This window comes from Engystomops pustulosus, chromosome 7, assembly GCF_040894005.1.
Source record: "Engystomops pustulosus chromosome 7, aEngPut4.maternal, whole genome shotgun sequence".
NCBI lineage: Eukaryota > Metazoa > Chordata > Amphibia > Anura > Leptodactylidae > Engystomops > Engystomops pustulosus.
In genome coordinates this window covers 45,692,592-45,764,680 of record NC_092417.1, presented here as the reverse complement: position 1 = coordinate 45,764,680, position 72,089 = coordinate 45,692,592, and the positions used below count along the sequence as shown (strand labels likewise).

Here is a 72,089-nt window from a genome sequence, read left to right as displayed (position 1 = left end):
GTATTTGTACTGATCCTGATCTACAACCTGTACTGTATTATGGTCTGCAGCTTTAGTCATAATTCTTCAGAGATTGATTCATCCAGCATTCCCTGTCTGCACACAGCACCCGGCAATGGTCGGCTTCCTAAGCAACCCATAGGAAACCAAATGTTCTTAAAGATATCTTTATTCTTTAGATGGGGTGAAGTTTATCGGTACAATAATATGGCACTATTCATCGATTATGCATCTCACGTGCCACCAATTGTACCCAGAGATAAACAGAACTTTTGTTCTACACTCTTGGAATTATTCATTTACACTGATATTCTCACTGTATGTGGGTGGGGTAATCAGGACTCCTATTGTCCATCATTGACCATTGGGGGTAATCAGGAACCTTCCTATCCATCACGGTGTGTGGTCAGGATAATAAGAACTCTTGCTGCCAATAACTATGTGCAGGGAGGGGTAATCAGGACTCTTACTGCTAATCAGAATGTGTGGGGAGGGGTATTCAGGACTCTTACTGCTAATAAAGATGTGTGGGTGGGGTAATCAGGCTTCTCACTGTCAATTACTTCATGTGGGCGGGGTAGTCAGGACTCTTACTGTCAATCACTGGGTGTGGGTGGAGTAATCAGAACTGTGATAGTCAATCACAGGGTGTGGGCAGGGTAATCAGGGCTCTTACTATCCCTCTAAGCTGTCCCGGTTTATCACAGATTCTTAGATGCACTAACACATGAGATACAGTGGCTCCAACATTTTTATGTCATAAGTGTATCTCCACATGGTATTTCTGTTTGTCTCTATAATGAAAAACTTAAATTACTTACAAATACTGCTTTATGGAAAAAAAAACAGACTGTTAATACTGTGTCTATAAGATATAACCTAAAGGCATGAATTGCCAAAATGGTAATTCCATATGATACCATTTAATAAAGATATTGGGGCACATTTTCAAAAAGTGCATTGTCTGTCTATAATGCTCCGTGCGGCAATTCACTAAGATCGTGCACCAGAAATCACGAATCTGTTGCTTCCCCGCACTGGCCTCAGTTCACCATCTTTTTTGTGGTGCACATTTAACATAGGACGTGCAACACAATTTGCAATTTAAATATGACGCTTGGTCCAAATCAGTCGGACTGTCCGACGGCACGCCCCGTAATTTGTGTAGCATGGAGGCCAGCGCAGCTGAGCCACAAGAGGGTCGGGCACGCCACAATATCAGCGCAGGCACTTCTTAAATACCTGTGCCAGCCGGTTTAGCCTAGAAGTGCAATTAAAGTGCAGTGCAAAGCCCTTAGTAAATGAGCCCCATTCTATTCTATGCTAAGAAAATATCTAGATAACATACAGCCTGTGCCGATTCACATAGCACAGAGTGTATAATAACTCAGTGTAAAGGAATAGTAATTTGAGCGATTTTCCCAAATATTTTGGCAGGTTTCAACACTCCTCACTTGCTGGAGTGTGAAATTAGGTTACTGCAGAGAAGTTCATGGAGCGCACACAATATTTCTGCATCTATAGGAGGTTGGCACTAGGAAAAATACAAGAGAACATTGTTAATAATCTTTAAAACCTTCATGAGTCGGACAAATGAGAGAGGATCCTGCAATCCCAATAGTGGGACATCATACATTAACCCTAGTGACCAAATCCCACAACTCCATTTGACAGTGGGGGGAGATCTTTACTGTCCAATGACGTATTTACTCTCTTTTTGAGACAATATTGGCACCCGTATTATGCAGGACTTGGCAGTAAGAGGCTCATGTTATGTAACAGTCTCAGTGATAAACGTGTCCCTGTTGCATCTGCCAACATTCAGCAGCCATTTCATCTGGCACACAGTTAGGAGTCCATACATCAAAGGAGCGCCTTTTGTTTGTCTCATGCCGCAGAATCATTTCATTATACACTCTGCAGAAAACTCGCACATTACAGATGGGAAGAAATGCAAAATCAGAAGCACAACTAGAATCCTTTTATTAAAATGAATATGCGGAATCCATACCAAAGGGAATATGTGGGATTGTGAATATTGCACAATTTGCTATAATACTGTGTTTAAAGGGATGTTCTAGTTATAGAAAAATCGAAGACAGGGGGTTGCAAATGGTTAAAAACAAAACCGATTACACTCACAGTAGAGCTATCCCCTGCCCCTAACACTTTTACAGTGGGTCCCCATTGTGCTCTACTTCCCGCACCCATCTCAACACAGCAAGAAGTGACTGACAACTCAAACGTACCGATTGGCTATGCAGAAATATTCAACCATTTCTTGTTTCAGAAGTGGAGTGCGGCAGGGATCAATTACAAAGGAGACATAATGGAGCAGCCATTGAGGTCCATAATAATAATAATCTTTATTCCGTAAAAATTGCGTAGCACTTTGTATGGGGAACATATACAAGTAGAATAAAACATTACAGAGTAATAATACAGTCATATGAAACAATAGGAACAAGGGCCCTGCTCACAAGAGTTTATAGGCTATGAGCATGAAAGGTATACGAGGTATAAAAACTTGTATAATGGTCCAGCCAATCTTTTTAAGGGAATGGAATATAAATAATTTAATAAATAAAAATGCTACTATTTGTCCAGGGTTAATAGGAAAGCTTGGTACCTGGCATTTTGCTGGATAATATTAGAGAGGACTACACAGAATTTCTTAATCAAAAGAGAGTTAAAGTTGTATGCAGTTAGCAAGTGTGATAGGTGTGGAGGTTAGCAAATTCCAGAGAATTGGTGCAGCTCGGGACAAGTCCTGGAGATGTGGGATAACTTTTATGCCTCTCTACACCGCCAGCAATTGGTCAGGTTACGTTGGAATCATGACATGCCGTTTTTAAATTTACTTTGTACAACATAGGAATTCCCTGCTATAAATGGAAACCTGATCTAAACTTGTTATCTTAACTAAGGTCCTGATTTGGGATAAGCGGACCAGTCCAAGATTGTGATCGGCTGAGTATATGCACCATCATTTTCCCAAGGATAGTCATTTTTGGTGACGTAATCGATCACAGAGTAAGTGGTGGTACTTGGATTTGTCGGCAGCATTTAAATAGTTAACACCTGCAATCCATGCAAGCAGGGGGTGAGCCAAACTCCTAATCCTAACACAAACTTCTTGCTAAAATCCGGGTTCCAACTAGTCCTGGTATATGTACATCTTTCCAAAGAAAGTGTTGTAATACATAGGGCCCCTTTAAGTTTGAAGGACAATCCCTACACACACTAAGTGATGGCCACACAATGTAATAAGATAAATGACCTAATGGGTTAACCTCTAAAAGTCATTTTCTCCATAAAACAATTATATATTCATATGATCAGTTATTTATGGAAGTCATTTTAGTTCTGTAACCAATGGTCTACATAGGTACAAGTTAATTCATTTGTCTTCCATCATCGTTACACATTAATTGTTGACTTCTGGGCTACCAGTGACCAAAGTTTCTTGCCAATCTGTAGTAATACCTGAAGTTTGTAATTTTATCCACCGCTTCTGTTGGATATAACTATTTTTATACGACAAACACGGCTTAAAATGAAGAATGATTGTAATTTTTTGTTACTTTTAGAAAACAGTCATTCCATCCATATTAAACATGTTCACATATTTGTGCAAGACAATCTGAGTGTTGGCATGACCCTTTACATTACCTTTAAATTAGACCCCAAACTAGTGAATCCAACTATAAGCAAACTCTATGTTACTCATTGGAAAATTGAAAATGCCTCGATTAAGGAAAAGATGTCCAGCAAATGTTTGGCTACCATGTTGGTTTCTTCAAGGTAATGGCTTTGTTGGGTGAATTTAGCAAAATCATCCTGATAAAGCACAGTGGACTGAAAATGGTCATAGGACTGTGACTACGTGGCAAGAAAATTAACCTGGCATCGACATCCATCTCTGAGAACATGACTGGTTTGACCACAATTCTTTAATTCTTTTCGTTTAAGAGCTAAGCTTCTTCTGGCAGGATCATAACCGGAGGAACCAAAGAACCACTTCATGAGTGGAATTTTCGAAGCCTTCCTTCATACTGTTATAAATGTGACCTTCATGCACAGTATTATACCTATCTGCATAATGACAGTTCCAAAAAATTAAGCAAATAAATATCTTCTCGAAACCAACAGAACAGACTTTCTCCGTATAATTTCGTGGTGAAATACAATCTTCTGATTTTTCTGAACTTCTGAGCTGAGCTGTTTTTACAACTGATATAGTGTAGAACTTTGGGACGTTGCTCCAAGTCTTGATGTTCTTAGAATTGTACCTGTAAGAAATGAAATTCTGTTAAACAGTTCAGATGGGAAACAATTGCAGTGGCACTTTTATTCCATATACCTAAGATCACACCTGTATCTGTCTGTAAGACAACTGGCTACAGCAGAAGACCTCCTCCATTACTTTAACTTACTAAGTCCTGTCAATCAATACTAAATATTTCCATTATACTCTTTCTCAGTAGGATCCACACTAGGTTTTAATACTTATGAAACATACTGAACAAATTTAGCTGTTACTGTACATTGCTATAGCTTAATGGCCCACAAGTCTGTGGATACACTGCAACTCATTGTTACCGTATTTTCCGGACTATAAGGCGCACTTAAAAGCATTGGATTTCCGTGGAAATCCAAAGTGCGCCTTATAGTCCGGTGCGCCCTATGTATGCCGCTGGGCACAGGGCAGCGGACCATACTTACATAGGTCCCCGCTACCGGAGACCGGAGACAGCAGATCTCCAGCGGGAACTGCAGACCACGCGTGGTCTGCAGTTCCCGCTGGAGATCTGCTGTCTCCGGTAGCGGGGACCTATGTAAGTATGGTCCGCTGCCCTCCTCCACCTCCCCCTCACCTTCCCCGCTCACCTTCCCCGCGTTCCCCGTCGCGTCTCGGCGTCGCATCCCGTCGCCGCGTCCCGTTGCCGCGTCACGTCGGGTCTCCGCCACGCCCCCGGACCTCCGCCACGCCCCCGGACCCCGGACCCCGCGCCTTATAGTCCGATGCGCCTTATATATGTAATTATTACATATATAAGGCGCATCGGACTAATGCGCCTTATAGTCCGGTGCGCCCTATAGGGCAAAAAATACGGTACTCAACCTTAGCCTTCTTTTACACGAAAGTATGGGCCCCGGCGTAGCATACATTCGACTTGGTAGGCAGAGGGGTCGCTGCTCACCCCTCCGCTCTCCAAAGCATGCTCTATTTTTTTCCCATCGATGGTGCGGTACAGGGGCACACGTTGTTATAACCATACCACGACCTGACACCATAAGCGTCTATGGGGATGAATATCAGGCCGCAAATTGTGCTGCTGGATATATGTCTCCAAAGTGTCTGTGTAAAAGGGGCCTTAGACAGTAAATAATAAAGCATCTTCTGAAAGACAAAATCTAGTTTATCACTTTTATCCTTTCATATATGTGCACATTTTAAAACTTTCAACATCTATTTCTCAATTTAAAAAAAAAAAACTTTTCAAGTTGACCTCATAAATCATCTCTCGCCATTTGGTTTATACAGCTCATTTACAAATGTATATGTCTCCATGGTCACAGACTGCATTGTCTGTAGTGTTATCCTGCATATTTTTTGGGTGTAAAATCACATCCAAATTACAGTCATAACAGGACCAATAGTAAGTTTAATGGATGAGCAGTAATAACCTATTTGTTTCAAATTCTATTGAACTGATGGAGATGGTTGTGTACAACCTTCAGATATCTTCATCAGTCAAAAAGCAGTGTATGTTTAGTGATAGAATGAGCTTAAAGCAACTAAAATTCTAGATTTTCAAGGTGTATTCCAATCTTGTCCCTTTCTGGTTAAACCGTGGACCCACTTCTCCCAAAGTAGCAGAACAGGCCTCCTATGCTATTCTCTGATGTCATTTTCACATCTTACACCTCAAAACAACATGACCGGTGTTACAGGTGGACCTCCAATCTAAAGATTTTTTTATCTGGAAGGCCAACGGACCAGGAATCGAAACAACCCCAGACTACCATAAATAAATTTAGCACATCTTCCCACAGCTCCTTTTATTTTTTTTTCTATTTTCCCAGTATCAACATTCATTGTAATAAATAAATATATATCTTCATTTGTAGATGTATCTGGCCTAATTTAGAAAAAAAATTATTTAAAAAATCATAATCCGTTTGCTTTTATCAACCCAAGTTTTTATGTCTGCTTTATGAACTACAGGATTAATAACTATAATTAGCCACCCGCTGCACGGCAATATTTTTTTGTTTCATCTTCTTCCTTTACCACTCTTACATAAACCAGAGAATGAAATCATTACAGAGCTCACATCTATGAGCAGGGTGCTCCACGCCGGCCCCCCACTGCTTTGGTACTATCCTCTAATATCATAGACGAGCTACTGCTTAATGGGGATGATGGGAGATGGGCCAAGTTCTGTAGAGGCCTAAATATATTTCTTGGTAGTGGTTAGGCTATGAGACATGTTAATACTACAATAGCAAAACTATGAGGCAAGTTAATACTACAATAGAAGACCTAAAATATATCATGGAATTTCAAAGTATGTGAGTTTGAAGGAATATTTGTATTCTTTTCTGGGACACCACCAATATATATATACTGGTACCCCTACCAACACTTGTCATCATTACAACCTCTATTACAGCCTGCAACCACATATTGCACTACTTAAGAACACCCGACTTACAGACAACTTTACAACGGACCTCTAGATGTTGATAATTTACTATACAGTACTTTAGCCCTAGACTACAAAGATCAACTGTAACAGTTATCACAGGTGTCTGTAATGAAGCTTTATTGTTAATCCTGGTTCTTATGACAACCCAACAATTTTTAAAATCCAATTGGCACGGAGACTAAAAAATCTTGGCTGTGGTTACAATTATAAAATATACAAATTCAACTTAAGAACATACCTACAAAACCTATCTTGTATGTAACCCGGGGACTGACTGTATATTGTATGAATGATCAGGTCTAAAAACAGAAGTGAATCTCTTTAACAAAAAACAGTTCAACATTTAAAAATATTATAAAAATATAAGAGTTCAAATCAATCCAGTTTTCATAAAACACATATCGTTAAACCAAAAGAAAATAAACCAATTACACCCCCCATGTGAAAATCCCTGATCTTTTAGAATCTAAAATGTTGATCTCATATGGTTAACGCAATAGTAAAAATCAAATTGTCTGAATCTCAAACAATAGGTCATCATATTATATATTATATATATATATCATACTATATATTTTTTTTTTTTTAAAACAGCTCATGTTGTCCAAAAATATTTCAGACATTAAAAAAATGAAAGCTATATTTAATGATACTTAGGTTACATGCACTTGACCGTGTTACTTGGCCCGAGTTGGCTGCACAAATCTCAGGTCCCTTACCTCCTCGGATTGTAGCACCACCACTCACTTCCTATGGATGTTGGCAGAGAAAGCGGTGCCACCTCCCTGCCGATGTCCTCCGACCGAAACGGGTCGCTTACAGGCCTGTATGCGTCTTGCTTAGCACCCATATTAGTGTGCATAAAACCTTAGCCAAAGCGTAAAGCTCTCATGTAACTTTTAAAACATGAAAAAAAATGGCTGCACTAGTTTTATTCCAATTTTATTCCATTCAAAAAAAATTTTCCAGCGTCACTACATATTAAATGATGCAATTAGGAAGTCCAATTAGCCCCACAAAATATGAAACCTGACACTCAGAGAAGCCGGGGTTGAAATCTTTTAAAATTAGTAGAATACGTTTACCAAACCAATTATTTTTTTCACTGATATGCCTAAATTAAAAAAAATTATTACGATGTTATTAAGATTAACAAAAAATATTTTAATCTTCTTTCTATGTGAAAACAAATCTCACATGTCATGGATTGGTAAAATTCTAAGGTATTAGCTAAACTAACATATACCGAAAATGTTTAATGAACATTATAATCATTATAACATAAAGGTGACTATGACAACTACTGCAACTTTAGGCTTCCTGCTTACATCCACCTGAAATTACCACTATTCTTTTTATATTGTTGTATTCTAGTAACATGAGCATTCTCTTTCCATGAGATATGTGCGAACACATAAAACTTCTCCCCAGCTTTCCATCACTTCCTGCAAAAATGTTGCGCTTTTACCAGGGTCAGCGTTAGTGGCCAGCAAACTGGGCATTTTGCCTGGTGTCCCCTATCCTAAAGGGGCCCCCCTGCATGTGGACTTTTGTCAGCAGAGGATGTATTGCTCTTTTATTACCCCTTGGGTGAAGACGCTTATCATCTATCTCCTGTCTATATATCTATCATATATCTGTCTAGTTATCTATTTCCTATAATTTGTCTATTTCCTATCTATATTATATATTTTCTATCTTCCTATCTATTATCTATCTACCTATTAACTATCAATCTATCAATCTACGAGGGGAGTTGTCCGATGAGGATGAAGTCCGGCGCAATTCACTAAGATCATGCGCCCGATATCCTGCATGTGTCGCTTTCCCACTGAGGTCCGCCGGAGTTCTTCCCGGTGTATGTGAGTGCATGTCTTGCGACACAATTTGAATTTTAAATCCCGCACTTAGTCCGAATCAGTCGCATTTTCCCCAATTAGTGTCTCATGAAAGTCGGCGCAATTGCGCCAAAATCCGATCGAGTGCGCCAAAAAACTCTGTTAAATGCGCCGCAAAACGGAAATAGTTGGGAAACCCGATGGAAATGGGATCCGCAGACCCTTAGTAAATGTGCCCCCCTGTGTTATAGTTCAATCCTGAAGATAAAGCAACTGACATACTAGCCACTCAGTTTTTACCAGCTGCATGTAATGTTAATGTAAGGTGACCCATGTCTTCTAGTGGCTGGTGAAATAGTAATAATCTTATGATGTTCCACAATGTTCCTTTTATTAAAATAAAAAGCAATTAAGTTCTAAAACAGAATTGATTGTTGTAATATTATGAAAGGGTCGGCATGTTTGTGAAATATATTAATTAAGGGAGAACAATATATTGTATCCAACACCTAAGGAAATATTTTCTGTGTCCTAAGCCGCTTAGTAGTTAGGTGCTTACATGTCTGTGTTATGTACGGGTGCAATCACTGTACAAGCTTGGGCAGGTTCAGACATTTGCATGACTTAAAAGCAATGCTCGATGCCAGCATGCAGAAGGGCAAACTTTATTTTGCAGAGAGAGAGAGATTAATGTATTAGGACAATGTGGTGGCAGTGGAAAAGAACGAATATTGGAAAACGTCTGGTGTCTTTCATCTGAAATTCCAGTTGTATTGTATTGTCTTGTATTGTAAATGGATGAAGCAGATTATAATTTCATATAGGGTTTGTGTCTTGAAGGGTCAACGTATCATTCTTTGTACAACGGGGGAGGGGGGGCATGAACAAATTTACCATGACCTATAGCTGAAATTTACGGAGGCCTGGAGCTGGTATAGAGTGCAATTTCAGTGACCTAGTGCAGATCGGAACCTTTTAGTATCCTTGGAACCTTTTAGTAACCAAATGATCACAAAGATTAGGTTGGCCATGTTCGTTGTTTATGTCATCAATAAGGAGAGGGAATGAAAGCCACTGCCAGACAACTCTGGCAATGTCTTATCCCTATTGGACAAAGGTTGTGATTCCACATTCATGTTTTCTGATGCAATTTTTGAAATCAAAACCAGGTGTGGATCATAATGGGTTATAAAATATCATTGAGAGATGCTACTCCTCCTTTTTTTCCACTACACTCCAAGTTTGGACATCAAAAACTGCATCTGAAAACTTGAAAGTGGGAAAGCTACCTTAAGGTTCAGGCATGTTGGATCCAACAGTCAGCTCCTTTTCGCTCCCGACATCTGCTCAGAGGCCTCCATAGATATCAGACAACAGCCGATCCCACAGAAATTGCCAGGCTTGGCCAACACATATCTGTTGTGTATGGACAGTTTAAAAGTTAAACCCATTAAGTTCAAATACTCAGCTTCTTGGACAGTGTGCAGAGATGTATGCAGCCAAATTGTGAACCAAGAGAGAGGCTTAGGAAGGAGAGCGTTATAGGATCATGTGATTTCTCGACTCATATTAATGTTTTAGTAACCGTTTAAAAACACATTTCTCCAGCTGGGTTGTGCTACAAATGTCTTATTATTTTGAAAAGTTTAATCTTAGTCAAGGCTACCTTTGTAATCCCACTGTGAGTATTCATATTTACCTAGATTTTTGCTCCTTTGAGGGTGCATCCACATCTAAAACGCATGCATTTTTCAGCTTAGAAAGTGTTTTTCTTCATTGCTGGAAGTGTAAGCAGCTGTGTTAACACAGCTGCCTACACTTCAGCAATGAAGAAAAGCACTTTCAATGCTGGAACACTCATACCCTGTTTCCCCTTATATACAACATCCCCGAAAATAAGAACAAGTAGAATTTTTGTTCAAACTTAGAAATATAAGGCCTCCCCTGAAAATAAGAACTAGCGGCCGCCATTGCAGCAGCTCCCCCCATGTCATACATTAGTATTAGTAGATCATTTAGATACCACAAGTTGTTGTGGGAAGAAATTGTGGGCTACATGTGATACAAGCAGCTACCCGGATAAGAAGTGCTGACAAGAAGAGCTCATATAAGTAAACTGCTATTGCTAAACATTAGAGATTGGGGCCAATGATTCCATGGAGTCACAAGAAATTCTGCATGAAATAAGTTTGGAGAGTTATAAGGATGTTAGAGAAGTTTGATTTTTTTTTGTCCAACAATATATGTGAATTATTTTTCATGGCAATATAAGACATCCCCTGAAAATAAGACCTAGTGCTTGTTTAGGAGCAAAACTTAATAAAAGACACTGGGGCACATATACTTACCCAGTCCATTTGCGTTACAGCGGCGGCTTCTCGGACGAGCGTTCGGGTCTTCCGGCGATTCATGAAGGTCCTGCGCCCGATGTCCACCAGGTGTCGCTGCTGCGCCGAGGTCCACCGAGTTGCGTCGCAGTTCACTGATCTCTTCCTGGTGCATGTGAGTATGGCCCGTGCAACCAATTTTTTGTTTTAAATGCGGGGGGTTTTCCGAATACGCCGGGTTTTCGTTCGGCCACGATGCGACACAATCCGATCGCGTGCGCCAAAAACCTGGGGCAATTCATGGAAAATCGCCGCAAATCGGGAAACCGGGAATCGGGCCCTTAGTAAATGACCCCCATTGTCTTATTTTCAGGAAAACAGGGTAGTAACATGAAAATGCATGCATCAGGAAGCCACCTGTGAATGTACCCTGAGTGAACTACTTTATCTATTAATATGTTTTTGCACACCTTCTGTATATAATGGAAAACAAGAAGATGGACTGGATATGTGGATAACTCAAAACATTTTAGTAATATATTTAATATGGAGGTAACTACCACCAGCACCTATGTGATGGTAACTAGTATCTGTATGGTGGTACCTATCACCAGCACTTGTGTGGCTGTAGCTACCACCAACACCTTTATGATGGTACCTGGCACCTATATGGTGGTAATCATCACCAATACTTACCACCAAGAAGTATAAATTGGCAACTAGATTCCATATTTTGAAACCTTATCACTTATGCCTAAATAGAGATGGTTATCACCAGTACCTATAAGGAAGTAATTATCCTTACTACCCATATGGGGGAACCTATAATCAGTACTTATAGGGTAGCAGCCATAACACATTATAAAAAGACACCAAAAATTCTTGTCTCCGGGGGATTCTTGCACCGGACTCACAAATTCTCTCCAGACACACGGAGCCTGTCTCTTGGCTTCATCCTAAAAGTGAGGGGTTCTACTTTGAGGGACCCCAATATGTCAGAATAGTATGCATTAATAGGACAAATAAGAAAAGGTTGTCTAAACCCATTTATTTGTAAAAATTGTTATATTATATGAAACATACAGAGAACACTTCTATAGCGAAACCATAAAACGTATCCTGGTTTTATTACCACCTGCTTATGTGGAAACCTCTATATGATTTTTAATCTTTTTCTCAATTCTGATTTCATGGTAAGATCTCGAGTCTAAAGGTGGTCATAGATAAGGAAGATGTTCACTGCTGTAGAGATAAGATCAGGTGTCATTGGAAAGGATGAGTAATAGAGCTGAATGATGATAAGGTCAATACAGCACTATCACGGGACATATGTTATATCTGTAAGGCTGCATTTACACAGCCGTATGGGGGACATATGTATGGTCGACGTATATACGTCATATATAAGTCCCCCATAGACGGCATTGGGCACACTCCGTACCGTACCCCATGAAAAGATAGGACATGTCCTATCTTTTCCCAGAATGCAGTGCTGTGCACCATATATCTCTATGGAGAGGGGCGGGGGTGAGCGGCACCCACCTCCTCCTCCTCTCCTCCGTGCCAACCTGTGCCCGCCGTGCTACGGTACGGTGGGCACACGTTTATGTAAATGTAGCCTATATATGCTGTATGGATTTTACCACAAATGCTCCAAATATACTGGACCGAAGTGCACAAGAAAATGAAGAGACAGAAATCATAAACTATGAAAAACTGACTGGCCGAATTAATACATCATATCTACATATGCAATTGTCATTCCAATCAAAGGCCTAAGTAATGGAAACAAAACCTTATTTCTCATCTATCAGCACCATAATATGAAGTTTTGACCTATTCAAGCATTGGAACCTCCAATGACTCAATACTTGATAAATATATTGACTACCATATGTCTTGTGGACATGTCATAACTTCAAGGTAAATCCCCTTTCAGGTTTCCATTTTATCATCTCCATCTCTCCTACTAGAGTGAGCGGACCCAAGTTTCGGACTCGGACATTGGGACTCGGCCACCTGACAAGGACATATTGCATGATGCCTAGTTTTTAGGGGAACCAATACAATGGATTGGCCACCAAATTTGGAAACATGTCCAGATCCGGCGGGTAAACTCGAACACAGACCCTGACCTTTGTGTCTGCTCATCACCATCTCCTACCCATTCCCACCATATATAACATCAATGGGAAGAAGCACCAGGCATGTTATAGATTTGCACAGGAGATAAGTCACTTTCAGAGGTGTCCAGCAGTGGGTTACTCTACTCTACCTACTAAGAACATATATATATAAGCTGAAGCCAGCACAAAGTAGATATATGTATGATTGACTAACACATTTTAAGTGTATGATCACCATAAAGCTGAATGGTGCCCAAAATGGAAGCTTCAAATTCTTTTCTAGTTTAAGTGGTGCCATAAAGATCCCATGTGATAACATCATACAGTGTCTACTTTTCCTAAGTTGAGGGAATAAATGTGCAATCAAAATTGGATGTTACACATGGCAAAGTTATTATTGACTTATCCAATAGGCATACTCTGTGGGGTTGCGGGGCTCCCCCATTGCTCTGCTTCTTAACACTACAAAATTAGCTGGATTGCGATGGAGGCTGGCATGCGAACGCTTATGGTGATTATATGTGATTATATGTAATATACACTATCATTCATGATTCATATATAACCTATTCTTTTTCACATATTCTGTTACTGTGACAATTACTGTGTTCCTGGCTTCCACTTGTGTTTCGGCTACCAATAAAAGCTAATTATAAAAAAATAAAAAACACCCAATAGATTGGATTATCAATATATTTAGCCTGGAAAAAGAAGTATTCTCATGTATAGTATACCCTTTTAAAGACATTTTCCAGGCTAAATATATTGATGACCTCATCCATAGGATTAAGTCATCAAAATTAGATCAATAAGACACCAAGCTTTATTATCAGTCATTTACAAGGCTGCAGTAGGTCTTTGTGGCTAAATATTCAGGCGGTCCCCTACTTAAGGACACCCAACTTACAGACGAACCCCCTAGTTAAAGACGGACCCCTCTGCCCAAGGTGAAGCTCTCTGAATGCTTTAATTTGGTCCCAGACTTCCATGATCAGCTGTAAGGTGTCTGTAATGAAGCTTTATTGATAATCCTTGGTCTCATTACAGCAGAATATTTTGAAACTCCAATTGTCACTGGGGCAAAAATTTTTTACAATGCTAAAATATATAGTTTCGACTTACATACAAATTCATCTTAAGAACAAACCTATAGAACCTATCTTGTACATAACTCAGGAACTGCCTGTATTCTGTTATGACAAGGCCAATAGCCAATCATTCATCTGCAGAACATGAGGACCCCTGAGGAACTTTTAATGATATCCATATTGGTAACCTTTTCCTATTCACAGTAATAGAATTGTGACAGAAGTCACATCAATCATTTACATTACACTTTATGTCTATTATGTGTCTACTCTAGATGTCTTAAGTGAAAACATTTTAGTCCCTGGCTAACAGAGAATAGGATATTTAACAGGTGGGGATTAAGGCTTTTGTCAGGAAGATCAATTTTACGGAGAGCAAATGACAGAACAGAGAGAAAGACAAGTGGTATATGACAAGTGAGAAGAGGTAAAGCTGTTGGTTACACTCTTGTGAAATGTAATAGAATTATTCCACACGGCGTGATATACTTTCATTTAAAACTGGACATTTCTGGAATAAAAATGTAGAAATGCTATTAAAGCTCAGAAATCTGTCATATTGGATGTCTGGTAGTACGTCTGTTGATTTAGTTGATACATGATCCTCACAGTACGTTATTTTTTTCAGTAGGATCCATGTCAAGCTATTTTGTACATCTATCTATCTATCTATCTATCTATCTGTCTGTCTGTCTGTCTGTCTATCTATCTATCTATCTATCTATCTATCTATCTATCTATCTATCTATCAGATATCTAACATCTATCTATTGATCTATCTATATGTATACATTTAGGGGGACATTAATCATAGTCTCTTAGACTGTTTTGAGCATCTCGTTAATTAGGCGCATTTATGCGCCATTTTCTGGCGCACGGCAAAGTTCGGCACTTAGTGGGTTTGAGTCCCTGCGCCTTATCTGACATAGTGAGTGCGTCCTAAACAGATGTTTGCACGGGATCTATCACAAAAGTGCGCCTAAAAAGGCACAAAATAGGCGCCGAAAATGCACCTCCTCTGAGCAGGTGCACTTCCAAAAAACTTCCCTTTTCATTACTAAAAACATACATTTTAGGTTCCCAAATGAAGAATAACCTCTATGCAACATGGAAAATACTTCGGAGCAGTTTTATAATGTAAAATTTTTGCAGTAACGACTTCATCATTTCCTATAGGATCATCTCTGGGAGTGATTATTGTCTTATTGTACAGATCTGAGAATATTATCAGTCTCCATTTCATGTAAATTATAATAAAAAAGGAAAAGACTCACTTCAGCAAGAATTTTTTTTTTTTTTACATCTCTGTAACTTTTAGTCCCTGCATTTGCATCATAATGATCTGTCACATTTTCTCAGTCTCCTTTCATTATTGCTCACAAATGAGATCTAACAATTGCGCCAAATTAGGCGCAAATTTAGGCGCAAATGAATGGGACATGCGACAATTCCAAAGTGCATTTACTAAGCCAGAACTAGATCCATCATAGATCAGGAGCCAAAAAGAAGAGCAAACCAGGCGCAAAAACAGGCGAACCTGAGACCCACTATGATTAATGTCCCCCTTAATGTCTCACTTCTATCATTTATCTAATATCTATCTATTAATCTTCTAAATCAATTAATATCCGAAATCTATGTGTCCAACATCTATCTACGTGATCTCTAATTAACTAACTACCAATGTACATTACAATAAGTTCACGCATTATTTCTGTCTATTATTCTTATATCTGTTGATATCCAATAAGATCTATCAGCTTTTCTATATTTTTATTTTATGTTGTTTAAATAAATATATTCAAAAGAAGATTTAATACAATTACAGGCGGTCCCCTAACTTAAGTACACCCGACTTACAGACGACCCCTAGTTAAAGGGGTATTCTCGTCTGGGCACTCACATTCAGTTTCACTAATCTTCCATATATAAACATTTCTTCAATTGGATGTTATTAAAGAAAATGTTCCCGTGTGAAGATAATTTCCTATAAATGTAGCCATGTTGTCCCTTAGAAACGAGATAGCTTCCTCGGATACGACCCCGTCACACTCTGGCAGCGGTGGGCAGACATGCGCTATAGAGTCCTGCCCGACCACCTGGCTTCAGTAATCATTACCACAGGACGGCTGCGGGACCTGCAGTAACTCCCGGACATTTCATATACAAAACCTTTTTGTTTATTTGTGCAATCGCTCCAGTAGAGGTGGCCGTATCCGGGGAAGCCATCTCGTTTCTAAGGGACAACATGACTACATTTATGGGAAATTATCTTCACACAGGAACATTTTTTTTAATAACATCTAATTGAAGAAATGTTTATATATGGCAGATTTATCAAACTGAATGTGAATGCCCAGACGAGAATACCCCTTTAAAGACGGGCCCCCCTGCCCCCTGTGACCTCTGGTGAAGCTCTCTGGGTGCTATTATTATAGTCCCAGGCTGCAATGATCAGCTGTAAAGTATCTGTAACTAATTATTGATAATTCTTGGTCCCATTACAGAAAAAAAATTGGAAACTCCAATTGTCACTGGGGCAAAAATAAAGTTTAAATTCAACTTAAGAACACAAATCACTGCTTAAATCGGCGCAAGAAATAACACTTAGTGTCAAAAATAATTAATCCCTCCCCTTGCATTAAGATGTCATCTCAGTCACCCAATCCATCGACAATAAATAAGGACCAGAGAGGTTTTTAAAATAATTGCTCATATTATCTATACCAATGTATAGGATAGAATTTTGAATGCAGAAAATTTGTGTTCCCATCTAGGCATTCACATTTAATTTAATGCATTTACCATATGTAAACATTTCTTGAATTGGATGTTGTTAAAAAAATGTTCCTGTGTGAAGATAATTTCTCATAAATGTAGTCATGTTGTCCCTTAGAAACGAGATAGCTTACTTGGATACGACCACCTCACATTTTGGCAGCAGTGGCCAGTCTGACCACCTGGCTTCAGTGATCATAACCACAGGATGGCTCTGAGACATGTAGTAACTCCCGGACATTTCATAAACAAAAACCTTTTGTTTCTTTGTGTAATCCCTCCAGCAGAGGTGGCCGTATCCAAGAACCATATCCAAGGACCATATGACTACATTTATGAGAAAATATCTTCACACTGGTAAAAAAATTTTAATAACATCTAATTGAAGAAATGTTTATGTATGGCAGATTAATGAAACTGAATGTGAATGCCCAGACAAGAATACACCTTTAAGTACAGTGAATTTACTCAAAGGCCCACCATTAGATTCACCTGTACACCTATGGGTCAAGCCAAGCCTGCATACACACATATACACTAACATACATGCACACACATACAATACATAAAAACACATAGAGCAGATGTATCTTTTCTTTTGCTTTCTTTTTGCTTTTTTGCATTTGCACATTTTTTGTCCAATTTTTTTCAACTTTTTCATGCATTTTCTAAAACTCGTGGCTCACCGGTTTTACTGCTTTGTGCCAAATTCATCATTGAACTGCACCCAATAGCAGATGTTGGTACATGATTTATAACTACTATAACACTGTATTCCCCACCAGGTTTTGTATAAATTGCGCACATTTCAGAAATGGCACAAAATTTGCGCCAAAAAAAAGAACACAATTTTGCTAAAGGAAATCAGCCCAAGCATAAATCAAAGAATCAATTAATAAAAAACCTGCAGATGCAAATTGCAAGACGGCGCCAACCATGCATAGATCCATAGTCACATACACACATACGGTATACACGTGTACATAACAACACATATGAAGATACCGGACAGAATTCTAGTGTTTTCTCCAGTGTTTTCTTTTTTATTTGACCTCTATGACTAAGATCCTGCACTTTCTTAGAAATCAATACACCTTCCTTTGGACTTGAAAGACGAATGTGTTTTAGCTGTAGCAGCTTCAAAGGAAACATTTCGGAAATGCAGCAAACTGATTATCACTGAAAAGAAAAAGCAAGTCACCATGAATGTTACATGTATGACGCCCCCTGGCTAAATCATTTTTATGATGTTTAGGCAAAAATTTGAGGTTTTTTACACTCTGAAAATACAAATTTTCTAAAGGTTCACCTAAGATTTCTTAAGTCATTCTGCTTTACAAAAATTGCTAATTTAGTCGCGAGTTCTATGTGTATTGGGGTCTTTTAGGCATTGTATGACACCATCAAGGGCACTTCTAGGGTCAAAGTTTTGTGTGGTCCAATAAAACAAGCCAAACCTATTTGTCTTGATAAGGTTCATCATGGGACCATAACCATCTATGGGCATCTTTCTTAAAGGAGTTATCCAACTAGGGAAAATAAGCTTAACATCTTCTTAAAGGGGTTGTCCACTTTCAGCAAAAAAGTTGATATGTTTTATTTAAGGAATAGTTGTTTAATTTTCCCATATACTTCCTGTATTAATTCCTCACCGTTTTCAAGATCTCTTGTCCATCTATAGAAAACTTCTATATTTACCTCCAATGGATAGAAACTCTCTGTGATTATAATAGCTCCTGCACCTGCCTGTCCATCACATGACCATGGCCAGATTTCTATCCACTGGAAATAAACATAGAAGCTTTCTATAGAAGGACAGCAAGCAGAGATCTAGAAAATCAGCAGGAATTGTTACAGAAAATATATTGGAAAATCGTATAACTTTTCATTACACAACATCAATTATTTGATTAAAGTGGACAACCCCTTTAAATAACAATCTCATACTCAATATTACTCAAATTTGTGCTTTATATTTACATGTAAAGCATAATATTAAGGAACAATGGATAGTGTAGAAGTCACAAAATCTTAAACATTTTTAAGTTGTCTTGTGAATCCCTTCAGTGTTACTATCATTTTACATAAACATTTGCTCTAACATATTTATATTTTATAAAAACAACCATATGCCTTCCCCAACTAACACCTTGAGGCAATGAAGTTTTTCTTGTAACCTTAAAGGGAACCTGTCACCAGGAGACCCATTTTTAGCACTCCCCCAGTCCCCACAGAGCATAGTACATACACTGCCAAAGTGTTTTTGTATAAAAAATAGGTTTTACAGAAAAAAAAATATGTTATATTGTACCTTTCATTAGCATCTGCTGTGTGACTAGGCAGTTGCCTTTTGGGAGGAGCTGGAAAGGAGCAGTTCCCCCCACCCTTGGGGAAACATGTGACCTTTTCAAATATATGAATAACTCCCCTCACTCGGGATTGGCTGTAGAGGAGCAGGGGGCGTCGCTAAGCCAAGTGATGGGTGTTTTCATATATTTGAAAAGGTCACATGGAGAAGCTGTTCCCCAAGGGTGGGGGGCGAACTGCTCCTCTCCAGCCCCTCCCAAAAGGCAAATGCCTAGTCACACAGCCGATGCTAATGAAAGGTACAATATAACATATCTTTTTTTCTGTAAAACCAATTTTTAATACAAAAACACTTTGGCAGTGTATGTACTATGCTCTGTGGGGACTGGGGGAGTGCTAAAATAGGGTCTCCTGGTGACAGGTTCCCTTTAATGTTTTAAGGATCCCATGGTCATTGTTTCAAATACTGTATTAGATCAGAAGTATGAAAAGTATATGGATCCATGACTGTAATAAGAGTCAGATGAATTTGTGCACCATTCCAGAGGCCTTAAAGTGTTTTTTGGGTTACATAGTAACATAGGAAGGGAAGGGATTGGATAAGGAAGGGATTTCGTGGAAACAATTCTATATAACATAACCATCAATATTATTTAGGTGACCCTTCTTGAAGCTCTCTGTGGTCCCTGCTGTGACCAGCGCCTAAGCTCGGCTATTCCACAGATTGAAAGTTATGTTCCACAGGAATGGCGCATAGCAAATGTGGTACCAATATACAAAAAAGGATCAAATAGCGATCCCGGAAACTACAGACCCGTGAGTCTAACTGCTGTGGTGGGGAAAATATTTGAGGGGTTTATTAGAGATGCTATCCTGGAGTATCTCACTGTGCACAACCTTATAACCCAGCGTCAGCATGGGTTTATGAGAGATCGTTCCTGTCAGACTAATCTGATTGGTTTCTACGAGGAGGTAAGTTCCAGACTGGATCTGGGGGACGCTGTGGATGTTGTATATCTGGACTTTTAAAAGGCATTTGACACCGTGCCACATAAAAGGTTGGTATATAAAATGAGACTGCTGGGAATAGGAGAAAATCTGTGTATTTGGGTAAGTAATTGGCTTAGAGATAGAAAACAGAGGGTGGTCATTAATGGCACATTCTCAGATTGGGTTGATGTTACCAGTGGAGTGCCACAGGGGTCAGTATTGGGGCCACTTCTTTTTAATATTTTTATTAATGACCTTGTAGTGGGTTTACACAGTCAGGTTTCAATATTTGCAGATGATACTAAGCTGTGTAAAGTTATAAATACTGAGGTCGATAGTTTAGCATTACAGAGGGATCTGTGGAAGCTTGAGGAGTGGGCAGAGAAATGGTTGATGAGGTTTAATGTAGATAAATGTAAAGTTATGCACTTGGGCCATGGTAACAAAAAGTATAATTATGTTCTAAACGGTCAATTACTTAGTAAAACTGAAGCTGAAAAGGACTTGGGGGTATTGGTGGATGGTAAACTTGATTTTAGTGATCAGAGCCAGGCGGCTGCTGCTAAAGCAAATAAAATAATGGGATGTATCAAGAGAGGAATAGATGCTCATGATAAAGACATAGTTTTGCCCTTATATAAATCCCTGGTCAGACCACACATGGAATATTGTGTACAGTTTTGGGCACCAGTGTATAAAAAGGATATAGTAGAGCTGGAACGGGTGCAGAGGAGAGCAACCAGGATTATTAGGGGAATGGGGGAACTAGAATACACTGACAGATTAAAAAATTTGGGATTATTCAGTTTAGAAAAAAGACGACTGAGGGGAGACCTCATTACAATGTACAAATATCTGAACGGACAGTACAAGGATCTCTCCAAAGATCTCTTTATACCTAGGCCTGTGACCAGGACAAGGGGGCATCCTCTACGGCTAGAGGAGAGGTGATTTTACCATCAACATAGACAAAGGTTCTTTACTGTACGAGCAGTGAGACTATGGAACGCTCTGCCGCAGGAGGTTGTAATGGCGGACTCTATGTACATGTTCAAGAGAGGCCTGGATGACTTTCTGGAGAGAAAAAATATCACGGGTTATGGGGATAAAACATTTATTTAATTCTTAAAGGTTGGACTTGATGGACTTGCGTCTCCTTCCAGCCTTATATACTATGATACTATGATACAGTAAAGAGTAATCCTTGTTTTCTCCAGATGGAGACAGTGCCCCCTCGTCTATTAATCTGGAACAACTTTCTAACATATTTTCTGTATGGGCCATTCATACATTTATATAAATTAATCATGTGCCCTCTTAGTCGTCTCTTTTACAGACTAAATAAATCTAGTTGTTCACGAAAAAATCCCTAGGAGATTGAGGCCAAATTAAGACAAAAAATAAAAATACTGGTGAAATTGGAGACGGTGGCATTTAACACACACAAAGTGCTTCGTCCGACATTGTTTGATGTTCCCAGCGTCTTGATATTTCAAGAGGACACCTAATGTGGCCGGGAAACTCTGCGGCAGGTCCTGCCTGCACCAGTTTCTAACATAGGCTAAAGCTAGTGGGGAGTGACCGTCCACCACAACCTCCTGCATGTCTACTTGGCATGGAGGTGGCATATGTGGGGAAATAGTCTTGAAAGAACAAGCCCCCAATCCTAATAATCCCACAATAGTACACCCCACACCCACATAGTGTATTTACCAACCAGACTGAAAACTACATTAGCTCTGGCCTGGTGTAGATTTCAGCTTTAACCTGCGTCAATGTGCTGGCACAGGCTATACTAAATTTGGCCGGACAGTGGATCTTCACCCTGAGGTGGAAAAAGGGAAAAAACTGGTAGGAACTAATTAAGGTAGGCGAAGGCTCCTGGGTGCAAAATCTGGTGAAGGCCCCCACTGTTTGTAGACAGTATTTCTCCTAGTCTATCTGCTGGCCTAGCTCACACAATGGCAGCAGTACTGACTACTAGTCTACTAGTCATAGTCACCACATCTATCCCATGCACCACTGCTTCCCTTAGAGTTTTCTCTCCTCCTCCTCTCACAGATCGGGCCTAGTCATCTGTGAGGAAGTAAACCTATCACTGATTGGCTCCGACTTGGCTGGCAACAGTTCAGTCAACCAGTGGTAGGTACTAAAGGGTGGGCTCACTAGTGGTAGGTACTAAAGGGTGGGCTCACTAGTGGTAGGTACTAAGGGGTGGGCTCACTCTGCATGCAGTGCAGCTCCTGAAAAGCACGCCGCATGCAGAATTCGATCAATTATGGGCGAGCCAAGCGGGCACACTTTCACTGTGCATCACTCATCATCGCTGTGAGCTGACCGTCTGACATTGCTGGTGGGGGTCCCCTTATGAGTAAAGTGGTGGGGGCCCACGGCGCACCCCCCTGGAGACCTCACTATAATCCAGCCCTGAAAACTGGCATTCAAGGCATAATAAGGCCCTACCAGTGATCCTGCTCCAACTTCCATTGAAATACTCCTAGTCAGAGCTGAAGGATAATGTGATCAATACAGCCAATCAGTAGCCTCAGCTTCTGCATTAATAGGCCCACCCTGCAGGAATGGGGAGCCAGCCCAGGATCCTTTGTCCCCCCATGGTCTTCCAGGGGTGTAACATGACTTACTGTAAATCAGTAAGAGACTGAGTTATAGGTGTAACACACAGGGTCAGGCTTTTGTCCTATACATCACCAGAAGGAAAAGTATCTAAAATATAAACAGAGATATCACAAGGATTTATATTAGTCTTACAACATGCTTATAATCGCCCAGGATTATAAAAGTCTACATCCAAAAATGGTCACTGGAGAAGGGGGTTCATGCAGACAATTACTTTTCGGATACACACTGCCATATAGTATCATTACTGCCTCCTCAGATCCAATACAGCAGCGGGTCTCCTGGCTAAATACTATGATATAGCATCCATTCCCAGAATCTCAATAGAGCAGCGGCCTCCTCCTGAGGCCTAGTAATGTTTAATGAAACTTCATGATAGACCTCCGCCCTGCCCCATAATACATCTCTCTGCATCTTCACCATTCACTCAGGAAGACAATCACTTTAAGGCAAACCATCCCATTTCCCATGACAGTCTAAGAAAATGCAATGCTCTAGCTGAACTTTCCACAAGCCCACCCCTGGGCTCAGTGACCCTAAAATAAGAACCCGCATGAGAGTACCAAAGCATTACTTGGGCGCTCTGGTAAGTTGAACCCTCGTGTCAGATGTTAGCACGGCATTAGTAAATAATTACAGTATCAAGGTGGATGGCGCTTATGGAGGGGTTTAATAATAAAAATAAAGCAATTTTCGGAAAATAAGACTATCAGCCTGGAGCAGGGTCTAGGGGGAGGGGGGCTCAGTGTGAGAACTTGGGATCATGTGATGTGGCTTCTCCCTGGGGTAGCAGTCGGGGCTGTGAGAAGCAATTTCAGTGTCCAGAATAGAATCATTGAATGGTTTAGGTGGGTTCCTTGCTCTGTGTGTCGCTTTCTGGCTGATCCCAGCAAAAGAGATTTCTACCTGCTGGTTTGTTTAAAAAAATGTTATAAAAGCAGATCCACTCCTAAGTTTCTGCTGCCTCATACTGGGCAAGTAATGTCTATTTCTCCAAGACACCACCTCTAAGCTGAAGTCTCCATGGTTAACTTTACCCATTCGTCTTCACACAACCTCTATCCCTTCCAGAAGAAATGTACAATCCATAATAATCAAAGTAGCAATAATAATAATAAAACAAAAGGCTAGAAATAGAGCGAGTGTTTCTGTCAATTTGGAAACTGGAACCTTGTAGCAATTTGAAATGAACAAGTTGAGCAGGATTTAGAATTTATCAGCTACAACGCTTACTGAATTCTATGTAAGACCTTCCTATGGTTCTGTAATCATTCACCGTATATTTCGTAACCTGTCCAAATAGATAAAGGAAATATGGATCCTTCTGGACATCTCCTCATAGGGGCTCATTTATCTTTTCCTTCCGTTGATGCTTTTGCACCTTTTTGCTGCATCATAGCTGTTTTGCGCCTTTTTTGCATTATTTTGCATTTTTTTGAATATTACACCACAATTCGTTGTTTGTTGTTGCACCCTATTTGTCATTACATTGCGCCTCTTTGCAGATGTTTGCGCCACATTTATTACACTATTGCGCCTATATGGCCGCAAATTATTGCACAATAACACACCAGTCCTGACCATGCTAAGGTAAGGCAATGGTGCATTTTGCGCAATAAATTGAACCTTTTTTAAGGCGCAAAAAAAAACCTGCATTTGACAAAAAGCCAAAACAACAAAGACAAATGAGGTGCAGAAATTAGACTCACAACAAGACTCACAACAAGCACAGGAGGGGGAAATTAGATAAATGACCCCCATAGACTGTAAGCTCTTGTGTCACCCCCTCATCCTCATAGACTGTAAGCTCTTGCGTCACCCCCTCATCCTCATAGACTGTAAGCTCTTGTGTCACCCCCTCATCCTCATGAACTGTAAGCCCTTATGCCACCCCTTCATCCTCATAGACTGTAAGCTCTTGTGTCACCCCTCATCCTCATAGACTGTAAGCTCTTATGTCACCCCCTCATCCTCATAGACTGTAAGCTCTTGTGTCACCACCTTCAATCTCATAGACTGTAAGATCTTGTGTCACCCCCTCATCCTCATAGACTGTTAGCTCTTGTGTCACCCCCTCATCCTCATAGACTGTAAGCTCTTGTGTCACCCCTCATCCTCATAGACTTTAAGCTCTTATGCCACCCCTTCATCCTCATAGACTGTAAGCTCTTGTGTCACCCCTCATCCTCATAGACTGTAAGCTCTTATGTCACCCCCTCATCCTCATAGACTGTAAGCTCTTGTGTCACCACCTTCAACCTCATAGACTGTAAGATCTTGTGTCACCCCCTCATCCTCATAGACTGTTAGCTCTTGTGTCACCCCCTCTTCCTCATAGACTGTAAGCTCTTGTGTCATCCCTTCATCCTCATAGACTGTAAGCTCTTGTGTCACCCCATCATCCTCATAGACTGTAAGCTCTTGTGTCACCCCCTCATCCTCATAAACTGTAAGCTCTTGTGTCACCCCCTCATCCTCATAGACTGTAAGCTCTTGTGTCACCCCCTCATCTTCATAGATTGTAACCTCTTGTGTCACCCCTTCATCCTCATAGACTGTAAGCTCTTGTGTCACCCCCTCATCTTCATAGATTGTAACCTCTTGTGTCACCCCCTCATCCTCATAGAGTGTAAGTTCTTGTGTCACCTCCTCATCCTCATAGACTGTAAGCTCTTGTGGGCAGGGCATATTGTTCCATATGACTGTCTGTACTCTGTAATGTAATATTATATTTGTATATGTCCCCTATGATCTGTAAAGCGCTATGGAATATAATGGCGCTATATACATAAAGATCATTATTATTATTATTATCATTATTATACCGACAAACGCAGCTGTCACATTTACAGATAACCAAACTTCAAGCAATGCATTGAAATTTATTGTAAGGTTTCATATTTCAATGTAGGGAGTTGTACAAAAAATAACATCTAATACAAGTTACGCTAGGAGTTTTTGGGTGATGTACATTATCCTAAATATGAAAATTGTGTGACTATTTTTTCAATCCTAGACCAGAAACCGGGAACAAAGGCAAAGCAGTGGTGACATCACAGAAGATGTATCCTCTGGGAATACCTGTTACCCCAAATCCCTTAGTAATAATGTATATATGTGGCAGACTATTGTATAGGCCTTGCTGAACTGTATACAATAAATATGATGACACCCCCCCCCCCCCCATGTACTACCAAGCATTATTTCCAAATACCAGAAATAAAAACTCCCTCTATGATATTATTCCCTCATGTGTTCCCGGCTTCTGCCTCTTTATATTGACACTGATGTGTTTTATTAGAGTTAATAGCACCAGGCGGCTTCTCATATTAATTATCTTTGTGTTTAAATAAACTATGTAATCTTCTCCTCTACTACACCATTAAGATGATTGCCCCCTATTCAATTAAGACGCAGCCCCCAGCTAATTTTGTCTCCTTTTTAATAAAGATGTGAGGGGTACCCTCTATATATACATGATTATATATGTGGATAATATTAGATATTTTTTGAGAATTTACACTGTACTATAGTAGAGAGAAATACATATATGGGTTGTATACATTGCCTATAGTGTTGTGATGACATGAAATATGATACAAGATTGGTCAACATTATAGGACTATAGACCGGACTTGATAGACCAGCTTCTTTCTACTATCTTATGTACAATGATACCATGAACATATATGAAATATGTGACGACCCTGAATCAGGCTGAAGCAACACTACAACAGGTGTGGCCTATGTGGTGCATATGTACTTACCCATATATAGCATCAGTAAGTGTGTATAGAAGGGTTTTACTATACATACATATACAAATATGGATGGATGGAAGATAGATAGATAGATAGATAGATAGATAGATAGATAGATAGATAGACATATAGATATGAGATAGATAGATATGAGATAGATAGATAGATAGATAGATAGATAGATAGATAGATAGATAGATATGAGATAGATAGATAGATAGATAGATAGATAGATAGATAGATAGATTCCATTTATTTGGGAAGCAGATGGATACATACAATTTTCAGTGCACATTGGTATGAACTTACAATTAAAAGAAAACTGTAATTAATATTGGATTATGAATGCCATTTGACAGAAACATTAATTTAAAAAAATATGGAAACAAACATTCCAGTTCTGGACAATTGCAGTAAGTGTAAATTACTTACACAAACAAATATATTCCTCTCCATCACTTGTGCAAAGAGTATAAATTATATAAAAATACCAAAAAAAGTTAAATAGCTAAATCTATGTGTATAATTTTTTTTTAAGAGATAATGTCCAATTTTTTATTATTTTTTTGTATACATGTCCAATTTTTTAAATTAATTTTCTGTATATATTTTATTTGTAGTTGTTTTTTGTTTTGCAACTATCTAGACAACTGGTGTGTACAATAACATCAGTGTATCATCATTTTTACTATTTTATTTATTAACTTATTTATAGATTTTACACGTCTCTTCTGCATTGTACAATTTCGGTGGGATCTTGTAAAAAAAAAAAACCCTGTATTTAATTTTCTAAATTTATATATAATTCCTCAAAGGGTATTTTAAGTCACTGTATTCTTTACAAAATATGAGAAAGGAAATGGGGAAGAAAGTAATGTGACTGTAGTCTAACTCAAATTAGAAAATACTGTCTATTCATCTATCTACTTATAGATTACAAGATATATGTATACATTTACACTGCATAGATATTTATAAAATAGATATGTTTTATATATAAACTTAGATACATATATAGATCATTGGTTAGGAGATAGATAGATAGATAGATAGATAGATAGATAGATAGATAGATAGATATGAGATGGATAGATAGATAGATAGATAGATAGATAGATAGATAGATAGATGGATGGATGGATGGATGGATGGATGGATGGATGGATGGATGGATAGATGGATGGATGGATGAATCAATGGATGCATAGATAGATATGGATTGCTAGGAGCTCAGTGTGTGGCTTCAGTGGACGGATAATGTATATTGTTTGTGGACTTTGTGGCTGTCTTTTAAGCAGACACAATGGAATAATAGTATGGCATCTACATGTCAATGTGCTGTTTAGCAGGCAGGATTAGGAGCAGCTCTCACTGTTGTCCAACACACATCATTTATAGCAGAAATCCCGTGTCCACAGCAGAGCTGCTGCACTAAAGTGTTGTATTATTGCCTGCTGTATTATATTACTATCACACAGCCCCAGGGATGTATGATTCTACCTATATTACACTAGCATTGACAGCTACAGCTATTACTTCTCATACACAATCACATCTAATACTAGGACAAGTGCATGGAGAATTGACTGCAGCAGCGACCAAAGATACTCTGGCTATACATTGTTACTGCATATTTAATAGAAGACAGGACACATGTATGCTCTAATATATATATATATATATATATATATATATATATATATACATGTGTGTGTATAGCATGCCCTAGCACTTTCCAAATACTTCCCTATGTATATAGCATGTTCTAGCACTTTCCAAATGCAAAAGTTTTGCAAGCAAAAAATTGCAACTTATTTTTACATTTTCTCTTTTCTTTTTTTTTTATCGAATTTGTTTTGTAAATACTGGAAATATTATTGGATACTTAATATCGCAAAATATTTTTCTTAATGTTTTTATCAACTACAGTCCACACTACAGTGGTCTACAAAACGTGAGAGATGTTCCTACATAAATAGCCAAATAAAGTAACAACCAAGAAATAACTTGTACAAATCCCTTGTGCAAAGTACAAATCCCCACATACAATCCCCACATACACTTTGTAATTATATATATATATATATATATATATATATATATATATATATATATATATATATACTAAAAAGTGTACAGCTAAATATATATATTTAATATTTTCAGTACATATAAATATACACTAAATCATCTAGAACTGTACAACTTTTTATATAAATTATAAATAATTAAATATATATATATATAAATGTGTATATATGTATATTTTCAGTATATATATATTTATATATATAACATAAAAATAAATACTGATGTATGCAATTATTTTTTACAGGATATATATATATATATTAGATAATAAATGTTGGGTGGTGGATAGATGCACATATATGATACAGTACATAGAGAGGTATGTCATGCAGTAATGGGATGTTACACAATCACTACAGCAGGAGGACACCAGATATCAGATCAAGTTTCTATAAAGTTTTCTAGTAATGATGGTAACTTACAGCATTTGAGGTGTTTGGAACAAGCATATCCTCTGCTCTTGGTCCCTTCAGATCTGGATACATCTACATAGACCTGTATATAGCTCTACATCTTCCACAAGTACAGAGGATCTGGCGCATGATAGGATGTGACTTATGTCCCTGGCTCTGAAGAAGCTGGAATAAGAGAATAAAATTCCTCCAGAGATTGTATGTGGTTCCCCCTTCTCTGAGCTCTTAGCTGAGGGAAGGAGAATTCTCTTTGATAAAGCAGTGTTCCCAGCTTCTGGGTTTTAAACCCTAAATCTATATTCAAATCTGGCTGAAGGTGTGTACAGGGATTTATAAAAGCCTCTTAAAGGGGTAAATTTACTAAACCGTGACAAAATCATAGCAGCCTGACTTTCCACATGTGAAGTGCAGGGAGACTTGTTTATTTAACTAACTGTCCATCTATTGCTTCAGGTTTATTCATCACAAGATTATATAGAGAAAGTTATTAGAGGACAGAACAGAGCCAGATACACACTGATCCTACACTGCAGACCTCAGTCTATATGGACACTTTATAATGACTGCACCCCCCTAGTAGAGATTTAGCCTGCCCTTTGAGGGGGGTGCTTAATACAAATACAAGCCTGATGTACAGGGCATGGCATGAGTTATTGCAATGAGTTAAATATGAGAGACAGATAGACAGATGGATAGATAGATAGATAGATAGATAGATAGATAGATAGATAGATAGATAGATAGATAGATAGATAGATTTGAAACTCTTTACTACCTACATTGACACTCATTAACTTACTATAGTTAGCTGTAGTATTTTTTTTTTTTTTTGTAAATGTAGCAGATCTGAATAGTTTTTTCTACCTTTATTTCATTCCACAATAAAAAGGATATTTCGATGGCTTTACCGGCAATGCAATATACAAATCATCCAAATATGTGCAAAAAGAGCTCAGAATCTTACAAATGCAATGCAAAATAATAATACGTTACAATAGTATAAATGTAATAATACAATAATACGTTACAATAGTATAAATGTAATAATACTCTATATACTGAAATAATAGAAATGAAACAATACTATATGCGAGGAGAAATCTAAAGGATGTCCGAAAGTGATATGAGAATCAGTGTGTAAGAGGAGTTGTTGTTTTTTTTTTTTACAAAATGTAGGAAAAATTTTTTAAAAAATAACCAATTAAAAATGAAGAGGATTTAAAAAATAAGTGGAAAATATGACAAAATTCCTACATATATTTATATAGATTAATTAAAATGCATTACAACCTTCCCGCTTGGTTGTGGAGATTTGACCTTATTTTGTGTTGCATTTTTTTATTCTACATTGATGAGTTGTTTAGTCCAATGGGACATAAATAGTAATACTTTCTTCACTGCTAAATGAGGAGTACATATCCCTTGCTAATGTGTTCGCTTGCAGTCTTGAAATCCATATATATATATATATATATATATATATATATATATATATATATATATATATATTCATTTCTTCCTAAATGATTGTCCATGCAGTGATTGGAGCTGCTATGTGTTGCCTGCTTGTCCTTCTGGAGCAGCAGTAGCCTCCTTCCCTCCCCCTGTTGTTGTTTTTTCCCCCTCTGGCTTAGAAGTGTCAATCACCTTCCTTCTGCCATTGGTTGGAGAGTTTGCGTCAAAAAGTTGCCAGTGAGGCTCCTTGTCTGCAAATGTTCTCCAGAGAGGGACAGAGCTTGAGCTCTGAGCAAGTAAGACACAGGATCCTCCTCCTGCTCCCCCTTTGTATGTGCAGCCTGAAGAGGGAGATCACAGCTTTTAAGCTTCTAGTTTGCTCCCAGTCCTACCAGGAAGGGTGAAGAGTTTTTTTTTCCCTTTCCATTAAACCAACTAGGTTCAGGATAAAGACCATCCTCTATTATCAATTTAAAGGTAAGTCCACATACATCATCTACTATCTATGTATCAAATCTACATAGCAATTATTTATTTTTGCATTTGTAACAATGCATAGCTCAGAACTGTGTCTTATTAATAAGAGAAGAGAGATTCTAGATAATATCACATAGTAGTAAGTCCACAATGTGTCAGTATACATCTACATTGTATCACTTAACATCTTCCAAACGGGCAACACACAATATATTGTTACATGTCGTGTTATTAGCTTCACTAATGAATCTACAATCATTACTCTTTGTGTCATGCAAACCTACAACGGGATCGATTGTATATTCAGGGTAAGAAATGTATTAAAAGGAGCCTCATTAAAGTAAAAACCTAATATAAATATGAAGAACCAAAGCAGAATATACCAAAAGGTTCACTAATTAAATGCTATTCGTTTAATTATGAATTAATACACAAGTCCTCTGTACACAGTATGCAGCCCATGTCAGGTTGTGCTATTAGTTTATATTATTGACCAGTACTAATACTACTAATAATAGTTTATAATTTACCTATTGAGTTTGCATCCACCAAGGAGCCAGTCCTGTACATAGAAGTCCATTGTAAACTTAAATCTGTGTCTTCATTGAGATAATACACAAACAGAGCTAACCAGATAATTGAGGAGGCGGGGAGTCTCATCCCCTTTTCTCTCTCCCCTTCTGTGGGGAATCAGGGGGGTGATTTTTTTTTTCCCTTTAGGGGAAATAAATGTTGGTTGCACCTTATATTCATAATTGGAGGTAATGATCGGTGTTAATGTAAAAATAAATAGTATTACACCCCCAGTCTCCCAGTTATTGACTGATTTCTTCTTTAGTCCTTAGATCGATAAGTTGTACAAGGGGGAAAATTTCATTTTGTGGCAAATCACAGGGGCTGCAAAGTCACCATTGATTTAGTTTCTACAGAATATTTATCAAACATATTTACTTTCTGCATACTTTTTATTATTATCACACAAAATACACGATGTCCGTGTATGAGCTGTGATGACAGATGTTACAGACAAGAGCAGATGCTAGGAGATAATTAAAGAACAAATAATTACACAGTGAGTGCTACAATGTTACTGTATGCTGGCATAATATTTATTTTTACAAACTCTCTACTCACTCTATAACATCTGTTTATTTATTTTCTACTCAGTCTACATTTTTATAGCTACATTTTTGGATGCATTTATTATTTATTTGTGTATTTACCACATTATATTCAAATATTTATTAGATATTTATATATATATATATATATATATATATATATATATATATATATATATATAATAAACTATATATATATATATATATATATATATATATATATATATATATATAGTTTTATGTATTTGTGTGCTTATATTTCACTACCTTATGGTTTTCTTTGTATTATATTTAGTCTTTTTAATTATTTAATAATTATGTGTTGAAGTACGTAATATCTTCATTCTAGTAATATTAGGATACCAAATTGTTTATTAAGTATGTGTTGGAGTGGGCATTATCTTCATTCTAGTAATATTAGGACAGCAACTTATTTATTAATTATGTGTTGGGGTAGGTATTATATTCATTATAATAATGTTAGAATAGCAAATTATTGTTTAATTATTTGTAGGGGTACTTATTATATTATATTCAATCGGATAGCACATTATTCATTAGATTAATTATGTGCTGGAGTACTTATTATATTATAATCATCCTTGTTTCAATATAATATTAAATGATGTATTCGATTTTAAAATAATACTGTGTGGTTATCAATTTAATGTTTTCCAAACATTTTTTATAAAGTTCATTTATAAAACGTATAGAACATAAACTACTTCATACATTAAGAAAGGAAAAGAAAATGGTATCTAGTTTTATAACTTTATCTAGTTTCATAACTTTTATACAACATGTCATGATGTTGAGTTTGCTACAAAGTGCTATAAAAAAATTAATAGAATTAAAAAGTTTTCAATACAGTTTGATAAAATGATAATAATGTAATAACGTTAGGAAACCAGTTATAGTCAGTAATTAAAGGGACAGTTGATAACATTATGTCAGGGCTGGGAATGATGTCACTTTGTAGTAGTCTCTTCTACAAAATAATTCCCCTGGGGCCTGTGCACTTACTTGTGGTATATTGCATGCATCTTCTGTTATGGTAGCAGCAGCATATTAGGGTGTATGGGTTTTGTTTCTCAGCTATCATGCAGAAAATTAATCAGCCCCAATGCTTTGCATGGCGTCCTGTAATTAGGGAACTTGTGCCACTCAGATTATCTCGTTAATTTATCAAGAAAACATTTATTATAATTAATTCTTGGGTGAGGTAATTATTATTGAGCGACTGGTTAGGGGGAAGTTGTGACAGATTGCACTTGTGGAACCGTTTACTGAACTTTAGGCAAAGAGGGGAGAGAAGGGGGCAGAGTCACCAAACTGAAGGAGAGAGGCTGCTTTATTATCAAAAAGTTATAATATTATTTATACTAATAATAATAGAAGCCTAAAGAAATTTCATTCAGAGGAATTCAAAGTTAATATTAAAGTTGGCATTCATTATCACTACAAGTACTACTACTACTTCTACTACCAAACATTCAAAAAAAAAAAAAACTGAGTACATGCATAGAATATTTATATAAAGCCACAGATACATTTTAACAGCTTATATGTAGACATAAAACTTTTAATAAATATGTAATATCTGGTGAAATACTATTAACACATAATAATTGAATATAAATTATTTTAGAAAAAAATATGAAAACATACAAATACACATCATTATACATATATTAAAATCGACACATTTTAATGACTGTATCAGAACTGAAACAATGAAAGTCCATTTTAATTATAACTTTAATGCCTGCAGTTTTTTCCCCGCCCCTAGGGTTACAATATCACACTTTGAAAACTTTGTTAAAAATAATTATTTCAATATTAAAATATAAAAATGTCCATATATCATGTATATGATATATACCAGTAAAAATTAGCTAAGTTAACTGGAACAATAAAAGTGGTTTTATATTATCAGTGCCTGAGGTTCTATATATCAGATTTATTTTTTCTGGTCATTAATAATGCAATTACAATTATGAATAACCAAGCAGAGATATTATTTCAGTGCACCACAAACTATTTGTAAAAGTGTCTGGAAATATTGAAAGAACCAAAGAGTAATTTCTATTTCACAAGTTGTAGTAAATTTACATGCACTCATTTTTTTGTCATGTTGGGTTTGCACTGTGTGAAATGTTCGTATATTTATTTTAAAATAATACATATATTTAGCAATCATTCATAAAAAAATGGTAGAATAATATATTAACCCATGAATTAACAAACCCCTTGTAAATGCTTGTTATAAGGTGTACACTTAAGTTTTGTGTATTTTGGGTGCTGGGGCTGAGATAATGATATTATCTTGGCTCACACATTTTAGGAATATGCCCTCTTTTTGATTGTCTTTTCATTACAATGTAAGTGCTGTTTGTTTAACTTTTACACTTATAATCAACATTGTTTTAAAGACACCGAGAACTCAGTGACTTACCTGTAAATCTAATTAGCAGAAGTACTAATTATGTGAAAATGGCTTCCAATGATGATCTTTGCAGAAAGTCAGATTTGTGTATTATACAAAGTTCCCATTTCACCAGCAGAGTTCCCATTTCACTAGTAACAAAATGCATTGGGGTAATTAACATGAATGCATTTTCTAATAGGCAGCAGACTGGGCAGAAATTGGTTTCCTGAATTGTGTCTTTGTTTCTCACCCAAAAGCCTTTGTTTTCCCCCATTATTTATTTAGCCAAGGAGTCCTTTGTCTCTGCAAATGGCCCCAATCAAGTTTTGTTTGAGACAATTAGGCAGTGCTAGCCAATGAGTCTTATGCAAATGGCTACACTGGTTGTGCAGGACTGGAAGGCGTGTTGTATATATGCATGGGGTGTAACTTTTTTTTTTTTTTTTTGGACACGTTGATTTAGTCAGCATCCCCCTTGGTCCATAGGGCAGCTGGGGGTCTGGGAGTCCTTAAAGAGCACAAGCAATTGACTAGTGAACCTCACACACCAACAAGTCACCATAGGTATAGGAGCTGCCTGCCCCCAAGCACACTCAAATTAATCTACCAAATCCCATTGACTTGTAGAAACCCAAAAGGAAAAGAGGTTCCCTGGACTCTAGCACAACCTGCTCCACCACCAGCACCACCACGATTCCAGACTGCTCTGCCATCTGTGCTCCAAGCCAAGATACTAGCATGATGTCTTATCTCAAGCAACCACCTTATGCAGTCAATGGGCTCAGCCTTACTACCTCTGGGATGGATTTGTTACATCCATCGGTGGGATACCCTGGTAAGTAGCGTTTTAACCTGAATCTCAGTGACTAGATGTGGAGAGAGATGCGCAGATTTAGCGGTGGGACAATGGAGAATGTAAAAATCCAAATATTTAATGTGCAACATACAGAGCAAAAATTTAATGCATGTATTTTAAATTGTGAGTGTGCATTTAAATATTTCCTTATGTGAATTTTAAAATGATCCATTTCATAATGTAAATGACAAAAAATCAGATTGTTTTACACACACACACACACACACACACACACACACATATATATATATATATATATATATATATATATATATATATAATGTAAATTTTAAGATAAACCCTTTGATATATATATATAGTATTCTATTTTGAACATAATATATGTATAACTCTATATATTTGTCTGCAATATTATTAATAATTACTAAATATGTATTACTGCAGTTATATTTCATACATTAAATACTTCACAGACTTTATAGTTGCATGCAGCTTACTAAATATTAAGCGAATTTTTAAAGCTCAATTTAGAAAAGAAGTAAAGATTTTCAGGGTTAAATAAAACACTAAAATAATCTTAGTGTCATAAATAACATTTGTTGAATATACCTTAACCCTAAATGTTCAAAACTAAATATTGTGATAAAAAGTTTTGGAGGGGGTTCTGTCCTTCATCTAGCAAGACATATCGCGATTGTTCTTGTGCTACTTTCTATAAGGCCAAACCAATGATCAATAGCTATGTTTTCAGCTACCCCAAGAAAGCAAAGGAGGGAGAGGACAACGTTCACCAGGGCTCAGCTTGATGTACTTGAAGCACTTTTTGCCAAAACTCGTTACCCTGACATCTTCATGAGAGAAGAAGTCGCTTTAAAGATCAATCTGCCAGAGTCCAGAGTACAGGTGAGTCTCATATTCATCTTCATCATCCCTTCCTCTACCTATAGAGATAATGTCTCTCCTGTCCCTAACACCTCCTTGCTCCTTGTGCTCCTCCACATTCTAGCCACCTGAAGCCCAATTATTGCATTTCCTTGTAGACTTTGCTGACTATTTACTTACCTCTTGGCCCCAGGTGTTATATTTAATTAATTTCTGTTGCTTTTATTTTCATGTCAAGGTGTGGTTCAAAAACCGTAGAGCGAAATGCCGTCAGCAACAACAGCAGCAGCAGAATGGAGGTCAAAATAAAGTCAGGCCTGCCAAGAAGAAGACCTCACCAGCCAGAGAGGTCAGCTCAGAGAGTGGCACCAGTGGTCAGTTCACCCCACCTTGCAGTACCACTGTGCCAGTGATCTCCAGCAGTACTGCCCCTGTGTCTATATGGAGCCCAGCTTCCATATCTCCTCTTTCTGACCCTCTCTCCACATCCTCCTCCTGTATGCAGAGGTCCTATCCCATGACATATACCCAAGCTTCAGGCTATAGTCAAGGATATGCAAGCTCAACGTCTTATTTTGGGGGAATGGACTGTGGATCTTATTTGACACCTATGCACCATCAGCTCCCTGGACCTGGAGCTACACTCAGCCCTATGGGCACCAATGCAGTGGCCAGCCATCTTAATCAGTCTCCAGCTTCCTTGTCCACCCAAGCCTATGGAGCCTCCAGCTTGGGGTTCAACTCCACCGCTGACTGCTTGGATTATAAAGATCAAACAGCCTCCTGGAAGTTAAACTTCAATGCTGACTGCTTGGATTATAAGGACCAGACATCATCTTGGAAGTTCCAAGTTTTGTGAACCTAATTGGGAACTGATTTTTTGTTTCTTTTTGTGACAAAGACACTTGGACATTCCAGATTGAGCCATGTCTTGGTTGAAGCAAAGACATTTTTATTCTTGCCCACATAATCTCCCCTCCTTGATCGCTTTTTTTCTGGAGTGGGATCCAATAAACTTCTCAAAATAAGGACCTCTATTTATCCTGTGTCTCGATACATTCGTGATCACCATAGTTTTTAGAAATGTGTTGGATGAAAGGTTTTGAAATGAAGACCATTCTTGCTCAGGCAGTTCATTATCTCTCCAAGCTCGGGGTTCGGTCTGCACCCATTGCGGTGCCCAGTGTTAGCCATCTAATGGCACCGCCATGTGACAACTAAATGGCACTGAACGCTTCAGGGCTGAGTGAATTGTGCTTACTGATTGTCATAGATGCACTACTTTATTTAAGAAAAATAATAATAATGTTTATAAGGAGTCATTATGTAGTTTTTAAAAGACAATCAGCGTGTGTCTTATATAAATGGTCAATCTGTGTTTTCGTTTTTTTTTTCGTTTTTTTTTTTTTTAATTCTTGTGCTAGACTTCAAAGCTGTGATCTTCTGTATTGTATGCAACTGTGAACTCCTTATCAATAGGAGTTTAACTATGATTTCATAGGTTATAATTATAAACAAGACAAAGAATCAGAGCAAATCTCACCCCTCCCTTTCTCCAACTACAACGAACACTTCATATTTTAATGACTTTTTTTCCCCAAATCTTTGAGAATGCAATTGGAAAAAAAGAGAAAAATTAACATACACCATGGACTGCCGAGATCCCTCAGTAATAAAGACTGTGTTTAGTGTAATATGGCATTGGAGAATTGCAATTATTAATATTGGCCCAGGTGCTTGGGATTGTGAAGACCTATATGAATATATATTCCACATAGACCGTTCTGTCCTGCTCTGGATCCAGCAAATATGTATAATTATATTAAAATGACTCTAGCACAACTTGTGAGTTGCTGTTTGATTGTGGATAATATTTGGGGACACACTATCCAATCACATGTGCTGGTTATTGTGCACACTCATCTGTCTTAAGCTTAATTGCATTGCATCTACTTATGGGCGTTTAATGACTGCAAGGCTTAGGTTGCGGCGAGGCAGGGGTTAAAGGCATAGCAGCTTAATTAACAAGTACATTGAGATATGACAGGAATTCCCAGTTTTTCCAGTTTTCTCTTTGCACACTGCTGGTATTCCACTTGCCACAAACTACTTTTTTATCCGACAAAGAGTAAAGAATAAGCAGGAGCAGATGAAGCGGAATTAATGGGGGGAACAAAAGATTTTTTAGAAAGTGGTAAAACCTATAATTTCATGCACTGAAAGGAAGGCGCCCTGCACTATTTTCTAGGTGTTGCTTGAAAATGGTGAAAACTTTTCTACCATATGTTTTTTTTTTACCCCTGAATACGATACGATCTCCTCTACTAAGGAGAAAATATTTGTATAGTTATATCTGTTTATATATGGGTGTATATACCTGCAGCAGAAATTATTTATAGCCAAACACATGTGACAAATTATTTATCGATGACTTTACCGAAGTGGATGAAAGTTTGAACTAAATAATTGTAGATAATACAATATCATGTGTAATCAATACATAACAAATATATAGAATGATAGATATGGGAAGAGGAAAAGAAGGAAAGAAAACAAAGAAAGAAAAAGAAAAAGATATTAGATATATAATAGATAGGTACTATGTAGATTAATATAAAAATATAGATATGACATAGGTAGATTAATAGATATATGGATATGACATAGATAGTTACTACATAGATTAATAGATATACAGCCATGTCATAGATAGATTAATAGATATATAGATATGTGATAGATAGATAGATAGATAGATAGATAGATAGATAGATAGATTAACCTCCTGACAGTGAACTTTAAAGCCACCCCGATATTGTGTATATTGTATAAAAAGGTTGCAGCTGCTTCTATTTTGCAATCCTTTGAATTTCCTGATAATTTCTGATTTTGTTAATGAAACAGGAACATAAATATTTATAATTTCTACTTGATACATTTATATCTTATTCTGAAATGACAAAAAATACTGATTGGCAATTTACGGGAAAAAATATAGATGGAAAAGAAATCCCTAGCAGTAGTGTGAGTGTCAGGCCAGGAGAGAGGTTGTGCTATGTGCCTCCGGGTCATTGTCCACCATAGAAAGGACACTTGATATCTTGAATTATCTTAAAACCATTGTGTTAATTACATGTTTTCTACATTTCTTTCCGATAACGACCTTTATATATTCTAGAAAAAAAACCTCCTATTTATGCTGGTTATCACAAAGACCATTATTATTAAAAAAAATAATAGGATTTTTTTTTCTTGCAAAACTAGTTCTTGTTTTCTACACATATAAAAATGAACCTATTCCTCCAGATTCTTATTCGTTCCTATTACAGAAAGATGACACTATGCAGATATAATTCAAGAACATTGTTTTACTAATACAACTTTGATAATCATCACAATATTAATAATAATTATTACAACAATAATAATATTAAAAATCACCACTACTACAATATTCATAATTAAATCATTCCAATATTTATAACAATATTAATACGAATCGTCATCACAATATTAATAAGCACTACACAATTCATAGTCAGAATATTTATAATCATCAAAATATTGTCAATATTAATAGTCAAAATATCCTTAACATATATTGATATCCTGCACAATATTCATAATATTAATAGTATCAATATTCATAATATATATTTATAAACATCACAATATTCATAAAGTTAATATTAATAATGTTGACATATTTATAACATTACCATTCATAATATAACTCCAATTATGATGATAATTATTGTTAACAGTAATACTGGTGTTCTACATGGAAATATCGTAATGGATCGTAAAGATATTGGATATGGAATTGTCTTTTTAAAAAAGTAAAATAATACCCTAAAAATCCACTAAATAATTTAAAATTATTCTATAACTTACATATAGAAATATAAATAATGTAAATGTTAATTTAACTTTAAAAATAATAAAACCAAGTAATCATAAAATAAATTTGTACTGATCAAATTATATCAATCTTGCTATAGGTTAGTAACTAGATCCAAGTGTGATACGGCTTCTAGGTATTTCCGGGTGGAAGTAGTCTGAATGGGTCTTGGGATGGATGAAAACACAGGGAGCCTCTGGGATGGAGGCTACATCTGCCTCAATAGAGGCCCCACCCGAGCAGGAGGAGGTGGCAGCTCGCCAAGGGCTGCACCAACCCAATTCCCAACCACCACCAGCTTTTGTCTTCTTTTAAAACGCACCCTATTGTACAGTCTATCCCCTCACATTTAGCTGAGGTGTGAGAACATGTCCACAGGAGTTTAGTTTTGTTCAGAATATTCTCTAAAATGCAAAAGCAAGTGATCTCCCTCCTACACCAAGTCCACATATGAGGATGGGAGACACCATCCTCCAGCAGATCACTCTGTGTCTGTGCCATAAACAGCTTTTATTTAGTCCTAATGAAGCTGATTTATGTGAAAATACATTGGAATAATGGTTTCTTTTAAGAACACAAGAAAGGCCCAATAAGGTGGCAAAATGGGACCTATTAAGGGCCCCATTGCGGTACTGTATGAGTCCCAATGAGACTGTCAGATGATGTGAATGGAATTATAGGGGAGGCACATTCACACCATCTGAGTTGGTGCAATTATTGTGTTAATAGGAAAGTGAAGCCCTTGTATGAACCCTAAAGAGGAAATACTGAAGACTCGTTAACTTTCTATTAGTATTTTGGAGGGGGGAGATGGAAACATTTGGGGAAACAGGTACAAAAGCAGCCCTGGTGACTAATTCTGTAGCTAGGTGAGACACGGACATCAAATAAGCAGCTATTACAATATATGCCCCCAAGCCAAATCATTTGGGAATTTTTAGATCAGAAGGGAAACAATTGACCTTTGTTTGTAATTAACTCTTTATGGGACAAATAGATTCAGATTAAACATAAGTTGCAATGGCAATGGCTAATAATAATATACACACTACGTTGTGTGCAGTGCTGGTCTTTAAGGTGATAGTTTTAATATATATGAAAAAATGGCAAAGGCTACCTTAAAAAGATAATTAATTATAGATCAGAACTAATTAAAAAACTAATAAACAAATATTCAGATTCTATGCATCCTACTAGGCAACGGATCTCTCTCTCTCTCCCTCTCTCTCTCTCTCTCTCTCTCTCTATATATATATATATATATTGACTATATTTATATACTGAATATTATATTCTGAAATTGTATGAGACTATATAAAATTCTAGGGCTAAAGAACAGAAAGACAGATTTGGATGTGATGTGAATTATTTTTAGCACACAAATACTATTTTGTTAGGGTCCTCCTAATAGAACAAGAGCAAAATATTTACTTATTTACAAAAAAATTAGTTTAAACACTTTTTTTTCGTTAGGTATGTATATGGAAAGATTGGACAGTATATGATGAGGAATGGTTTAATCAGCTTTATAAATAATGTGGTAATGATGTGGTAATTTCAAAATTATGTCCTTAACATGGCTTATGTCAGTATGTCCTCTGATGGCAGCGATGTGTCCCATAAGAATGAATAGGAAGTATAATATCATTCATCATAGACGGACATGAAAGATTAGCTGCTAAATATTGATCTAAAATTGTGCATTTATATGGCATATATATATATATATATATATATATATATATATATATATATATATATATATATGTGTGTGTGTGTGTGTGTGTGTGTGTGTAGTGTACATTATGGTCCTTTTCACACTAGACATTTCTTTACAGCATGTTCTGGATGTTTGATACAAATATGCATCATTTCTATACACCGATTCTGAGTATACTGATGCAATATACATGAATATCAGCCAGTGTGCATCTCAGTTATCAAATGTATATTTTCCTTAAAATTTTTCAATGTTTTTTTCCATTTTCTTTATTTTAACTTTTATTGATACTAATAAGGTGAATAGATATGAGCAATATGTAGAAATAGGTGCACTGATAGATAGCAATAGAGCCATAGAATAAATAGATGTGAGATAGGGTGATGTGAAATATCCCATTAAAAAAAAAAGTAAAAGGTATCAATTAAAAATCAATGACATCAATGTTAATGTCACCCATTATGTTCAGTTATGCAGTCGTCCGTTTACATGCGTTTTTCTGTGAAGGAAAAAATGGCGGTGGCTGCAGTACTTTTTTCTGTTTGAAAAAAAACCCACATGTATATGGATTTTATCATTTTTACGCTCATTTCACACTTCCATCTATTAAAAAAAGGAAAGAATGGAGGTTTAAAGGAGGTTTAACGCATCACTTAAAAATTCCATTGCCATCAATGTAAATTTTGTGTCATCCATTATGTTTCGTTTAGGCAGGGATCCGTTATCCATCCGATTTTTGGACGAAAAAAAAAGACAGAGGCTGCATTACTTTTCCTCCATTTGAAAAAAAAAAGCATGGATAACGGATACCTGCCAAACTGACCATAACGGGCGACATACATTGATGTAAATGGGATTTTTAACTAATACATTTAAGGCTAAATTCACACTACTATTCCTTCCCTCAGTTCCTTCCATCCGTTCGAACAGTGGTTGAACGTATCAGTTAAAAATCCCATTGACAACAAAGTAAATTTCATGTTATCGGTTATGGCCAGTTTGGCAGGGATCCGTTATCCATGCGTTTTTTTTTTCAAACAGAGGAAAAGTACTGCAGCCTCCATCATTTTTTCAGTTCACAGACACTTGCCTAATCGAACAGAACGGATGTAATATTTATGTGATATATTATAGTCAGTGTAACATGCATCTGTTATCCATGCTGTTGGAAAAGTACTTCAGCCTCCGTTTTTTTTCCATTATTAAAAACTCATGGATAACAAATGGAAATCCAAACGGAATATAACGGATGACATAAAATTAGCATTGATGTCAATGGGATTTTTAAGTTAGTGTGAAATGAGCCTCATATCAGTTTTTTTAAGTAGACACAAAATTTACCTTGATGTCAATGGGATGTTTAATTGATATGTTAAACCTCCATTCTTTACTTTTTTAGAGTCAATAAACCATTCTTTACTTTTTTAGAGTCAATAAACCATTCTTTACTTTTTTAACTGCAGTAAGAAACAGAGGTAAGGAACAGTTGTGTGAAATTAGTTAATCTATCTATCTATCTATCTATCTATCTATCTATCTTACAGATACATGTGAGATAGATGTAGATATATACATGTATATATGAGCTAGATACACAAGAAGCTTCTAGGATAGATGACAGATAGATGATATATATGAAATAGGTAGATATATAGATATGATAGAAAGATAAATATATAGATATGAGATGATAGATAGATAGATAGATAGATAGATAGATAGATAGATAGAAATGAGAGATATATAAATAGATAGATATAGGATTTTGCACAACAATGATATATTCTATTTCCTGATCTGATTACATTTGTTATGGTCACATATCAAGCCCTGACTGTTAAAATCTGTATCTGGAGTCAATTTCCAGAGGCTTTTAGGCTCATGATCCATTAATAAGAATCTCCTTATATTCTAACAGCACTCAAAGGCTGTGATAGCAGATTAAACACTCTTAATGGATGTAGTATGCCCCCAACCTGTAATGTCTGAAGAATTGGGGGTCCTGATGATCAGATTATCAGGCTGGATGACTGTTTTGGGGCTGATGCTCTTATGGGGATATGGTGTAATGGGATCCATCCCCACACACTGCACTTTACAGAATGGATTTGTAGCTACATCATATGGTCAAAGGGTGAAAATAAATCTTAATATCATCTACTTATGTAGCCTGGTATTGGGGGATGTGCGGGAACATATGTTGTAGCAGGATCATTAGGAAGGAGCCAAACAGGACAGAAATACAGTAGACTGAAGGGGACACCGAGTCTGGATATTAGAAAATGGATGTGCTTTGTGCTCTTTATACTCTATCTATCTATCTATCTATCTATCTATCTATCTATCTATCTATCTATCTATCTATCATCTATCTATCTATCTATCTTTCCAGCCAGCCAGCCAAACATTATTATCGCCCACGTCTTTATAGACTGTATGGTAGTATCTTCGATCATGTCGGGCAGTATGATATGGTTCTCCTTAGCAGTACCAAAGACCCAAAAAGTCCCAATTCCCTAAAGAACCATATTTTAAATGCGATGTAAAAACTTTGCTGAACTTTATATGGCATATGTTGACGAATATGACAATTTTAAGATGCACAAACTATTATATGCGATTATTTCAACAACAAAAGTTAAGGTAAAAGTCCCTAACAGTGGGGTCATATGAATAGGTGTAGAAGAACAATTACTATGTGGCTAAATGTGAACAACAGCGCTCCAGGTGTCCAGAAGGATGAACTACACCGCTTTAGTACCGTAGTCAAAAAGGGGGAAAACTTATAATAGATTAAACCAAAAATATATAGATAGATAATAGCCGTATATCAGATAAATAGATGGACAAGAGATAGATAGTAGTTGATAAATAGCCGTATATAAGATAAATACATAGCTATGTGATATATATTCTATAATTAGTTTAATAGGTGACAGGTAAATTGATAGATAGGTGGACGTATAAGAAATTGATTATTTTTCAACATAAGATAAAAAGTGATACTTAGATAAATAGACAGATATTAGATAAACAGATAAATATGAGAAAGATATTCTATAAGTAGTTTAATAGGTGACCTAGGCAGATTGATAGCTATATTGACATATAAGATATGTAAATATATATATATATATATATATATATATATATATATATATATATATATATATATATATACATATATTATATGCCCATAAACTACTTAAACTACTTATAGAATATCTTTCTCTATATTTATCTGTTTATCTAATATCTGTCTATTGACAGATAGATCTGTCTATATATCTATATCTATCTATCTACCTATCTATCTATCTATCTATCTATCTATCTATCTATCTATCTATCTATCTATCTATCTAACTATCTATCTATCTATCTATCTATCTATCTATCTATCTATATACATATATATAGCTCTTCTAATAATCCCATGTGCCATAATTATGTGTAAAGTACTACCTGTACTTGCGCCTTCTCCCTGCGCCATTCTATACATGTATATGTACACTATACAGCAGTGCAGACTAATTCCCTATGGTCTGCAGGACTCTGGGGTTTGTAGAACAAAATGTACTTAATAGGCGAGTAAGGGTCTTACTGGAGGCTTCTCCCCCCGGTAAGAGATTAATTCCACTTTTATTCCAATGCAGAGACTGTACATCCACTGGAATGTACAAGGATTGTGATTTGTCCTGTATTATTTATTAACCGCAGGAAATAATTACTTGAAAATTTACTAGAACTGAGTATAATAAACGCTGGGACACAATGCAGACTGTGCTCCAGCTCTACAATACTGGAGGAGGGAGAGAACTTCTCATCATCTCCATCTAAAGATGAATATTAATAATAATCAAGTATTCAAGCGAATGGTGTGGGCTACAATGTCACGACTAGGAAAAGAAATAAGAATGAACACGTAAATAACATTATTTTTGTACAGATTGTCATATAAGTATCAAATTGTAGATTATATTTAGATTACATTTGACTGCATCTTTTAACAAAGACATTACCCTTCAATTGCTAATGACACAGATCCATGTAATATAACAAAATAAATTAGAAATCAAGACAAAAAAAAACCAAAACAACATTAGGGAAATTCATTTTACTTTTATTTAAATTAGTGTTTTTATGTTGTTGAATATTAAAATAAAGTGTAATTGTTTTCAGTACTAAAAGGCAAATATATGTAATATTCAGATTAAAATATAGCAAATATACTTTATATATATATATATATATATATATATATATATATATATATATATATATATATGAATAAAAAATCCCACACAAATATATTTATGTAAATATATGTGTTTATATAGTAAAATATGTAAATATATAATATATTTATAATATATGTGTAAATATGTTATATCTACCATATATATTTACATATCACAATCATTCATACACATGTGCAGATATATAAGTATATATATATATATATATATGTATATATATATGAAATTGATTGAAATATGTATATTGCTACAACTCAATATAAGATATTATATAACAACTCGCATTAATCTTATGACTGTAAATCTATTCTAATCACCTGGTTAGATCCATACAATACTGTGTGGATACAGGTAGTGCTGAAGCTGGATTGTATTCCTTGCTGTCCCTATTAATCCAACATCAAGTAAAGAAATTATACTAGGAGCAGAAACATTTTTACATGCTAAACTAACTGGGTTGAAAACAAATATATATGGCAATTTAATTAAAACAACATATAATTAATTTTAATGACAAATTATAAAACCAATAAATGATATAAACCAATAGTATGCAGTAAGTTTAATTTAATAGATGATAATAATATTTGCATAGGACAAAGCACTTGCAGGGGGACTAAGGTGCTGCCAGGTCTTTTACCTGGATTCACCACAATCAATGTAGAAAAAAGGCAGAAACATTGTGCTGCTCTGGGCAACAAAAAGTAAATCCCCCTGAAAGAGGAATTTCTGTGCAGATATTAGGGGAATAGGTTCTTCTGGAAGCCCAGTGGCTTCTTAATTCTCCAGCCTAATATATAGAATTTTTGTAGTTTTTGATCCCATATAAGAAATAGAAATTTCTGCATAATATTACTATATATACATGTACATGTATCCTTTCCCCCCTCCAATAGATAGCAAGAAATTCATCTTTTTAATTCATTAACCACCAATTCTGTACATTTTAAGAGCTTATACATAGTCTAGTAGATTTTACATTAATTGTTTTCCATCACCTAATGAATCATTTAGTGTCACAATAGATCAATCATATGTGTCCTGGATCAGAAGTAATGACCACAGTGTGAACAGAGCTGAGAACGCATATATAATGATACTCAAATAAACAAGCTTCATCCTGGGCCTGAAACGTCTAATTTACAGATGGAGCTGTCCACAAGTTATTTCCAATTGTTTATATAGCACCAGCATAGTCTGCAGCGCTGTACAGCAACACTGACATATATGCAAATAGTGCATCCACCTGTCTCCCAAGAAAGGACAAGAGGGAAATAGCACATTATGTGCCAAACCGGCTGCGCCAAAGATTCGTAATACCAGGCAGTCCCTGGGTGACGTACAAGATAGGTTCCAAAGGTTTGTTCTTAAGTTGAATTTGTATGTAAGTCGAAACTGTATATTTTATGACTGTAGTTCCATAAAAAAAAATTTTATGCCCCAATGACAATTGGAGTTTCAAAATGTTATACTGTAATGGGACCAAGGATTAAAAATAAAGCTTCATTACAGACACCTTACAGCTGATTATTGCAGCCTGGGACTATAGTAAAGCATCCAGAGAGCTTCATCAGAGGTCACAGTGGGCAGAGGGGTCCATCTTTAAAAAGGGGTCCTCTGTAAGCTGGGTGTCCTTAAGTAGGGGACTACCTGGTATATATATATATATATATATATATATATATATATATATATACGCAAAGGTGAGCCTCCACCTGTATCAATCGAAAAATGTCCCTATGTCATGCAATACATGGAGCATAAGTGTATACACTCACCGGCCACTTTATTAGGCACACCTGTCCAACTGCTCGTTAACACTTAATTTCTAATCAGCCAATCACATGGCGGCAACTCACTGCATTTAGGCATGTAGACATGGTCAAGACAATCTCCTGCAGTTCAAACCGAGCATCAGTATGGGGAAGAAAGGTGATTTGAGAGCCTTTGAACGTGGCATGGTTGTTGGTGCCAGAGGGGCTGGTCTGAGTGTTTCAGAAACTGCTGATGTACTGGGATTTTCACGCACAACCATCTCTAGGGTTTACAGAGAATGGTCCGAAAAAGAAAAAACATCCAGTGAGCGGCAGTTCTGTGGGCGGAAATGCCTTGTTGATGCCAGAGGTCAGAGGAGAATGGGCAGACTGGTTCGAGCTGATAGAAAGGCAACAGTGACTCAAATCGCCACCCATTACAACCAAGGTAGGCAGAAGAGCATCTCTGAACGCACAGTACGTCGAACTTTGAGGCAGATGGGCTACAGCAGCAGAAGACTACACCGGGTGCCACTCCTTTCAGCTAAGAACAGGAAACTGAAGCTACAATTTGCACAAGCTCATCGAAATTGGACAGTAGAAGATTGGAAAAACGTTGCCTGGTCTGATGAGTCTCGATTTCTGCTGCGACATTCGGATGGTAGGGTCAGAATTTGGCGTCAACAACATGAAAGCATGGATCCATCCTGCCTTGTATCAACGGTTCAGGCTGGTGGTGGTGGTGTCATGGTGTGGGGAATATTTTCTTGGCACTCTTTGGGCCCCTTGGTACCAATTGAGCATCGTTGCAACGCCACAGCCTACCTGAGTATTGTTGCTGACCATGTCCATCCCTTTATGACCACAATGTACACAACATCTGATGGCTACTTTCAGCAGGATAATGCGCCATGTCATAAAGCTGGAATCCTCTCAGACTGGTTTCTTGAACATGACAATGAGTTCACTGTACTCAAATGGCCTCCACAGTCACCAGATCTCAATCCAATAGAGCATCTTTGGGATGTGGTGGAACGGGAGATTCGCATCATGGATGTGCAGCCGACAAATCTGCGGCAACTGTGTGATGCCATCATGTCAATATGGACCAAAATCTCTGAGGAGCTTCCAGCACCTTGTTGAATCTATGCCATGAAGAATTGAGGCAGTTCTGAAGGCAAAAGAGGGTCCAACCCGTTACTAGCATGGTGTACCTAATAAAGTGGCCAGTGAGTGTATGTATATATATATATATATATATATATATATATATATATATATATTTAAGAACACCCGACTTACAGATGACCCCTAGTTACAAACAGACCTCTGGATTTTGTTTACTGTACTTTAGTCCCAGGCTACAATCATCAGTTATAACAGTTATCACAGGTGTCTGCAATGAAGCTTTATTATTAATCCTGGTTCTTATGCCAATCCAACATTTTTACAATTATAAAATATACAGTTCCAACTTACATACAAATTCAACTTAAGAACAAACCTACAGCACCTATCCCGTACCTAGCCCAGGGACTGCCTGTATATATATATATATATATATATATATATATATATATATATATAAAGAAATGATGTAATTGGAAGCAGGATCGACAGGCAGGATCTCTATTTAGACAAACCTGTAGATAGGGTTCATGCTATCTACCTGTTATTTTACACCACAGCCACACACAGTGAGTCAGTAAATAAGTCTATGGAATAATGGACCAAGTCATTGGTGTAGTCCATTTGTCATTCAGCACCAGTCTGACATCTACTGCCAGACACAAAAACGCTACATCCCAGTATAAAGAGTCATCAAGCATCAAAATGTACAACAAGTCATCAAGCATCAAAATGAATGAACCAGATGCGAATAAGAGTAACACAATGGGGGGATTTACTAATTCTGGCGCAAGCGCGACTTTCGGCATCGGAGATCAGTTTCCGGAAAGCACAGCCGATGTATTAAAGTGGCACACGGCTGTAAGTAATTAATGGGTAGACGGTAATAATCAGTCGTGCGCCAAAAAAATACCGACATCAATGAGATGTGTGCCAAAATCTTACACGGATTGCAACTCAATTTTGCTCTCTGACCATTTTTTTCCTGGTCTATTGTGCGCCAAAAATTGTGCCTAAAAATGCCAACAAAATACACATAAATGTGACGGATAATGTGTAAAAGTTAAGCCACGCCCACTTGCGGGAAAAAAAAAAGACGGAGGAGTCGGGATATTCGGAAACATCTGTTCTTTCTAGCGCAAAATCATTATAAATGATCCGCAACAATTCTGCGCCCAAAAAAACAAAAGATCCCGGCATTTTTTAGGCGCAGATACGATAATACATGTCCCCCAATCTGTTCTGTCATCAGTTTCCTCTGATTATGATGCAGGATATATGTGAGTGAGGCCTTATCTACTACTGCTGTGTGATGGAATTCAATCTATTGTTCTCTGTAAGCAGCCACTTCATACTGGGAAGGGCTTGGGTGTCCTGTGATTACTGCTCATCCATATCTTCAGTTCGGAGACGCTCCAGGAACGTTTCTTCCTCCATATTTGTGGATGATACTTAGCGCTGTCATAATGTTTCTTTAATTACTGATATCAGAGTGTACAGCGGGCCCTGGCAGGATCTCACCCTATGTTGTAATAACCCAATAAGCGCCCCATCCTCTCTGGGACATGCTTAACATATCTGTGTAGTGGATCCACAAACACTTAAGTTCATCCTAGTTCATTAAAATGAAAGTCTCCGCCTGAATTCAACGCGCACTTGCACAGTCTTGCAGAAATTTGTATTTCTTTGAAAAGTTAATCCAGTTCTGAGCTGGATTAACTGACAAGGATCCTTCTGATTGTCAGTCGGGTGCTTGGCCAAGGCTGGCAAAACTGTCTATTTAGTTTTTTTTTTTCCCTCGATACTTATTTTAAAGCAGCGGGTGTCCTGCTCCAATCCATGAAGGACAATATGCCCTTGATCAACATTTTTTTTTCCATATTATATATACTTTTTGTTTGCTGAAAGGACATTTTTTTCTTCAAAGCATTGCCACAGCTGGTCACAGCTGGCTGCCTGTCAGTCAGTCTCAGAGCGCCCCCCCCCTCCTATTTGAGACTAAATTGCTTGCTCAATATATAATTCCTCCTGCTATATAACCTAACAGCAGTCTGTTTTCTATAGATTCCTCTCCTTGTAAATAGAAGACAAACACAGAAATATATATTTATATAGATATTTATACTGTCTGTCTAATGTATTGCTTAAAAGTGCAAAGCGTCAGCCCCCGTCCATTCATGGGCCATTAAAAGATGACATTAGAGATGGTTTGGGCTAATACTTGGGATAAATGCAGGGTAGTGCAACCCAGTGCATCTTCCAAAATAATATCCAGGGTTGGCAAACCACAGGTTAGGTTTATATAAGCCTATTAGACTACCATAGTAGGCCTTGGTCTACTGTGTGCGCTAAAAAAAAATTGTAGGGCAGATTTAGAAAAAAAAAATTATTTTTGCCCATAAAACCAATCCTGGGGCAGTCTTTTTTATGGCTCCTGAAAACTGAAAGCTGCACTGTGATTGGCGGCACTTGAGAATTTCATAAATCTCGCTTTAATTAGATAATTTTACAAACAATATGGGGCCGATGTATTAAGACTCGGGCATTGTGACCTTGAAATCTACGTCAGCTATAACCTGTGGTGTTTTTTTGGCACAGGTTATAGTAAATTCTGGTAGCCATGGTATGCCCTGGCTGCCTTTTACCCTGCCCCACAGCACCATTTTTTTTTTAAATGTGGACTGTGTGGAGCAAAAGGGTCAAAAAGTGGTAAAAACTACAGTGGTAGCGGCCATAGCAGCTGCTATGGAGCCCGCAGTGTCAGGGGGCCCCGGCATCCGACACTGAAGAGTAGAGGATGTGCACCATTACATGCTGGTATGTTATGCTAAATATTGTACAGTATAATATGCCTATAACATATATGTGATGTATGTATGCTGTGTAAATGCTGTATGTGTGTACAGTGTATGGTGTATATATACTGTATGTGTATATATATGCTGTACATTTGTATATGGCACTGTATGTGTGCATATACTCTATATGTATGCGCATGAGTGTATAAATGCGTGATTGTAACTGACATGTGCGAGTATACAAATTTTTATATTTTCTGAGTGAGAAGGGGGGGGGGGCATTCAGAAGCTGGCTATGGGGCCATGCCTCTTCTAGTTATGCCTCTGGCCCAATTCATAATACATTGACCCCTATGACTGTCAAATTTTTGCTTAAAGAAAATCAACCATTAAAAAAAACCCATCATGATAAACCAGGGACACTTACTCATAGATTCAGATATTATGCCTGTGGTATTCTTCTTATATTTGTTAGCCATGGCCTCCTTCCTACAAAATTCACCATTTATCATTATGCTAATGAGCCCGAAGAGAACTGGGGGTGTTTCCAGAGCCCTTGTAGCTATACCGGTAGCTTCAGGGACTGTTACAATGTGCAGAAGAGGTCCGACCTCCCACTGCACTTTATGTTGCAGCTAGATTTACAGAGGCAGAGGGAAAAGGGAGGAAACATATTCTGCTCAATGAAACAGCCTGTGAATCTGCAGCACTGAGGGGCTCTGGTAACGGCCCCCAGAGCTCTTTTGGCCCTTTAGAATAATTTTAAAAGTTGATTTTAGAAGGAAGGGGGTGAAGGATAACACATATAAGAAGATTACCGCAGTCACGGTGCCGGAATCTATGAGTAAATGTCCCTGGTTTATCATGATAAAATTTGATGGTAGATTTCCTTTAAAAGGGATCCATACACCCTCCTGAAATGTGTTAGTAATTTTTCCATGGAATTCTGCAGCATCATTGCTTCCGAATCAACTTAAATTTTATAAACTGCCTGAGGGGAGCTATAGAATGCCCCCTCTTCCTCCGCCCAATCCACTAGAAATACTTCAGGTTATTTATTTAGTAGGTAGTCTCTCTGAAATGAGATTTATCAGAAGCTGCTGAGGTAATAATCTTCTAGTTGCCAATGGAAACCAATCAAAACCCAGCTTTTATTTTTTAAACTGCTGTGGGAAAATGAAAGCTGAGCTCTGATTGGTTGCCATGGAAAACTAGAACAGTTCTTAAAATCTTTTGATATATCTCCCCAAGTGGTAACACTACTAGAAAAAACCCTACCCAGCACAATTCCAACAATAGGGACAAAAGAGAAAAAAATCGGTGTAGACTTAACAGGATGGGTCCAATTAAGAAATGAAAATGGTGCCCCGTAATGGCTTTAGTGAATTTCTTTGTTTTTTTTAAAGGAGTTGGCGCGGATGCAACATCTAGCACCCTTAAAAATGAGTGGTTTGCAAGACTTACCGGCAGCACTTGCTACACAGGGGATAGAGGTGGAAACATACTGCTTTGTCCACTGTGTAGACCTGTACCGGCAGTAGCCATTTATTCCTACTACATAGTGGACAGTGCACCTGGCTCCTTTCACTGTGTAGTTGGCAGCAATGCAAAAAGCTAATCAGTGGGGGGGGCCACCATTGATCTCATAAAGAGGACCTATTACACGGATAAGCGATTCATATGTATAGTGTGGACAGCCTCCTCATACAAGGTGAGCAGAGAAAAGCACAAATCTGGAAATTTCATCTTTGAGACAGTGAGGCACATATGTTCAGGTCCAAACTCATAGTTTCATCCCTGTATCCGGACAAACTGATGATTTCTGGATAATAATGACAATAGTTATAGTATTCAACTCCCATCTGTGATCAGATACCATAACATTTACTGTACATAAGCTTTGTCCATAGATTATACATGTATTACTGGATATAGGTGTCGTTCTAACTTAGCTCTGGTATGTCATAAGCAGAAATCTGTTTTAAAAATCTATCTAAAATTGAGTGTATTTAAGAGTAAGGCTATATTCACACTGCCGTTGCCCGCCCGTACCGTACCGTAGCGGGCAACGGCAGTGTACGGGGAGAGGAGGAGGAGGTGAGCACAGCTCACCCCCGCCCCTCTCCATAGCAACCTATGCCGCACGGCGCCGTATTACGGGAAAAGATAGGACATGTCCTATCTTTTTCCCGGGTACGGAACGGTACGGTGCCGCACGTGTGCGTCACCGTACCGCTCCCGTAGGGTGCCGTGCGCCCATAGAAGTGTATGGGGGACGTAAATCGGCCGTATATACGGCGGCCGTATATACGTCCCCCATACGTTCGTGTGAATATAGCCTAACAGTTATGTTCCTCGTATATGTTCCTATTGTATCAGTTGCATGAATATTTCCATGACCTTATCAAGTTAAAGACTGTCCAACCTCCTGGAGTATAGAAAGGTCAGTCCCAGTCCAAGAGTAAAAAGGTCAATCCAAAATACAAAGAGATCAAATGTAAGAAAACAATCCATGATCCAAAAGGTACAAGATCTTGGCTGGCTCTCACCTTTAGTCTAAGTGACCTGTTTATGGAAGAGTGCAGAATATAAAGGAGAGAGAATGAGAATGAAGCATCTTAAAACATTCTAGCTTTTTACAAATTACACTACAGGCGGTCCCCTACTTAAGGACACCCGACTTACAGACGACCCATAGTTACAGACAATTTTTTTTGTATCTGGAGCTACAATTATAAAATATACAGTTTCAACTTACATACAAATTCAACTTAAGAACAAACCTTCGGACCCTATCTTGTATGTAACCCGGGGACTGCCTGTAATTGTATGTTCTAAACCAGTCAGAAAAGCTACAAGATAGGAAAAGCCACCAAAAGACTCCCAGATAGGAGAAACCATCAAAGTCATCTAGGTAGGAGAAGGAGCCAGTATCTTTCAGATGGGAGAAGCTACCAGGATCCTTCATATAAGAGAAGCTACCAAACACTTTCAGATATAAGAAACTACAAGAATCCTGAAGAACGGAGAAGCCACAAGAAGCTTTCAGATAAGAGAAGCCACAAAAATCTTCCAGATGGGAGAACCCAACAGAATCCTTTAGATAACAGAAGTCCACCTAAGCTTTGGTTATGTGAATTACTAAATAATTTTATGCTGACAAAAAAATCCTTGTTTCCCAAACAAATGCATCTAATTTATAATGGTCCATGAAACCCACAGCTACAGCAATGATTATCACGTTTTGTGGATTATTTCTATCTCTATGCTAAGTTTTATGGATAACGTCTATCTCTATCCTACAGCTTGGACATGAACTGCTTTATAGGTTACAGCAGGGGCGTTGCTAGGGTGGTAAAAAAACCCCAATGCATGTGTATGGCACTTTCAGTAATGCCCCCTCCTGTACATAACCCCCTCACATTTGGTTGTGCCAATACTAACTTTACTGATTGTATATACAGCTTCGGACAACACAGGGGAAATCCCTACTTGTTGCATTCGGCCCAGCATCACCATGTCTCCTCTTCAGCCACCTGTCATTGTTCCTACATCTTGGTTCCCTGACAGTGTTATCCTGATGCTACCCCTAACAATCTCCCCCAAATGCTGGAAGGCTGCGCTCACACGTTTGTCTTGCATTTAAACAATACAAGACACTAGGTGCTTGTTCCCGATCGCATGTGTTTCACTGGAAATGCATATGAGATCAAACTGAGGCCCATCCTGGTGCCACGTGTGAATGTGCCCCAAGAAATGTTTCCCACCCAGTTACTCCCAGCAATGTCCCCCACAAAGTTACTCCCAGTAATGTGCCCACCCAGTTACCCTCAGTAATGTGCCCCACACAGTTATCCCCATATTCTCCCCTACCTTAGCTCCTATCATGTTTCCCCCTCACTAGTGAGGGAGTGCAGCTCTGTGTCCTGCTTTCCCCTGCAGGTCATGTGATCATGAAATCAAAACAGGTCCTGCAGCCTCCGAGATGTAATATTCTCCCGAAGGCAGGTCCTGCAGGGGAAAGCAGTGTGCCTAATGTACACTTTATTATCACCATCTATGCCCTGAAGACACGGATTGTGATGAAAGAGGGGAGGAATGTCCGAGCAGTGTTACAGCTATGCAAATAATTATTGTGAGCCCTCATTGCCAGAGTCCTCCTTCTGCTTTTTATAGTTTGAAGTAGTTCTGAATCTTTGTTTTCGCCATGTCATGTATGTGAACACCTTATTGAATGTACAGCAGGCACAGGAGAGGGGATAAGTATGGTAGCTGATTTGGGGGTTGGAGTCCTAACAATCTCAAAAACACAAGCCTCATATCAATGGAGTGATTATCATCATATTTAAAACATACTTGAAGTAGTTTGATGTAATGTAGAGGGAGGCACAAGAATACTTCGAAAAGCTCATTTGCTAGATTGACATATTTCTGTCATATTCATATCATGTGCGTCACGCTATGGCATCTCCATTTATAACCATCTATGTATCAAGTCCAACAATTCTCTCATATTCCTTTAAGAGGGAATTTCCTTAGTATATATATTATCTACCAGTTCTCTGCTGGATTGAGCTTCATCCCCTTCCCTTCTCTGTTTCAAGACAAACACTCACAGGTGCAGGTGTCCCCTATCTGGTTACATTTCGCAGGAAGCAGAATTTGTATGAGCAGAGGTCATTCAGGTGAGTGCGTTAAAGGGGAAAAACAAAAAAATGCCTATTTTCTGAAATTGTGCAGGACATAAATCACACAAAGCTGCGGTATCTAGTGAAATAGTTTAATTTCATATCTTATATTAAAAATTCAGCTACTGTAAGAGAATGCATCGCCTTTGCAGTAGGTAAAATATCATACATTTATTCTATGTCCCTCTATACATTTTTCATAAATATAAAATTTATAAATTGTAATCAGCAAAGTTAAATACGTTTAGGTATCAGTATTACCATAGGTGGCCAACTGTTGAGGACAATCACAAAAGTGAGGAAGCTTCATTTTAACTGTGTGGGGGTTCCTGGTGGAAACCTCCCTTTCATTTCCTGATTATCGGGATACAGAAAACCTTGATAGGTCAAAGAGTATTCCCTCTTATTTTTAATTGGTCAATACCAAGACAATTAACTGAATGGATAGGAGTTGAAATTATAATACGACAATTAACTGAATGGATAGGAGTTGAAAATAATACAGTAACACAAGATACTCTTCTGGGCTGGGTTCTGGTTACATCTTGAATCTGCAGGTAGTATTTGGTGACAGGTACAATGTTCTGACAGCTGGCATTAGGATCCTGCAAGCAAAAGGACATGAATCCAAGTAGAAGTTTGGGTAGGCAGGGCTTGCTCCAGCATTGGGCATACCTGGGCAAGTGCCGGGGCCCATAGCTGCTGCGGGGGCCCACATAAAGTTGTACATAAGGAATCCATGGAGATAAGGGGGGGCTTTATCTAATGAATCCATAGAGGGTGAAGAGGGCTTTATATAAAATAACCATGAGGGGGCTATTTGGGATGATAAATTATGGAATATTTTAGCGAACAGGAAACTGTTTTTGCAGTTTGTTCACTGCAAAAAGGCCCTGAAAAAAGAGAGTTATGATTTCAGCACCCCAAAATCACTTCCCCCTTTTTCATTTTCTTTTATGGATCCTCTTACTTCAACTCCAGGAGCAACCAAGTTGTATCCAGATGCTATAAGCAGTAAGGTGTGTGGTCATGGGTCTAAATATTTTTTTTTACCCTGGGATCTGAATTAAAAGTCTTGGGGGTCTTAATTCTGAGTTCTGCTAATCTTTGAATTAAAATCTGTGACTGATATATTGATGACTAAACATTTATCTGCAGGTACTGCAGCTCCTGGAACATATGCCACACATACATAGAATATCCGGTCCACCATCACTAAGCCTAGAAGGTACAACATATATGAATGCAGAGATATGTCTGGACACCGTGCTCTGTACATTTATTCTCCAGGCAAAGTGCCATAATTATGGCTGAACTTTCAATTATCCCAACAGGTCAGATAACAATATTTAAAAAATGTCTCTGTAGTAGCGTTGGCCGGTGGCCATCGTGACTCACCCCTATTAAACAGAATTTAATGAGTACATGCTAGAACATTAAATGAGTTAATAAGGTATTACTTCCAAACATGGGGACATGGAAAATCTCATTATCCCTGCGAACATGTCACAATTGGATCTTACACTTGTAGTTTCTGTTTTCAAAGAGAATGGAAACAAAATTCAGGGTAATTCCAAATCCGATTCTAAATAGCTGATAATGATTTCTAAAGACACTTTAGTGTCATATACAGGCGGTCCCCGGGTTACATAAAAGATAGGGTCTGTAGGTTTGTTCTTAAGCTGAATTTGTATGTAAGTCAGAACTGTATATTTTATCATTGTAATCCCAGCCAGAACTTTTTTGGCCTCTGTGACAATTGTGTTGTCATAAGAACCAGGATTAACACTAAAGCTTCATTACAGACACCTGTGATAACTGTTATAACTGTTTATTGTAGCCTAGGGCTAAAGTACAGTAAATTACCAATATCCAGTTCTCCGTTTGTAACTAGGGGTCATATGTAAGTCGAGTGTTCTTAAGTAGGGGACCGCCTGTATAGGTAAATATATATATACATATGAATTTAAATATAGGGGCATAAATATAGGAGAAAAATCAGAACATGTCCTAATTCTATTCACTAAGACTGTTGGTATATGGCAGATCCTCAGAGAGATATTTCTCAACTTTACTATGAAATTAGAAAAAAAAATGAAAAAAAATGAAGAATAAGAAAGGAAGTGTAGGAAAAAGTATTATTGTGTATTTGAATGACTATTGAAAGGGGGTTATGTGGATTCCAGGCAAGAATAGGATATTGAAATAAAATATACTTACCATGCTACGGCTCCTTATTCCTACAGCCCCATTTTTGTTGGGTACATCCCTGACACTGTAAAATATCTCATGTATTGATAAAATTAATAAGAATAACTTAAACAAAATTAATTTAGGGTTCTGCATTCTAGTCCAAAAAAAAGAGAACAAGACTGTGCAGGAATCTAGTAAAGAGATATCGGGGGAGATTTATCGGAGTTTGTAGGCATGAAGGGGTCTGTGCCAGGCAGCGGACTGGGATGTTCCTGTGCTGTTGTTGTAGCCTGTGCCCGTCTAAGTCAGGCCCTATATTGTAAGTCAGCACTTCCACCTGATACATCAGAAGGCCGGAGCTTCCGGATGTATCCGGCCTGGCCAAGGGTGGGGTTTCATCAAACACTGGTGCCCCATGATGATGGAATAAAACCTGTTTTCTTTATCTTGGAGTGCTGCTTCATTGTTTACTACTGATAAATTCCCCATATAGAGACTGTATAAAAGGCCAACTGATATCATGTTCACTAGGATCTTATAATGTGGAGCAAGTAGTCCTGGGTACATAATCAGGGTTGGCTCTAGGTTTCAGTAGCCTCAGTGGGCCCCTTTGCAGTGAATTTACATGGCGGCATAAAAAATTCAGAAATGAAAACAGTCTCCTGCTCCCTAAAATATTCCCTAGTTTATCATACCAAACAGCCCCCTCATGGTTATTTTATATAAATCCCCCCTCAGACCCTATGGATTCATTAGATACAGTCCCGTTCAAAGCCATGGATTCCTTATTTACAGCCTTTTGTGGGCCCCCCAGCAGCTCTGGGCCCCGGCAATTGCCCAGCTTTGCCCAGTGCTGGCGCCGGCCCTGTACATAGTATCTAAAGCAAAGGAAAGTAGCCGGCAAGTGTCAGATCATCCTGAGCTGTACCTCGATTGTGAAATTACGGTGCACCGCTCCTGTAAGGCACTGACAGGTTATAGCATAATTCAGCTGACGTTTTTAGCGTGATCTCGATGTTGCTAGCGGAGTGCAGGAGCCCCGCTATACCCTTGTGTTCAATTTTTGCAGCACTTGTGAGCTTGTAGACATAATGTTAAGGTCTACAGAGATCTGAATAGCTAGCTGCATTAGTAGTAGGCCCACAGAGATGCTTCATTAACCCAATTAAGCAGGTGGATGGAGAGGGCCTCGCTCATAATTTACACCTTACTAATGAAGTGTATGACTCTTAATCTCTTCCAAACAAGATGCACTTATGGAACATTGGAGCAGGCAAGGGGGAAATTAATTAGGTGAAAAAACGGCAAGATTAAAGCACAGGGAATCCTTCACAGCAACTGTAACCTGGCAGGTTATCCATTTTAAGTTACAATACAATCCTGTCATGCAAACAAGGCATTAAGATTTCTTTTTTTGTTACATCTGAATAGTTGGTAATGATGTGCCGTCTACTTAATGCATCTAAGCATTGTATTGTAGCTTCGCATGTGGTTTCTGGTAGGAAAGTTTACATTGGTGGACTACAAGGTGTTAATTACTCAGATAAATTAAGCACAAATTGCCAAGTTACTATACATTTAAAGGGTTAATTCGTTATGGTGCTTTTGTTTATCATATAAATACCACAAGTTATGAGTGCTAGATTTTTGGGATTAGGCCACTAATTCAGAGATTTATTCTGGTACATGGTCAGGGAATAATTTTACCCCTGATATGGGGCATTTGCCATCTGCCTCCCTCAATGTTGCTTCTGCATCAACAAGATTACAGGCTGAACTTGATGGACTTGGATCTAAATTTAACCTTTTGTGCGATGATAACTTGACCATTGCTCATCACATGGTTTCTATTACTGAGACCTTTTGTAAACTGTAAAAGTTCATTTTCCCTGCAGTGCCTCCTCTGGTGAAATGAAGTATTACACAATTCCCATTAACAAAATAAATTAAGTGGTAATATTTAGCATTGTTATTTTACATGATCCTATGCTATGGCCATTGATTATAGATATAGCATGGACAATAACGTCTTTTGCGTTATGTGACTGTACAACCATCAGCAAATGGTTTTGCCTTGGGGATCATTTAGACAGGGGGTTTTGACATCTGTATGAGGGTTGTTTTTTTCTAAAATGTTGCTAGGCAACCAAATGGGCAGGGCAAAAAGCACATTAATAATAATTCCTTTATTTATATACTGCACACAGATTACACAGAGTTTTTGCCAAATCAGTCCCTGTCCCCAATGTGGCTCACAATCTAATCAACCTGTCAGTATGTTTTGGAATGTGGGAGGAAACCAGGGGACCCGGAGGAAACCCACGTAAACACGGAGAGAACATACAAACTCTTTGCAGATGTTGACCTGGATGGGACTTGAACCCAGGACCCCAGTGTTAGAAACCCATGTGTTTTTTTTGTGGATGTGAATTAAACAGATGACAAACAAATGTGAAGAAATGGACAAGTTCACCTTTTTTGCTGACACTCCTGTCTGAATGACTCCTTAAAGTGCTTTATCCTATTTCACCTGTTGGTTTAGGCATAAGGGGGATTCCATGATAGCCAATACGCAAAACAATAAGATGTTTATATACGTATGTTGGTGTTTTCATCTGCAGTATCTTGGAGACTTGTCGGGATCAGAGAGAAATGAATAGAGCATAGTACAGAAAAACTCTTGATGGAATCCTCCTCTTCTTGATCTCAGGCTGGGGCGAAGACTTCCCTTTCAATAGGAAGAACACAACCAAGACAATGCTGGAGGTTTCACTTAAATTTTATTGAACATCTTTGTTCATCAATGGGCATCATACAAGCTGACAGAATCTAAATAGATCTGCATAGATGATAGGTGAAGATGATATTCTCATTCCTGAGAGGACTTGATCATTGTAAGAGTTTCAACAAAGTAAAGGGCTCTGAACACTTGACCTGAGTGATGTTAGAGAAATATTTTAGTACATAATCGTCCATAAATTTGCTTGAGTTTTGACAAACCTGATATTTCAATGTGATCATGAAGTATTTTGTGTAGATGGTACATGGCAGGTGGGGACCATGTTCCAGATTTTATATTGGATCTCAGGATCTTCACGTTATCCCTTCAAGTAGTTCCTTGGGTCATGTGCAAACACAGTGAAAATTACAAAGACATTCATTGAGCCCATACCAGTTGTAACCAATAACAACCAATAAGATTTCTGCTTTGATCAGTCAAACTAATTTCACCAAACATCTCATTGGTTGCTATGGGCTTCAAAGCAAGAAGTTGTTTGCCTTCGGTGTTTGAAGCTCATGATGACATCACCTACTTAATCTGGATTAGAGGACTGTCGTCTACCCAAGGTCATGAAGCCTGGTCTGGGGGTCACTCACTCTTGGCATGACATTACAATTTCATGATTGATATAGGTGAAAACTGAAGAATAACACAAGAAAAAGAAGAGCGGAAGTGGCCATTTTCTGCTTCTCAGATTAAAGTCTTTCTTGACTTTCTGGCAATTTTACTATTGCAGTGAAGGAGACATTATAATTATAGATCCAAGCAATCCTCATTATCCATAATATATTGACATACAAAGATCAATCCACTGAGGAGGCAATATTAATAGTAAAGTAGGGGGAGCCACAGGGGACAAACAAGTCATTGTAACTGCAACAAGTATTAGGAAGAAGAATAAGCAGTGATCTGTCTTATAGACAAATATTACATTTTCACTCAAAATCTAATTTAATTTAATTGTTATATATCGGGACCATTATACTGCAGAAAACTAAACTGGTCACAAAAGTGCTGACACTGAAACTGATATATTGTCATAATAATTCCAAAACTTTGGCACAACTCAGGGGAGATGTTGTAGAGTTCTCACATTAGTTATATTAAGACTAAGTCCTGAGTCCTGTTGACCTCCTCTAGGAGGTTCTACTTAATCCTTATGCTTCCTATTTTACACAAATATTCTTGAGGGCACACTCAGTCAAGCTTTACAGATTTCCATTACAACTCCTATACACAGCAACTATAGCTCAGAATTTATAGGGATATTCCCCTCTAACCTCTTTATTGTTAAGGTTTATGGCTTCCCAGAGGTCAGACCCTCAACGATCATAAAGTTACGGGTATATCTCTAGTGCTGTGCCTCCTATATTTACAATGGGAATGGCCTACAAGAACTACCACAACTTTTGTAATTGTTACTTTTTAAAATAGAAATAATTAAAGTCATTTTTTGAAGGGATATTGTTGTTATATTAATGTATCCCCTGTCCAACCATTGGGGCCCCACTGCCTGGATTGTCCCTTATAAATGGAAATGGTTGTGTCACTACCAATAGTATACGAATGCCCATTATACTGTATATCCAACATTATCCATGGCATCAGTAATCAAGCATGTATAATTTTATTTTACCATAACAAAACACGCAATAACAAGAGGTAACACTAGTAGCGCCTTGCGTTTTGCCACCTTAACAGGGTCCACAGCCATATAACAATTCTTAGTCTATGATGGGTGTTGTCCTCCCATGAGCCATAGGAGCTGTATGTCATGAATCTCCAGTAGAGAACTGTACTGGAGTCATTCATTACCAGACGTGGAGAGAACTCCTCCCAGGGTCCATGGGCAGCTTCTCCTTCCACCTAATTACTGACCTTGTTAAAATAAGTGGCTCGATTTTAACGGGATGATGTGCAGATCTGGAGATGAGATAGATGTTTTCTTCTCAATACAAAACCAGTGTCTTTTTGATCCTTTGCTATCAGCCTTATACAAGAGTTTCATGAAGGAGAAAGGATCAGGATTTCTGTCTAGTGTCCATAATTAATCCTGGAGACTCTGCGGATTTAGGACCATTGTAACTGCTTTCAAATTAAACAGTCACTATTAGCGTGTGAAACAGACACCATATGTTTATGTATTATTGCAATTGTCTCCTGGAACCCTGGCTCAGACCCATGGTCCATGGGAAAAAAAAATGACAATAGAGTTTTTTTTGAAGGCCTTTTTATTAAAAGTATATTATTATTAGAAAATGTATTCATATTCATGTTTTTTTATATAGTTAAAAAATATTATTTTAGTTAACGGGGTGAAGTTGGGGAAAAAATATACACAACACTATTGAGAACCTTTGGCCAAACGGAATCCGGAACTTTCTTGAGCTCTCCTGTTCTTTATCTGGAGTTGGAGTAAACACTGGACTAAGATAAGTACAATCAGTTGGGTTAGGTACAACATTCTGTAGGTATGTTCTGAAGTTGAATTTGTATGTAAGTCAGGACTGGTATATTTTGTAATTGTAATTCAGTAGTGTCCCAGATGTCAAAGTCTTCAGGGCGGTCCGTTTGTAACTAGGGGTGGTCTGTAAGTTCTGTGTCCTTAAGTCGGGGACGGCTTGTACCTTGCAAAGAAAAGAGGATCGCTGCAACATACCTCCCCTTGTCTATAGTGGAGCAAAAGTAGTCTTACATGCTGGATTTTTCAGTGAAAGACCAGTGTAACACCAATGGTCTACCAATGGTTCAACCTCTCTAATAATGGTCTACCAATGGTTCAACCTCTCTTATAATGGTCTACCAATGGTTCAACCTCTCTTATAATGGTTCAACCTCTCTTATAATGGTCTACCAATGGTTCAACCTCTCTTATAATGGTCTACCAATGGTTCAACTACTCCTATGTCTGGCTTATAGAAATGTTGCAGAATAGAGGATCCCTTGTCTTTGGAGCTCTTAGGACCCTTCATCTATGCCCCTTTAATAGATCTTGGGACAGTTCCTCGCCTTTTTGCTTGCTCTAGTTCCTCCAGAGTTTCCTGCACTGAAACTTTACACCATGGCCATGGTAGAAGAAAACTTCTAAATATAATCAGATATGAGAAGAGATTCAATGCTTAGTGTTAACTCTCATGATAAAGTTGTCAAATTGGAGTCATAATACTAGTTGTTGACAAAGACAACTAGAAATAAAGAGATAAAATAACCCAAAAGCTGGTCTACTCTAAAAATAAGAGTAAATGTCCCTGCTAAACTTCTGATGATTCCATCACAAAAGAATTGCACTGCTTTACAGCAGTAAATCAAGAGTGAAATACTTGAATCAGTAGCAGGTTTCTCTTTGTATTCTTATAGGATACATATGGCAACTTAGTATGTGGGCATTATGTGCCACTATCATGGCCAAACATGGGACTGTTCATCGAGGTACTGTATGGACTATGGTAAGTACCTTGCAGAGGAGCTATGTGCCATACCCACCCTTGTCGATAGTAGAGTGAAAAACACTATCTGGGTCACACGTGGAGCCATTCATTCATGTACTGTATGAACCATTTATCCGGTTACTGATTAAGCCCTCATGCACACAACTGTGTCCAGAAAGGGTCCGCAATGGGAGCTGTGAGGTCGCTTCCATTCTCTACCTCATTTACAGTCATGTGCACTTGGCCTAAATAATTTATCTCAGGCGCTGTCATACTATGATTATCTGGAAAATGTAAGCACTATTTATTTTATTGTTATGTAAGAAACAGCTAAACATGTCAAAAATGACAGAAAATTCATAAGATAAGACTCAGATAAACGTCATATACCTGAATTATTACTTTACAAAGTGAATTGTGGATTTATACAAATTACTTTGTAATCAGACAGAAAATAGAAGAAAAAAATGATAAACAAATCAGAAAAAACCCTGATTTAGTAAAAAGAGATATATTCAGTTAGTCAATCATAATGGGTTAAAGAATAAGGGGCAACTCGTTCCCTTTATAGATCATTTGCTTTGGGGTGTAACCAGGGCCGGCGCCAGCACTGGGCATACCCGGGCAATTGTCAGGGCTGCTGGGGGGCCCACATAAAGCAAGGGGGCCCACATAAGGAATCCATGGGGTGAAAGGGGCTGTATCTAATGAATCCATACGAGGTGAGGGGGGCTTTATATAAAATAACCATGAGGGAGTGAGGGGGGCTTATATAAAATAACCATGAGGGGACTGTTTGGGATGATAAACTAGGGAACAGGAGACTGTTTTAGTTTCTGAATTTTTAATGCCGCCACCTGAGTTCACTGTAAAGGGGCCCACTGAGGCTATATCGCCCAGGGGCCTACTGAAACCTGAAGGCAGGTTTGACAGGATTGACAATTTATGGACATTTACTTGCTCCTACATATTTCAGCTACCACCGTAATTATGGTTGTCACCTTCCAGAAATCACAGTGATTTCCTTTCTTTGTGGTATTTTATTCATGAATCGAGAAGTTTAGGTTGAAGCCGTCGCTTTAGCTCATAGATTTACATGGATCACACAGGTTTTATATGGTATCATTTGCATGCAATGTTGAATCTGCAGCCGCCATTGTTGCCGTTCTTCAGGAATAAGTCTACTGACAGAAAGAAAACAATGAGATGTAATTGGTTCCTGATCCTATTCCCTGTGATACCTACAAGTGGTTGTGACAAAGTGACTAGTTTCACACCTCAACCACAAGCCCGCTCCTTCACAATCCTCTACTGGGGAATTACTAACTTGGGATTTTTGATTGAGATTTTAACAGTGCCGACAACTACTTATCTTATACCCCATTTCTCAACAGGTTTGTTGGAAAGCCATTATTTCCAATGGTTTGTGTTGTTTTACTAACACAAATTGTATTTAAATGCCCTTTGGATCATCAGCTCAAGTCTGTTGTTTCTCCTGAAGGAAACAATAGACCTCAGATCAGGACTGCATATTATGGACCTGGGAGCACAGCAGGTTCTTGGTTTACGTACAAATCCTATCAAATGTTGGCATCGTTCCTCCTTTACTCCTGGTAATTAATCTTTTCATGAATGCTGTCACATTTGGAACCATTTCATTAAACAAAACAAAAAAATCTCAGTACGGTAACTCATTGGAATATACAATAGTTTTAATTTTTAAGGCAAATTAGGTAATGCACAAAGGGGCACATTTATAAAAAGGGCCCTAAGGTGAGACAGGGCAGCGTTAAACTAGATGGTCTTATTCTGCACCAAATTCATGTAAGTATCTAATGCTGGATGATAAATCTGTCCTAGTATAAGACTGTCTAGTTGTACTCTGCACCTCCTATTAGTTGGCTTTCTTTACGGCAGAATTTTTTTTGATGTGAGATCATGCTCCTTTTGTCAAACTAGTCATAGGAGGACCAGAAAACTGTCTAAAACCCTTTATAAAAGTGGTGCAGACAGTTTGTTTGTGCAAAGTACAACAGAATTCTGTCTTAGTGTATAAGATTCATGATTCATCCATTCAGATGCCTCTGACCATACTTGTATTTTATGCTTTCTGACTGGGGGTTCTAGTATTTTGATAATGACTATGTTCCTGAACCCCCAATAGACACCTATGGCCCATAGACCATGGGCTGTGGTCATAAGCGATAACTGATAGAACGAGCATGTGGTTGACAGCTATTTAAGGGGTAAATCTGGCATATAAACCTTGAAATAGTTGCAATTCCTAGCCCACTATTTCCCCCATTATACCACATGGATGTGGAGGGGCATGAAGGACATCCCCCTTGGGACGGTGGACTGTCGTTGGGTGTTTCTGCCCTGCACCAGCGCAGTAGCTATAGCCTGTGCCTGGAACCGGTTGTAGCGCAATTCTACTCCAGGCGGGTATTTGCGCAGAGTTGTCTGGCTGCACGCCCAGCCAGATATTTCAGCAGGCCGGAGCCTCTAGATATTTCTGGTGAGATGGGGTGTCTAGTTCCTGTACCTAGGGTTTTAACATCAAATGTCTGTTTTTTAATTCTATATTTTTATTTAAAAAATATGCAAAACAAAAGTATAGAACATTAACATACAAAGAGGAAGATGGAAAAAATACAGAGAATAAAGATAATATAATGTAATTTTTACAAAGCTTTTTAACTGATTTGATTAACAAATAAACTCTTATATCAGTTAAAAAAATTATATATATATATATAGAGAGAGTTTGCTTAATCCCATAAACAGTAATTTTAAACAAAAGTCAAAAGAACAAGTCAAGAAATTATTATGGACTCCATACATGGACCAGGTCCTATCCAAAATCCTTTCATGTTATAAATTTTAGTGTGTATAGTTCACACTTATAATTTTGTATGCAGTCAATATAAATCACTTACTAGTCAAATAGTCATTAATCTCATAGCCCTGCCTAATCCCAAATAATAAAAGATTATTATACCAGTACACAATACTGAATACTGAACAATACACAGTACAGAATACTTACCCCCTGAAAATGTATTATTTATTTATACGGTAACTATAATTTTTTATTTGTTTTTGTTCCATTCTAAATTACTTTGATTTTTCTTTACTTTATAAGTTTTCCCCTGAGCTAATGAATTTCTCAAAGATTGGGGATAATTGAGAAAATCTTCCCACGTTCACTCCATCCTCCACATTAATATGGCCATCTACCGAGCGCTGGGATTGTCTTTCACCTGTTGTTGAGAATTGGTTTTACAATCACTGCCAAAATGTGAAATATGCTGAGCTACTATCATTTTGCACATATGAGAGGTTAAAGGGGATTCCCAGAAGCATAGAAAATAATAAAGGAAAGGAAATATGCAGATTTATTGTAATGCTATTAAAATGAGATGTTAACTTCATGTTTTTTTTTTAAATTATGTGGATAAAGATGGTAGAATAAGTCATAAGATAAGATAAGATATTGTAAATTATGTACGTATCTCCCATATGATGGCACCCTAAAAGAAGCCCATTTTACAATAGTGGGGGTAAGGAAGTACCGTATATACTCGAGTATAAGCCGACCCGAGTATAAGCCGAGGCCCCTAATTTTACCACAAAATACTGGGAAAACCTATTGACTCGAGTATAAGCCAAGGGTGGGAAATGCATTGGTCACAGCTGCCCCAGTGTATATAGCCTGCCAGACCCTGCCCCAGTGTATATAGCCTGCCAGACCCTGCCTCAGTGTATATAGCCTGCCAGACCCTGCCCCAGTGTATATAGCCTGCCAGACCCTGCCCCAGTGTATATATCCTGCCAGACCCTGCCCCAGTGTATATAGCCTGCCAGACCCTGCCCCAGTGTATATAGCCTGCCAGACCCTGCCCCAGTGTATATAGCCTGCCAGACCCTGCCCCAGTGTATATAGCCTGCCAGACCCTGCCTCAGTGTATATAGCCTGCCAGACCCTGCCCCAGTGTATATAGCCTGCCAGACCCTGCCCCAGTGTATATATCCTGCCAGACCCTGCCCCAGTGTATATAGCCTGACAGACCCTGCCCCAGTGTATATAGCCTGCCGCTGCTGCCAGACAGATCGCACAGAAGATATACAGGGGTCGCTGGAAAGGTGAGTTTCGATATATTTATTTTTTTGACTCGAGTATAAGCCGAGTTTGGGTTTTTCAGCACATTTTTTGTGCTGAAAAACTAGGCTTATACTCGAGTATATAAGGTAACTACAGAGGTAGCAGCCATAGCAGCCACCATGGGGACACAGTGTCAGGGGGCTCTGGCATCTTGGGTATTGGTTGTGTATATGCTGTATGACTGTATATATGTATGCATGTGTGTATACACTGTATGTATATGTGGTGTCTGTGTGTATATGGTATTGTATGTATGTGTGTATATGTGATGTGTATATACTGTATGTATATGTGATGTGTATGTGTATACTGTATGCATGTTGTGTTTATGCTGTGTGTATATAAGTATATTAATGTGTGTATATACTGTATTAGTGTATAACTGTATTGTTACTTAGATGTGCGAGTATACAAATATGTATTTTTTTAAGGGGGGCAGAAGGGCCTCATTCAGAAGTCTGCATAGGACCCAGCCTTTCCTAGATACTTCCTTGAATGGGGGCCTAGAAAGGAGGCCTTGTCTGTGTAAGAAAACTGTCCCTTTTGATAAGTATAGAATACTTATATACCTTCCACCAATTCCAAATTTGCCAGGACAATTTATTTACACCAAATTAAAGGTGGAGTTGTTCCTGGGGACAAGACAACATTGGGTATTAAAGGACTCATTCCTCGGATAGGTAATCAATCTCAGAGTAGCAGGGTCTACCATCTAGGGCCCTCTCCAATGAGCTTTGAAGCAGTCCAATGCATGTTTCCTTATTACACCCCAGCTTCACTGGATTCACTTGCCAAATTGCAAGAAGAGGCGCAATTTGTATTCGGATGTGCCTCTGTGGACACATCTAGTTGAGTAAAAAAGTTTATATATTTTATTTTAACCCACCTGCAATCTTCATACAGGTCACTATGGGACCCTAAACCAAAGGTCCATGTGGACCTGGATTTTGTTTAGGGTCCCAAATTGATCTGACAGGTCCTTTTTAAGTTCACAGCCCACCAAGGCCGTGGCCATCGGTCATGGCCGTTGGTCACATGGACTGTTTGTATTGTAACCCTAATTTTAAAAAATGGGGCTCAGCTATAATACAAAGCACAGCCATTATAGAAAGTATGGCTCTGATGGTGATATACTATGAAGAGACCACATAGCTTTTAGCAACCTGGTGGGGGTGCTTAATATCACACTCCTAGAGATCTTATTTTCCTCACCTATTTTGGATGATGGAAAAGAAAAATAGTTGAATACCCATTTAAGTGTTATTTTAATATGTTGTCAAGTATCATTGTATAAACACAAAGGGGGAGATTTATCATATTATGATAGCGGCCATGGCAGGAATGCCCCCTCCAACGCCCGTTAGGCCCCCTTCACGCCCACATGGTATGGAGGTGGCGTATTCACTATTTTAATTTGCGATTATTTCACTGCTTTCATGCCACAAAAGCACCGTAGAAGCAGTGATACATCTCCCCCATAGAAGGTACTAGTGATCCCAAATGGGAAGCATGGGGAAACCCTATCCAGCATATGGATAGGTCTCACAAGACATACTCCACCAACCTAATTTCACAGGTCTTTTGGTTCCTCCATTCTTAGGCTTAGGCCAAGGCTACACCTAGAATTATTGAAGCACCACTAATTGATTTTAATCAATTAGACAAAACCAATAAACTGATGCAATCTTGGAGTTTACAGCTGTCACTCAATTGTTCGAATCTATAAGTATTGCTACAAGGTTAGGTTTAGTCTAGAGCGAAAACTGCTCCCTATGGCAATATTGAGAGCACACATATCTTTTAAAGAGGGACCATATTAAACCTGTAAGTACAGGCGATCTACTACTTAAGGACACCCGACTTACAGACAACCCCTAGTTAAAGACAGACTCCTCTGTCCTCTGTAACCTTTGGTGAAGCTCTCTGGATGCTTTACTATAGTCCCAGACTGCAATGATCAGCTGTAAGGTGTCTGTAATGAAGCTTTATTGACAACCCTTGGTCCCATTCAAGCAGAAAAATTTTGAAACTCCAATTGTCACTGGGGCAAAAAAAAAAAATTGTCAAGTATAAAATATACGGTTTCAACTTACATGCAAACTCAACTTAAGTACAAATCTACAGAACCTATCTTGTACGTAACTCGGGGACTGCTCTTGTATCACTGTGTTCTTCTCTAGTGACAGCAATATTAATGGCAATAATAGGGAATCCATTAAAAAAATGTTGTTTATGTTAATTGGGAGCACATGGAGGTCCAAGTGGGACTACTAACTATAGATGTTTGATACAATCATCTGAAAACAAAACTATGTCATGTTTTCAGGATTATCATCTCATCTGTGGATGTAATTGTTAAATTAATTAAAATATATATAATATCTAAAAGTTGCACAAAATTAAAAAAATAAATTATGCAGCCAAATGCAACAAAACAAAAACAACCCGTCATTAAATGAGGCGCTTGTACTGAACAGATTGTGTGATTGTTGCACGACAACAAACTTCTGCAAGTGTGTCATTCATTTCATGTTATTGTATGGGGTTGTATAAGATGCTCCAGCTGTCATGCGCCCATCATCTGTCAGCTAGCGATCACTAAGCCATGCCGGGCTAAGACAGGATTATAAAATGAACTGCCATGTGCTTTAAATCTTCTTATTTGACCGGTCTGCAAGAAACCATCCTACCCAAAATCCAATCGGCATAGTGTACCACCCTGCCATAAACTTGACAGGCCTCATCGTACTATTGGACATTTTGGGTCAGATTAGTCAGTCTGTATTGACTGACACCTGCTGAACGTCACACGTGCCTGACCTTCAACCCCACTGCTTTCCCTCTTGATCAGTATGTGCGTTGCAGACAGTGTCACATTAATGGCACATGCAACACTCAGGGGCATATGGACGACTTGTGCTTTTGCAGAATAGGCACGACCCAAGCCAAGCAGTCACAACACTGTCATTACAGCAGATGGGAGAAGCGTGGCATTTAATATTTAGACAGATGCCACCTCCT

At 37.9% G+C, this 72,089-nt stretch overlaps 1 protein-coding gene across 2 annotated transcripts; it reads left to right on the top strand.

Moving 5' to 3' along the window:
* The first annotated feature begins 30,770 nt into the window (after positions 1–30,770).
* On the top strand, positions 30,771–38,094 carry OTX2 (orthodenticle homeobox 2). Of its 2 annotated transcripts, none has more exons than XM_072115749.1 (4): positions 30,771–31,004; positions 35,181–35,388; positions 36,110–36,273; positions 36,491–38,094. In XM_072115749.1, exons 2-4 carry the CDS (start codon positions 35,292–35,294, stop codon positions 37,109–37,111), a joined length of 882 nt encoding a protein of 293 aa, XP_071971850.1. In that variant the 5' UTR covers positions 30,771–31,004; positions 35,181–35,291; the 3' UTR covers positions 37,112–38,094. The 2 variants fall into 2 exon arrangements, with proteins under 2 accessions (XP_071971850.1, XP_071971851.1); XM_072115750.1 differs by having other exon boundaries at positions 30,772–31,004; positions 36,122–36,273.
* The last annotated feature ends 33,995 nt before the right edge of the window (positions 38,095–72,089 follow it).

Excerpts from the sequence above, each read along its gene's own strand:
- OTX2 (XM_072115749.1), top strand. The coding sequence starts at position 35,292 with ATGATGTCTTATCTCAAGCAACCACCTTATGCAGTCAATGGGCTCAGC. Across the intron at positions 35,389-36,109 it reads TCCATCGGTGGGATACCCTG|CTATGTTTTCAGCTACCCCA; the intron begins GTAAGTAGCGTT and ends AATGATCAATAG. Across the intron at positions 36,274-36,490 it reads TGCCAGAGTCCAGAGTACAG|GTGTGGTTCAAAAACCGTAG; the intron begins GTGAGTCTCATA and ends TTTCATGTCAAG.